Below are 72,089 nucleotides of genomic sequence, written 5' to 3'. Positions count from 1 at the left end.
GCTTGTGATCTGATCTGAACAGTTTTCACACATGAATGTCCGGAGTTTGTTCTTCACAAATGAGGTAGCAACAGGAGGTGGTCCAGGTCAGATGCTTCCACAATAACAGGACACTGCTCATTGACACCGCTATCAGCCTTCATCACCCAGAGCTCGATGTTGACATCTTTATCTGCCTCTTCTACATGTATGGCTCCTCTTCTTCATCCTGAGATATTTGTATTGGTTCTGTTTTTTTTTATTTTGCATCCGTCCCATGTTCGAAAAAACTTTTTCCTGCTGTATTCTCACATGGACCCACTAAGGCATTTCTTGGACATTTTACTAGCTGGACTGGCTGTAAAAGTGAAGGAAAATGTCAGGAGTAACTGATACGGTCACATTTGCCTTCTCCCTTTCAGCCAGGAAAATGTCCGGACTCCAGTGCATGGTTGAAAGCAGCTTATGAGATACAGAGAGGGATTATTACACATGTCCTCCCACTTAGCCCTCAAATCCTCTCTTAAAGTAAAGAACATGTTGGACCAAGTGTATTCCTCTGGAAAAGAACAGGCTCATAGAGACATATCTGTCCTTATTTCTACGACAATAGGTTCAAAACTGCTGTGTCAGATCTACAGAGCCCTGCAAGCAAGCAAGGAGTGATCACAGCCTGACAATTCTTCCTCACCCTGAGTAATTTAAGATATTAGAAGAGGATATCTACAGTAAATCAGGCCCACAATATATGAGAATAGGGAGCCATTGACGGTATTGTGCTGATCGTGCAGACTAAAATAACACAGCAGAGGCTGCATCATCCAAAACCTTAATCACTGCAACCAGAAGACTTCTCTACCCCCTTTAGATCCCCCTCCTCTAACTGCACCTCTGGATCATGGCCCCCACATGAGCTGCATATTTACTACTCCACAGTTTCTTTTTGCATGAGTAACCGGCAGGAGAGCGTCACCTCTTCACTGTATCTCAGAGTGAGTCATCACAACATGTGGGAACCAGTGTTTCCAAATCTGAACTGACATCCAGTGTCTAGTGTTTGTCTGGCAAGAGGACGTGAACGAATATGTCAGCCGCCCCCCCCACACACCACCATTAACCCACACACAAGCACACTACATAATGCATATTCTTCCATCCATTACGGAGTCATCGTAAACTTGTATTTCTGACACATGACACGTTCTAAACGCACATGTTCACCAGCAGTGATGGAAAGAGATTTACTCAAGTTCTGTACCAAGTTCAGTTTGTATTTTACGTTTTTATCCTACTTTCTACTCTGCTTTATTACATTCATTATGCAGGATTTGACAGATAGAGTTATTAATAACTTTAAAGAAAGAAATCTGAGCAGCTTCAAAATGCTTGCTACTATTTAAACTTAAATGAAAGATCACAATACTTCTTTCGCAAATGTAAACAAGTTGAATGTGTCTAGGATAAAAGTCCCTATAGCAGTGTCTGTAACTTTACCATCCTTCAAAATCAACTGTAGCTGTCGATGGATACAATAAAAATAAAATAACAAGTCTGGGCTGTTTGTGTCAAATTATAACGTTGTTAAATATCTAAAAATGTCATGGTTGATAAATATATATCTCTGCACAGGTTACACCAGCCCTAATTGTAACATGACCATGTGAATGTGTCACATTAAAGTATATGGGAGCATGCATCCGTGCTGATTTGACTTCCCAGCCATGAACACAGAACACAGCACACTGAGCTTCCAGCAGCCCGGCTCTGCAGCTGCAGCCAGAAGCTGAGAGATCAGATAGAGAAACAGACATCATGGTGTGATTGACAGACAAACCGGAAGCCAGCAAACGAATAAACAGCAGAAACACAACGAGAAATATGGGCAGCTACTGAGGAGCGTTCAGCCTGATAAGCAAATGGATGAAAAGAGGGACGGCCGAGGATGAGGAGGAGGATGATGGTGCGAGGACGGACAGACAGGCATCACATCAAGCCTCCGATCTGCCCGTACCTGAGAGCAGGTTTATCTTGAATGCAGTCAACACTGCAAGACCATCTTTAAAAAAGGACACACAGACACAGGTTAGGAGGAAGTATTAAATTGCAGTTCAGGAGAAGTAGACGTGCAGTGAGAGCCAAGAAATTCTTGACTGTAAAATGCATCGAAGAGTGGTTCTCGTAAAACAGAGCCATGGGCCTAATTGGACATAAAAGTCTCACAGAAAATAAATTACTTCAAAGCCCATAGGAAGATTTTAACGCCTGCATGAATCAACCAGGCAGCACAGTAACAAGCAGTGCTGGTGGTGTGCTGCAAAATGTAAATTTAACTCGGTGAAAAAACTGTTTTAAAATGAGCCAAACTGCTTCATACTGGCTCTTATGTAGCTCGTCCGTGAGGTTGGCACCACCCAGTTTAACAATCCTGCAATCAACCCTGTGCGACTCGACAAACACAGACACTGCACGCGACACAAACCTACACACACAACTGTGCAATATTTTAAAGTGTATTTGAGTTCCGTCTTATTAGATATAACATTTGTATTATGTCTTATGTTATCAATATCCTTATCTCATAGTAGTATATATATATCTCATTGTTATTGCCTACTACCAAAAATGTCATATGGGGAATTGGAGGGTACAAGAGTTTATGCTCTATGATCCAACAACCCGTCTTCAATGTTTATTAGTTTCAAAGAGATAAACTTCAGAAAATTTGTCTTTTCCTGAAAATCCCTTCTTCTCAACTGCTTCCAAACAGCAGCTGCACTGAGACATGATTACCCGAAGTGTAGCATTAGCCAGAGCTAGCTAAAATGTGTATGCAATTTTGGCAATATATCACTGTATCGACCTGACGTGTGTTGTATGTAAACTTCAGTTTCGAGGGGTGGCACTTATGTCATACCAATACTCGCAATATCATAAAACATTTCAATTTCAATTTAAAGGAAGTAAGTGTTCAATTAGTGTTCCTCTTCAGTTATGATGTCAGACTAAATAATAAAAGAAGTTTTATGACATTCATTCTCTGTGTGGATTTATTTTTCAAAAGGTTTGACCTGAGCCAGTTGCATTCAACAAACTTTTCTAAATGCACTAATATTAGATTGGTACAAAGGTATCTGAATCGGTATCAGGAAGTGAAAATTTCAGACCACCTTTATCACTTACTTAACTTAACTCAACACTGTTTTACTTATATAACTGGTGTGATACTAAAACATTTTGAATCTTACTCCTGTCAAAGCCATAAATCTCCTTTTATTAGATTGAAAACTCTTACTATCTGTTTTTCCTGGTACATCCTCAAACACACACCACAGCTCGGTATTATGACGTCTCTGAAGGGAAGTGAAACAGACATGTCACAGCCTCTCCCTCGAAGCAGGAGTTCTATTCATGACAGATGTGTGAGAAACAGATGTGGCAGATACTAGTGGAGAAAAGTAAAATAATTACAGGTCCTTAATAAAACATAAAATAATTCTTGATTGTGTTGTAGATGTATTTTTCATCTAGCTGCCATGAAACCACAATACACTGAGCAAGGCCTGGACCTGTGTCCTCTATGACATGACATCCTCTCTATCCTATCTCCTTCAGCATGTTTCCTGTTGAGTCAGCTCACTATAGTTCACAAACTGCTCCATTCAAATATGTATTCAGAGCCCTTGTGTGAAAATGTGAGGTATAAAATACCATCCGAAATTTGTGCAGTTAAAAAGAAAACCAGTAATATGTTTCATGTATCGGAGCTCCACTGACAAATGGAATTCATCAAGTTGTCATGACCTTGAGGAATTGAGTAGTTTAAGGACATCGTGCTAATGCTGTGCTAAAAGCCTATAAAGATGGTAATAAACATATTAATATAAAACAATACATAAAACAGAGAAAACCCAGATTTTTATGAATCGCAGGGAGAGAAAACAATTTACAAACTAGAGCGCCTGTTAGGAAGTGAAGTAAAGGACGTTGTGTTAAAAAAAGATTGTTCTCACAGCGTTTCCACAAAATGATGTTCAGAAAAAGGGGACAAATGGATAACCCCATCCCAATCTTCCTTTTTTTTACGAAGTCAGTTTCTTATCATGAGGATGCTGCTGTCTCAAGGGCATACTTCCTGACAATCCCCGGAAGGCTTGATCAGTTTAAAAATACCACAAATGCGTACACAAGAGGCTGTGTTCAGGGCCCAGAGAGCAATGTATAATCTTCCAAATAGACGACACAGCGTACTAAAAATACCATGTTAAGAAATGCATGTTTGAGAAAAGAGGAGAGCGACTCTCTACAAGGAAAACTGGTCAACACAGACAGAACCCAGTGGTTTTCTTGCTTTGTTTTTCTTGGATATGATTCATGTAAGACGGCAGGTTCATAAATTCATGCTCGTTTCAGTCGCTCTATAATCAGATAAGGCAACGTTTATCAAATGTTACTGTACAATGATAAATATAGCTCCGTCAGGCACAGTCGCTCATTAAAGAGTGGCCACATAAAACTCAGTGTTTCCTGTACATGTGCAAAAAGGCCCATCAGGCCAAAGCAAAAAGAGGCACAGAGCGTTTTACTTTAATCTAAGAAATAGAAAGTCTATAAAGAAACACAATGAAATGGCAAAAATAAATCGACTGTAGCTGTCCTCTAGTTCACCGAGGGGAAAACTTGGTTGCTCTCTAAGTCTGATTAAGTATCCTGCCTCCATCAAAGACGGTAATGACATCACAAGGTCTGTTTCCATAGCAACTCTTTGGCTCTGTTTCACCTCTGATTGGATGATACATTCACTGACCCGGCTGCAGAGAGCAAAGTGAAATCTCCCTAAATGGAAGGAAATTTCTCATAACGTGAGTCATTTGTTTCAAAAAATGACCGGACCGACCCCGGCAGATGCAGAAAAGAAACCACTGAAAAGCTTTTAGTCCAGTTTAAAGACTCACTGAATTTACATGACACCAACAAGTACCTTCTGTATTGGAGGTGTTGTGGTGTTTTAGGTTTAGACACCATCCACACTGTAAATAATGTCACAGTACATCTGGTGCTCATCCAGCTGAAAGACATCACTCATGACCTTCTATTAATCTGTGTTGAGCCACCTGCGGACAAGAGGAAACACTCCAAACACATAAAGCAATGTGAAGACAGACGCCCTCCTCTGTCACAGGAAGCTGAAGGTCCGTTCTGATAAGAGCCTGAACAAAGCTTCTGCAGAACGAGGGACAGTCCATTAACCCGCAGCTCACCCTGAAAAAGCAGGCATGTGTGTCTTTATTAACGAACAACTGATTAACACAATAATGTGGGGGGTATTTACAAACTGAAAAGCTCTGAGATTTCATTATGTTCACTCGACGGACTGGTTCAAAGTGAATGCTCAGAAATAAATCATCTGGATTTTCCTCTTATGATAATACAGGCCTGGTCGGGCACCAGGCCAATGCCAAACCAAGAGAAATGATGTTTTGATAACGACAGGATAACCAATATTGCCCTATCAAAGATATATCTGTGATAGGGCAATATTGGCCATTACAAATAATTGACCAATATACCGCCTCTTATCATAATGGCTCCATTAAGAGCAGAGATTCCCCAAACATTTTTTACTTTTATTTTAGGGCTAAGTGCAAACTTTGGTGTCTAAACTGTCTTCTGTAAAATGCAGCACTGCTCTTAGCACAAGAGCGGCAGACTTTTGCAATACTCTCAAGTCATCTTGTGTTTTGACAAGCAGGGCTCAAAAGATAAGGACAGTCAACACACGCCACACACTAACTGTATTTAGAGAAGGCCCACTCTTCATGTGCGCTTTACTTTTCATGTTATGGATCCCAAACTGCAGATTTCTGCTGGAAATTGCCTCCTGACCTATTCGCCACGATTACTGGACGTCTCCAGACTTCTGGGCTTTCGCTACTGCAGTTTAAAAAAAATATTAAAACATCAGTTAGAGGATAATACCGGTTAAAATGAGGAATTTTAATCTCTCGAGATAAGTGAGATGTGTATTATGTAAGTGGGAATAATATCAGCAGACACTGGACACTTCAGAGTACATCAGGCTAACCTGAGGGTAAAAGAAGTTTCTGAATTCATGCATTGTTAAGAACTTTTAGCTGAGCCTCTCATTATGGTAGATCAGCTAATCTTTACCACAAACAGTTTCTTTCATTATCTATTTTGTGTTTTTAAGGAAGGTTACACAAGAGCTAAAGGCGGATTTCCATGAAACTTAGTGGAAGGATGTGGCATGGGTCAGGGAAAACACACTTCAAATTTTGGTGCAGTTTTTCAGTTTCTTAAACATTGCGAGGTGTTGATGTGTTTTTAAACATTTCACTGTTTTCCTATGGGGAATGATTCATGGAAAGTCCAGGCTTATTTGTGCAAAGTGCTCTTTCCTCAGTTTGACAGCTCCGGTATGTCATCTTCACAAACTGTTCAACCATGGGTAAGATAATTCTGGGCTTAATAGACCACAGCCCTCCACTAGTGAGATGAAGTCCTCGGTGAAAGCACAAACCATTACCTTTAACTCCATTTTCTGGTGACACTGGTGATTAGTGTGCACGACAACAACAAATAATGACAAGCCATTTCAGCTCCATCACACTAATGTCATGAGTATGAGTGAGCATGCTGTCTGAAACCACAGGCTGAGAGTGGTTTGCTGTTTAGCCAGTGAAGCCTGAATATCTCAGACAACGTAATCCCATATCTACACAAATACTCACGAGCAGGAGGGGAACATGGATTTCTTTACTCGGGTGATTCACTTGGGACAATTTTGCCCTTTCGCTAGTTTAACCTAATTTCCATTGAAAAATTTAAAATGGAGATGAAGATGTCTGAAAGGTACAAATCTGCCTCAGTGACCACACAGTCACAGGTTTAAAGGGACATTCCTGCCATGAAAATCACAAGACTGTACAGTGCACACACATAAACAACCATTGTATGTGTTTGTGATACAGGATCACTGCTATAACTCCCTTTATAATGATACACACATGAGCCAGTTTAAATTTAAATTGTGGGTTAATCCTGCTTGTTGACCTCTGACCTCTGACTGTGTTTACCCTACTTACACCAGATCCTTCCCAAACTCCTCCACTTTATGCAGACGCATGACGTCAACAGCTGCCAAACTGGCACAAGATTCATAACTTTTGTTTAAAGAGCAGATCTTGTAGGGCTGTACAATTTGGCCAAAGACAATATCAACAGAATTTTAAATCTTGATATTCGTGATAATTATCACGATAATGTAACATTATTATTTCTTTGAAGTTTGAAGCCTGATTTTTGCTCCACTAGATAAACAACTAAACCTTTGATAACCCTGAGGTAGATCAATATGTGATATATCCTCACTCTAATGTATAAGTAATATGTTGCCATACATATTGGACCTTTTTATATTGCGATTGATTTAAAATACATTAGGATTATTAGAATATGGATCATGTTTTATTGCCCAGCCCTAATATCTTAATTATGCTGTGGAAGAAACATGCGCAGATGAAAAATAACCAAGTTATATGTAATAGAGTGACAATCAAATTTCAAATTGACCTTCTGGCACTAAAATGACTAAAAAATACATCTTAAAATAAGGGACATTTTTACTGGATTGTGAGGTTACACTGTTTCTTTAAAGTTGAATGCTTTGCTATAGTAGTGTTCTATAAAGGCTCCATGTTGGAAAAACGTGTTCTTCAAAGCAGAGGCAGTAAATAACAGCACTTTTGCAGATACAAGCATGGGACACATGATGCCATAGATTCCCTTATGCCCTCCTCAGACCTTGTTAAATACTACATGAGCTCATTGTTTGGTTTAATTACCTGTGGTCTGTGAATCGGTGGCGCTCTGCAGCTCGATCAAAGTTTCATCCTTCGCCTTCCCCGTTATTCGCCTCATAGCGGCGGACGCTGTTATTATAGAGGCCGCTTCACCTTCTCAGGAAAGTGGGGGAAGGCAGAGAAGATGCCGCCGTGATCCCGAGAGGTAGACGGATGTCTCCACCATCCACACACCAGCGGCCGATCTCACCCCCCTGTGACTCAATGAGTCCGATCCCTCAATCGATAGATTATAGACGGATCATATTCTTCATTCTGAATGGAACTGTGCCCTGCTGGACTCCCTGGCGCTGCCCGAGGAGACCAGGCACATAAAAGGGGAGTGGCAGGGGGTTTATTTTCTGTCGGCAAATTGGGTAGGAAGAGGAGGAGGAGGGGAGAGAGAGCGAGAGAGAGAGAGAGATGTGGGAGAGGGTGAGAGAGGAATCGTTTCTTAACCTATGACCTGTTTTGAAATAATGTTTTTCTATGCTATGTCAATATGATCACAAAGCAGCACGACTGTGTTAGTCTACCTGCACGACCTCTCAAAATAAAAATCAAACACAACAAGTCTAAAGTCCTCATTACGACGACGACACCATGTGGTCATTTACAATACTGCAATATATCACACGTACTCAAAGTTATAAATAAAGAAGAATCTATGAACTATCAAATATTTGGCAATATAATTGTTATTGATCAACAGCTTAAATGTTGCGGAGTCTCTCTCTCTCTCTCTCTCTCTCTCTCTCTCTCTCCTGTTCACTAACTATTAATTATTTTTGTTTAATAATCATATTTGAATATTTGAATTGCAGTATCTGTACTGTATATCAGCCCTTTCTAACAGTATACACACCTCTTGAGAGTGCTTTACTCCACCAAGGCTCAAAAGACCTTAGAACCCAGAACAATAGGATGGGCCTGACTCTTTGACAACTATGGTGCACATTAGTAGCTAGAATGTACATTCTCTTGTTGCACATTTATTAGTTCATAGAGCCTTGACTAGATAATGTGGACTATAACCCCCTAGTTACTGCAGGCTTGACAGATTATTGTAAAAGCTCTCAAAGTCAATTTAATATTTATACTATTATACCATTATATTTATACTATAATACCATGCAGATGACATTAGTAGCATGTTAATGTTGGCATTAATAGTTTATCAGCCATTATTAATGCCACATCTGCATGATCCATCAGCAGGAAACATGGTGACTGGGTTTTTCACAACCTGTTAACCCCAAAGTTGCTCTTATTATTGGCTTGAAGCTGATCAATAAAGCCTTGGAGTCATTGATTTATTAAATATGAATGCAGCGGTTCAGGCCTGTGTAAATGGTGTTGGATGCATGGGCCTCAGAGTGTATACATGTATACTAATAAACTGCAGCCTCAAAGGTGGATCAATGAACACTATAAGGCTTAAAAAGGGCATGGCAAGGGCATGCTAAGATTCCACCCTCACATTGTTGTCCATCTTGTTTCAATTCCATTATACTGCAACTGTTAAAATATTTATAATCCCATACCACTCTCAACACTGCACAATCACCACAATCCTTGTCAGCACAGTCTCCCTCAGAGCAGCTGTGGGAATGCACAGACCAGCTCAACTACTTACAAACCACACTGCACCAATAGCAGAGGTTAATGGGGAGGCTGGCCTCTCTGGATTTAAATGCTCCACTCAGCAGATTAGACAAATACCAACGACGGCCTTAATTGGTGTAAACTGTGCCCAACCAAAATTACACCTGCAGTTTCCATCTGATACTGAAGCTCTCTTAATGACTCTTAATGGCCCCGGCCACATACCCCAAAATAATCCAGTAGTGGAGACTATTTCCAAAAACATGTAAAACCACCCTATTACATTCTAGTGTCATTGTCGGGGATGTACTCAGATTCTTCACTCAACCAGAACTACCAGGATAACAGTGCAAATCGCAACGTTTAGTCCAAGTGAACTACAGAGGCACATGTACAAAGAATAAAATAACTTCCCACAAAGACAGATCCTATGACTGATTTATTGTATTATCATGTAGCCTAAGACATAAATATAATGTTTAAACTAACGCATCAGTCTGTAAAGTGAAAACAGTTAAACTATTGAATACACATTTAAGTATTTCAGTACGCTCCCAATCAAAGTATACTCCTGAATAAATGTGTAATGCGACAGGAGTTATCATTTAATTAATTCAAATTTCTGTAAATATTTTGGGACTTCATCTGCACCTATTTTTAGCATCAAATAGTTTTGGTCTCTTTTTGAATTAAAATTTCCAGGAGTTTTTGTAAATAACAAAGTAAACATAATTATTTGGGGATTGGACTCCTGATCAAACAGAACAGGACATTTAAAGATTTCACGTTGGCCCCTTTGACGATTCATCCAGAAAATAATAATCACAATGAAAGGAATGTAAGCGGAGTTTTTCCAAGGAAGAAACTAGTAATGGACCCATAACAAATGTAGCCATGTAAAAAGCACAATTCACCTCTAGTTTTAAAGGAGAAGTTGAATCAAACAAACAGTGTACTTTGAAAAGTAGAGTAGACAACTTTCCACTACCTCCAGTGAGCTTTAGAAACTACGGATCTTTTCTTGTGACCTCCGTTTGGTCCGCAATTCTAATCCGTTACTTTAAGGCAGAGTGAGACATCTCGCTGTTGTTTACCTGTGACATCAGTACAGACCATAGGTACAGACATGACACCTGAGAACAGCTTGACTGACGTGTCCACTGACTTTTCACCAAGCATCAGGTCAGACACGTCACGTTTCTATCGCGGCAGTTTATGTGTGAAGAACAGCCACGAGTGACCGGCTAGTTCTCGCTAGCGCTAGCATGCTAAAACGCCAGAATGCTAACAGTGTTACAATGCTAGCTGTTTTTATACGTGTGTGTATTGTAAGCCCTGGGTGCTAATATTTGAGCAATTGACCAGACAAACAATATGCCGTATCTTTAATCTAATGCTTTACGTGTTGAACACAACTTGCTGGTAGGTTAGCTAGCAGGGAGCCGTTTATTTTTCAGAGTTTTGTTGTCAGGATGTGACATCATTGGATTCATGGAAGTATTAAATTACTGCAGTTAACACATACAAGTATACAAACCTGTAGCCAATTATATAAGAAAATCTTGAATTTAACAATAAACTGCAAGTACTTACTATTTAGTGGCAACCTCATCGTGACGTCATCCATTGGTTGGTGAAGTGTCATGTGAAGCCTCTAGTTTATCATTTTGGATAGTCGCCATTTAAAGAAATCCAAGAAATATTTGTATGGGAAGGTAGAACAGGGGAAGAGCGAGGGACGCTTATACCCCTGCTCCCTGAGAGGACATGTTATTAACAGTCCATGTTTACAGCTCTATCAAAAAGGCAAGTGCTCTGCAAACACACACAAAGAGACAAACACGATCACAATCTCTTGAGTCTGGATTTCTTTATCTGTAAAACTGACTGACAAACACAACCCCTGACTCTGATCCCTGAGATACACATCAGCCAGTCTGTTGCCTCTGACATGTCGCCCTCCCTGCTGACAGACGTGGTTCTAACATAATAATCTCACCCTTCGTCCATCAAATGTCACCATCAGTAAAATATATCCCCTTAATCTGACCATGATCCATACACAACAGAACAGAACTTTGCTTCGATTCAAGTTACCTCAATTGAGGGCCATCGAGACGCCATCTATTTCCCAATATTTTAGAAAAGGTTTTCTCCCAGGTCTCCTCCTACTTGACTTATTTCAACATCTTCATTAACTCCGGTCCATTTCCAGAGCTCAGGACATTAGTGAGTCCACTCTGTTGAAGATACAAATTGACTTCTCTTTGCTGGCAGACTTTGACACAATTGACCATGATGTTTTTCTTAAATATGTGTGGTGCAAGTTTGTTTTAAAGGGTCCAGCAATCAGTCTCACGTCTGAGAAACAGAACCCTTCTTTCAAATGTGATCTCCCTCAGGTTCTTTAATAGTCCTACTTTTAATTTCACTTCATGTGCTCCCTCTTGGTTCAGAAGCACACTATTATTTATCACTAATACGCAGGTTATCCTGGTAATTTGACCTGACTGGATACTGTTAGGGCTGAACAATTTGGGAACTTGCGATTTAATATGCAATTTTTTTATTTTATCCTCTTTCCCCCCCCCCCCCCAAAAAAACATAATAAATGATTTAAATATGACCAACACAATATTAGATACATTTACTGTACAATATTCTTTCCCACATTTTTATTTAACTGCTCATTACAGAAACAAGAACAACAAATCCAGGCCTGGGAGAGGAAGTAAATACACTTTGGTGTTGGTTGCAAGCCAATCTATTATCATCAGGAACAAACCGACATCCAGGTGCCAGTCCATCATAACATGGATCAACGCTCCAACCTGGGACCAGTCTATTATCACCAGGATCAAGCCAACAAACAGGTACCAATCCTTCATAACATGGATAACCTTGATCAACGCGGTGGTCACCAGCGACCAGTGTATTATCACCAGGATCAAGCCGACAACCTGGGACCAGTCTATTATCACCAGGATCAAGCCGACAACCAGGGACCAGTCTATTATCACCTGGATCAAGCCGACAACCTGGAACCAGTCTATTATCAGCATGATCAAGCCGACAACCTGGGACCAGTCTATTATCACCAGGATCAAGCCGACAACCTAGGACTAGTCTATTATCACCAGGATCAAGCCGACAACCTAGGAACAGTCTATTATCACCCGGATCAAGCCGACAACCAGGGACCAGTCTATTATCACCTGGATCAAGCCGACAATCAGTCCATCATAACATGGATCAACGCTCCAACCTGGGACCAGTCTATTATCAGCAGGATCAAGCCGACAACCTGGGACCAGTCTATTATCACCAGGATCAAGCCGACAACCTGGGACCAGTCCATTATCACCCGGATCAAGCCGACTACCAGGGACCAGTGTGTTATCACCTGGATCAAGCCGACAACCTGGGACCAGTCTATTATCACCTGGATCAAGCCGACAACCCGGGACCACTCTATTATCACCCGGATCAAGCCGACTACCAGGGACCAGTGTGTTATCACCTGGATCAAGCCGACAACCTGGGACCAGTCTATTATCACCAGGATCAAGCCGACAACCTGGGACCAGTCTATTATCATCCGGATCAAGCCGACAACCTTGGACCAGTCTATTATCACCTGGATCAAGCCGACAACCTGGGACCAGTCTCTTATCGCCTGGATCAAGGCGGTGGTCACCAGGGACCAGTCTATTATCACCCGGATCAAGCCGACAATCAGGGACCAGTCTGTTGTCACCCGGATCAAGCCGACAACCCGGGACCAGTCTATTATCACCCGGATCAAGCCGACAATCTGGGACCAGTCTATTATCACCCGGATCAAGCCGACAACCAGGGACCAGTCGGTTATCACCTGGATCAAGCCGACAACCCGGGACCAGTCTATTATAACCCAGATCAAGCCAACAACCCGGGACCAGTCTATTATCAGCAGGATCAAGCCGACAACCCGGGACCAGTCTATTATCACCCGGATCAAGCCGACAATCTGGGACCAGTCTATTATCACCCGGATCAAGCCGACAACCAGGGACCAGTCTGTTATCACCTGGATCAAGCCGACAACCCGGGAACAGTCTATTATCAGCAGGATCAAGCCGACAACCCGGGACCAGTCTATTATCACCCGGATCAAGCCGACAACCTGGGACCAGTCTATTATCACCGGGATCAAGCCGACAACCCGGGACCACTCTATTATCACCAGGATCAAGCCGACAACCCGGGACCAGTCCATTATCACCCGGATCAAGCCGACAACCTGGGACCAGTCTATCATCACCTGGATCAAGCCGACAACCTGGGACCAGTCTATCATCACCTGGATCAAGCCGACAACCAAGGCAAACCACACAAAAACGTATCTCTGCCTTTTCTGTCTTCAGTAGCAAATGCTGTTTCATCTCAAACACAGTCTGCATGGATACAAAGCAAAGGCTTCTCGGAAAACCAAGAAACAGACTGCAAACTTTCAAAAGAAATCTAAAAGCACATTACTGCCAACCCCAGCAAACCCTCAACTCACAAAGCCAGAATTCATTAAGCTGATCGGTGACAAGGAGACAGACTTATCTGTACTGCTGAAACGGAAAACTGAGCTTACGAATCAGCTACAGCATTTTGGTTCTCAATTAACCCAGGCAGACCATGAAAGAGCCGTTGGTATTGGTGAGCTGTCCGATCATATCAAGCTGGAACGGAATACTGCCCTAGAAATAAAAAAACTGGAGAAAGAGCTCATTGCTCAATCCTATAGGAGGAAGAAGGCTGAGGCATCCCTCGGCAGACAGGTGGAGGAGACTTCTAAAATCAAAATTTCACTGAACCAGGTTAATCATGACCAAGAAAAATCTAAACGTCAGTGGGAGGAGGAACGGTCACATATCCTCTGTGAACAGGTCCAAGCAATCTGCTGCCTCAAGGTAGAGAAGATGGCGGTGCAGGAAGACCAGAACAAAGAGACACTCCAGTGGCTTGAGATGAGGTCCCACCTCCTGGAGTCTCTAAATAACACCAAGCAGGCTCTAAAGGAGAAGAAGAAAGGGAGAGAGATAACACAATCTAGGTCTGAATGTTTGAGGACATTGCTGTCCTAATTAGGTGAGCCTCAGACAAAACCAAAGATGGAATTGGAAACAATCACTCCACGTCTTTACCAGTTCTCTTTAAGACTGTGTAAAAACAATGAAAGATTTGTGGGGGTAGTTCGCCAGAGCACCTCCAGGGTAACCAAGGAGAGTTGATTGACACAGCTGAAGTTAGTTGGCCAATGAAGTCTCTCTTGATACATGTAGAGAGACACAGAGATGCAGGAGAAGACAAACGCCAGAGCTGAGCTGTCATGACAGGCAGAAACTGATAGACAACTTATGTTTTGTTGTGTTAATGTTTGCTGTTTTTCAATTAACGTGCTGAAACGGGGAATGTTCATCTCTGTCTGTTGTTGGGAGACCCCGGAGCCAACGTCCATTACCACAGTTTCTCTTAGATTACTGTTTCAATTTATATATTTGTAAAGGTTATATATGATCAAATTAAAAATAATGTTATTATGTACATTTGTCTGTCTTATTAACAGATTGTAATGGTACAAAGCCTAGAAATGATCTTGGCTCAGCAATATTTTTTTAATTTTTCCCACAATAGAGATCAGGTAGGGGAGAGCGGGGTAATGTGAGACATTTTTTACATTTGCTCCCCTCTAGGCGAACTAAAACGATATATCGGTAAAGTTTACACATTTCCCATTAATTCAGGATATTTCCTAGCAATGGAAATGATCAGGATGTCTTCTGCACAAAGGGCAGTGAAAATATGATTGTTTTTAAAAAAGTGGTCTTGTGTCTCACTTTACCCCAGCTTAGTGGGGTCTGGAAATGCCACAACATTTGAGGTCGGGAAGTTCGGTCTGGAGTCGCTCCGTTGGGGAGAAATTATGCCCGGTTCGAAAGTGACCGGGCCAATCAGATTGTCAGGGCGGGCTTTATACGATGATGGACAGATGATCAACGGTAATCAACCATGTCATCAAAGTGCGCTTGGGTTGAATTCGTTTTCAACAAACATGCCTGCCGCTGGAGAGCTGAGATGTGTAAATGCTGCATTTGAGTCTGTTTTAGAAGACATCGACAGCGCATTCATTTTGAAAGAGAAACGGAGAACGCAGAGGCGACGCCAAAGCGCCGCGCTAATCCCTATCGCCGCCGGGCAGCGCTAATAATATCACCCTTTTATCCAGTAGTATTCAAACATATACTTACTTGTTGCTCCAACATTAAGCAACAGCGTCCTTACATTTGTCTTTCTTGGTGTTGTCTTTATACAACATGTTCCGAGGATCATACAACTCACTGTACTTCTCTGCTTCAATTATTCATTTAATGTAATCCATGTTGAAGAACTTCTCCGCTGTTTGCTCCGTTAAATGTCGGGTGTCGAGGGTAAATTACGTAGTCTCCACTCAAGCCTATGTTGAGAATATGTAGCCCCCCCCCCCCCCCCCCCCCCCTCTCTCTCTATTTATCTTTATCACTGCTGTGTGTGTGGCTGTAGTGGATGGGCAGAGGGGGACATTTAATAATGTCATTGGTAAAATTAAAACTCCAGGACAACAGAAGGGGAATTCAAAGTATGGTATGCATATTTGATAATTTATATCATATAAAATATGTCATCAATATCGTTTAAAATCACTTTTCAGTGCGTTTCCTGGCGCGATACGCTTGTGTCAAGCGCAAAAAAATTTACTCGACGCCGAAACGATCGCTGCACGGCGCGAGGCAGTCTTGGCGCAGCGCGGCGCTTCAGCCTCCGGTGTGACCCGCACAAAGGTTTAACATGGGAGTGGATGGGGGCCAGCTGTTATTTAAGGCTTAGCTGCGCTTAAGCGTTGCTTTGGCGTCACTTCAGCGTTCGGTGTGAACCCGGCGTTAGTAAATAACTCATAATGCGTCGCTTAACATACGTCACATACTACGTTGCTCTGATTGGTTGTAGGTCTATCCAATTGAGACAAGAGGCTTTTTTTTCTTCTGGTTCGGATGAAACACGCCCCATAATCACATCCCAATGGAGCGGTATCAGACTCACATTCTGACTAGAATTGTGAGTAAGACACGACAGGCTAGGTAAAGTGAGACAGACCAGAGAAATCAAGGGGGTAAAGTGATCCACTTACTTTTTCCACTTTAAAACACATGTCATAATAGTTAAAATCCTGACAGCTAGATTGACAACCACACATTCCAAAACTAATATCGGACTAGTAACAGAATCATGGGGATTGGTCAATTAAGCACATTTATAATTATTATCATTAATGTGATCTCTTGCACACCCTAGCTTACCTGCACTTTGTTTCTCTGTCCAATTGGCAGGAACAGGGATATTGTTTTTCTCTGCGTATTCAAATGCCAGTTCACGGCACTTAACTGGAGCAAGGCCATGGAACTGGTCAGCTAGTTGTTTCGAGTGTTTGGCAAGCTCCTCCTCCATCTCATCTGTGAATATTCTCTTTGCCTCAGCTACTGCACCCCAGGCTACTGATTTTACTTTCCCTTTCTCTTTCTTTTTATGAATCTTTTGAGGGTTGTCTTATCAATATTTTTATCCCTTCCAGCTTTTCTTAAGGATTTCTTTCCTTGCATGACCTCAGCGGCTGCACTCTCCATCTCTGCGAGGGGTGTTTGGCCCCAGGTTGTATTCCTACTGTACAATTTAATATATGGTTGGTGGGGGAGCTGAAGCACTTGTTTGATCCAGTAGGGGGACCCAGAGTATAGTGTTGTACAGCTTTGTTATAAGGATCTTGTTTATTTATGATATAACGTGTGAAATATTGGATCTCTTTGCAGATGTAAATATAAATGTTACAAAGCAATATTTCAACTTTGTCCACCGTCCACTTACATTGACAACGGTTGCTTTAAAATTACAGCAACGTTACATTTTGTATCATCCCATGCTGTTGTTGTTGTTATTGTCCTCAGCTGTACTCTGTATATGTTTGGAGTTATGACTCTTTGGTCACAGAAATCATATATGGAAGATGTCACCATGGACATTTGGAAACTGATGAGGGTATTTTTACAGTATCTTTATAATATTTCACATAACATATTGTGAAATCAACAAAATAATGGGCTGATTAGATGATCATTAAATCACTTTTCTTGACTAGCCTGAATACAGAGCGAAAAGCATTTTACAACGGGAAATGTGCACGTTTTGTCTAGAGTCCATCCACTACTACACACCATCTGATTCATGGGACCCAGACAGGGACTGCGTTTGCTCCGCTAGGGGGCGCTCGGGTACAGCTCAACTGCGGCTCCTTTGTTGTAATTGAGTGTTAGAGGTCCCCGTTGTTTATTCTTCACATCAGGTTCACTCGTGCTGATCCTTCAGCTTTAAATAAAACACATCCACCGTACACGGACCCTCAGGACGCCGAACACGACTGTTTTTGTTATTATTAACCTATTTATTTATTTGTGATCACACTAACACCTGTCACGTGTTGGTCTGAAGTGGTTTTAAGGTTTGCTCGTTTGTCGTCATTTGTTTCATCACGGGCTTTATTTTGTATACACATGTGCAGCAAATGACACAAGGAAGATTTGTTTCGCACAAGAGTTTCCCAGATATACAGAGGATATGGTTAGAATGAAGAATATCGTCAGAGACATTCTAAATTGGCTTTAGCATTAATATTACTATTGTTATTATTACATCATAGTTCTGTTATTATGGCTGACCACTGACATCACGTTTATGTATTTCTATTATTATTAACCCTATAGCCTATAATCTATAAGTCTGTATGTGTAGAAGTATTGTTGTTATTGTATTGACATGTAGAAATCCTGCAGCTCTTGCAGGTTTCTCATGCTGTTGGGAGGGAAGCAGTCAGCCGTCGGCTCTTTTGTTCCGAGAGCAGATTCAGCGTGTGTGTGTGTGTGTGTGTGTGTGTGTGTGTGTGTGTGTGTGTGTGTGTGTGTGTGTGTGTGTGTGTGTGTGTGTGTGTGTGTGTGTGTGTGTGTGTTATTGTGTGTGTGTGTGTGTGTGTGTGAGAGAGAGAGAGAGAGAGAGAGAGAGAGGTGGAGAGAGGGGGGTCTTTAGGATACAGCAGGGTGAGTGAGGGAGGAGGAGGAGAGGGAAAGAGAGAGGAGAGCTGGATGCTGACAGATTCCTGATAGATGGTTAAAATGGCGAGAGCTCGTCGGACCCCAGTGAGCCACCAAAGTCTCGCCCTGTAGGTCGGAACATGCAGAAGCTGGAACTGGATATCTGTGTTGTTTGAAAACCCTCGTGTGCATTCGCCTCACTTTGTTTCCTGGAGTGCTGGGATCTATTTTGAAGTCTTTAAATGGCATCCACAAGGCGCCGCCGCCTTGTCCTGTGCTTTTTGGGAATACTCCTGAATTCTTTAATCGGTAAGTGGCTCTACCTTCTTACCGGGGGGGGGGGGGGGGGAGATAGTGGAGGCGGGTCCCAGTGGCAGGGTGTGATGATTCTGTGTGTAACGAAACTGCCGCTGTCAGCCCGCGGAGGCTCCGGGAGTCTGGTGCACGTTGCATGCGGCGATCAGCGGAGCACTGACCGGTGACTCTGAACTTGGCCGCTCTCCGGAGTCTGTTAGTATTTGTCGGTAGTATATGTCAGTGTTGTGCTGGAGCCTGGTGCACTGCGGGATTTGTACGCGTATCTCACTGGGGCGCTTGTTCTGAGTGTGTTTTAAAGTTTGTTGATGCATTTCAGTAGAGCTTGCAGCAGCCCAGTAGCTCCACATGCACCATACCTGCACATTTAGATGGTGCTTGATGTGCAGGCTACAGCGTGGGAATACACGGTCGCCTCGTGCAATGCAGGCAGCAGAGACTGGGTTGTTTTCATTGGTATTTTTTGGAAAGGATAATCTATTGAAACGTGTCCCACCTTTAGTAGCCTAAGTCACATTTTCAGTGCTGCAGGAGTTAGAAGCTGCTCTCCAGCGGTGGTGTCTCTTATCAGAAGTGTTTTTCTAGCTCTCCTCATGGCTGCCTTCCAATCAGGTGTCCCAGCATCAGCATGGATGCAAAACTGGAGAAACATATGTCATGCATTTTTATTCCACATGGTCTTCATGTCACCAACAAAACGGGAATTAGGTCCAATAGAGTGATTGTAATGCTCACAAAACTTTATTTAGATGCAGATTTAAATGCTGTTGAATTCAAATCCACAGTTCATATCCAGTTGTGTGACTACAGCTCCTCGAGCCAATTCTTCAGTAGTTTAATTTCATATCTGGGGGCTTTTAAAGGTGATGGAGTTCTTGGCTAGTCAGTCCATACAGCACACCACCCTGTGACAGGGTGAAATGACAGTGGTTATTGCTCCAAGGATAGATTGTATAGTGATTGCCTGCTGGGGAGAATATTTGTACAGATTAAATGTCAAGACTGTCCCTCTCCTTCCTTTCAAATTTCCCTTTTCTACCCATTGTTCTCCATGATAGACAGTTTCTCTGTTTCTATGAGAGGCCCCTTAATTCAAAGGCAGGAGAGAGTATTGAGTATTTGCAAAGCATACCACACAGGGACCCACAAAGGCCCTTACTGGAATCATAAAGGCCAGTACACAGTGGTTCATAACATTTTCAGCCAGAGGAGCGGGAACAAAAACTTCAGAAACTCGGCTGTGATGGTTGTAACTCCAATCTACCCATGACATTAAAGAAAAGAAGCTCTTTCAAGTGCGGGTCTGCCTCAGAGATTAGATTCAGTTTAGATAAAAGGGTCTTTTTTGATGACATTTTAAGTAGAGTTAACATGAGCGACAGAAGCATTAACACAAATATCAGCATTGGATCTCGTATGGACTGAAGGGTTCAAACTCTATTAGATATCTCAGATCTCGTCAGAAGAAAGTCTTGGTTTTATCAGAGTCTTTGCATAGAGTCACTGATTTCACTTTTGTTTTTAAGTTTCAGAAAAAAGGACTATCGGGGTTTAATCAAAGAATACAAGAGAAAAATGCTGAAACCTCATCATATTATGTTCCTGCGTATTATTATTTGAATCGTCAACTGTCTGGATATGTTTGGTTTATCCTGAGTAGGATTAGGATGGTAACAGAAAGATTATACAGATGAATAGCGATGTACAGTATAGGCAGTGAGAAAATTCAGGGGAGGTGAACTGTGCAACAGCTGCCCTCTGCATCTCCTATCAAGCCAGCATGTGGACTGTTTCTCAGCATTCTTGTGGTGCATTTGGCTGTTGCCGGTGTTACAGTAATTTCTGTGTAATCATTACCGAGCTGCTGCCATTACAACAGGTGATTAGCAGAGTGCTCGGAACTACATGCCCATGAGTATCAAAGGTAACTAGAAGAAGAAGAAGAAGAAGAAGAGTATTGATTCTTAAATTATCAAGCAGAATCCAATATAGGAGGAAATACAAGTATCAATGATGCATGCATCCCCCCTGGAAGTGTAATGAATGTGTCCTTTAGCCACAAGGCTTCACAGGAAAGAAATTGAGCTGTTCTCTGGACATTTAAATTGGTCATTTATACCGAAGCAGTTTCAATCATCACTTTAAATCAATATAAATGTATAACCATACATGCTGAAAAAGCAGCTTTAGGTCTTTAAAATGTTTATTTAATACTCAGCCCTCATGTGGAACACAGGTGGCGACCACTCACCTTTTCAGGGTGGAATTGCTGCTTCAGCTTTCTCTCTGCAGCTCAGTGCAGTTAACAGGATCAATCCGAAATCCTTGTCCGGCACACAAAACATTATTCTACATTTCAAACACGGCTAACCTGATGCAGCAGCAGCCTGTCAGAGCAGATTTAGTTGGTACATTTACAATATGTTACATTGATTGTTATGGTGAGCAAGAATGTAGAGTATGGCCACAGAGCTGCAACAGATACTTAGAGAGTGAAAGAGAGAACGTAATTTAGTTCTACTCTTATTTCATCACTCTTTACTGCTCCTTTAACTATGTTACATGATACTTTATGTAGTATTTAAAAGACTATACCAAAGCTGCAGTTGAGCGAATTATTATTTAAGTCTTTCAAGCAAAAGCACCAAACATCTTATTTAGCTGCTTTCCTTGGTTTTATTCACAGCTGATTGTAGAACATGAAAAACTGTATTTTTCAGAATTGTCAATGAAAACAAGACATTGATGATGGCAGCTTGTTCTCTAGTACACTGTGATTCACTGTTTTTACTGTTTCACAAACTAAACAATTATATGGCATTCTACAGAGCAAGTACCTCTGCCAAAGCCCAACAGTTCCCTTTAATTAAATCAAGCCAAATTTACACACTCACAGATGTCCGCTCCCTGAATATGCCTGATTGTTTTCATCAAATCCATGAATTATTCAATGGGAAATCAGTGAAAATGTGTGAAAAGCACCCTCTCTCGCGATGGAAAAATATCCCTGGATCAGCTTAATGCGGATCCACAACAAAATGGGACGGGTTCCTCCATGACCCATACCCTCATTCCACTAAGTTTTGTGGATATCCATAGATTTTTTTTGTGTGTAATTGTGCTCACAAACAAACAAATATAAAAATCAATCAACCAACTAAAGGACTGGGGTGAAAACAACTTACTTGGCAAATCGATAATGAAAAATAGTTTCCTGCAGCCCTGGGCTTTACCAAATCTAAACGATAACACAGCAGTGGTATCACTGGATTACCATAGATATGATGCGCAGCAGTTAAATCACTAACCTATTATATCGCCACACTTCTTCCTGTACGAAAAAGCTGCGCTGTGTCCTGAGCTCACTCCTCTTGTGTCTGCTAACTATATCAGTCTGTCAGAAGCTGGTGTGTGATCCTCTCGTTACTGTTGCAGCAGTAAACCTTTGTGCCAGCCAACCACACTTATCTGTCAATAGTAAGCCGGGGCATGAGCCACACTTAGCCAACACTTGTCTCTGGTCTCACACGGTAATCCCACATGCTGGTGTTTCTTTCCTCTGCGTGGAAAGGGCATTAGGATGTCTGTCTGTCTCCTTATCTGCCCATGATATCCACGCCCGTATAGATTCATGGCTGCGCACACGTGTGTTTCTGTGGATTGGCCACCGTTTTAGTTTTTTTTACAGCTGTGCATGTCCTCCTCTCCCTCTTCACACCCTCTGGATGCTCAGTATTCACAGATGACCTTAACCCAAACAACATAAAGTGCAAAATCCAGTCATCGACCCCTCTGTGTCTGTTGTCCCCTTATCTCCTTTGTCTCACTGGATTTCTTATGATTCACTGTTGTGCTCAAAATAATTTCCCCTGACCTTTCTTGTTTTTAACCTTCTCTGCTCTCCCAGAGCTGAGAATGGAATTACCCAGTCACTCCGGCAACGTGCTTTATTCCTGATAGGAACGCTGCAGCCCAAGAACTTTCACCTTGTCTCTGCTAATGGAAGGAACTGAAATCACAATGAGCCATATACAGCATCAATCAACTCCAAATTAATGACATTGAACACTGAGGTGACATTCTGCTGTTTGCAGCGAGGCTTGATATCATGGACAAATTTGATTAGATAGCTGAAAAATAAAAAGCCTCTGATATATTTCAGTCTCTCTGCACAAAGAAAGGTTGAATGTATAATCAATTGGATGTGCCTTACGTTGTCACATTTGTCCAGTAGTTACTTCACCATGTGTTGATTAAATCATGAAGGCTGTGAGCTCTTTGTATGCCATGTTTTTTTCTCCACTGGCCGCTTCCTGTGTGAAAACGTGATCTCTCTTGGACCAAAGGAGATGCAGCTCTGTGGCCAGCATCAGTTTGGACAACAGCAGCCAGCCCGGGCGGCGGGATCACTCCCTGCCAGCTAAGGGTTAAATATTTCTCCACCGCCACCCCCTTGTTTTTCACAAGTGGTAGCACTGATGTCTCTTTGGTCCCATGGCCATTTTACTTACCGTGCTTGTTGAGTGAAAAAAAGGGAGGGAGGGAGGGTGGGGGGGGGGGGGGGGGGGGGGGGGCATATAAAAAAGGATACAGAGCAAGAAGGGGAGAGAGAGAGAGGAAATGTTTCTTTGCATTATACTCAATATGTGATCTTCATGAGGGAGGGTGTCAGTAAATTCCTTGTCTGCACCTAAGGGACGGCATTTCTTTCTGGTTGGAATTTGGGGGACATAGGCAAAGGTTCTCTGTTTTGACCCCTGTGCTTTGCCCCCCTCACTGCCCAATCCGCTAGCCCCCCTCCCCCCAGATTCCAGGGCCCGGGGCAGAGACTGGTAGTGCTTAGTCCATCAGCGGCTGAAACATGATATCAAGAGAGCCTGCTAAGCTCCTCTTTTATAGTACCAAGTCAGGTCAGGCTGTTTACATCCTTTATTTATTGTTCTGCCACTTCCCCCTCTTTACCCTCAGAAACCACAAATACAGCAAATCAGATCTCTTTCCCCCATTATCAAGTGAAAAGCATCACTACAATAATAAAAGTATAACCGATGGAGCTTTGAGTCACAGTGTTGTCGCTTTGTGTTGGCGGGTTGAAAAGGGAAAGGCGAACAGTGATTACAGTGACAAAGTTGCTGCCACTGGTTCAAAGGTAGAGCATATACAAGGCTGTGTGTGTGTGTGTGTGTGTATGTGTGAGTGTTTATAGTACAAGCTAACACATACTCTGGATACATTCAATCTATAGGGTCCATTGAATTCCCCCCTTGACTGTAGCCTGGAGGGAGCTCAGTCAAGGGTGTTTGATTCATGAGCTGTGAGGCCTGGTGAGCTGCTTTCAGTGACGTGACATTCAGAGCAGTCATTTCTGTTTGTTTAGGTACCAGGGTTCATATGAAAAGTATTACCTGTCACATTCCCTTTTGACCCTGGATAGTAATAAAAACAAGTAGAAAAGGAATGAGCCTCAGTAACTAATACCAGTATATCTGAAAATCAACAAAATGTTTTTGATCTGATAGATCACATATAAGTCATTTTCTCCTATTTGCATTGAATTTAGAATTGAGTTTGTCTTGCCGCTGCATTTGCAAACTCTTGTGCTCAAATATACTTTCACTCAGCCATCCACATGTAGATAAAGGTGCAGGTAGATTTAGTAAACTGTCTTATAGTGAAAATAACAGTGACACATTCATAGTTGATGTAAATGTGCATGTTTGAATGGACAGGGCTCAGGGTTGCCGCTCTGGTTTTAGAGTCAGAGCGTGATATCGCCACAGTTTGAACTTGTTTAGTGAAGAATGAGCCTAGTTTTGTTTTCTTAGCATAGCTGGGTTATTGCAATGTGACGGTCAGGAGAGATGACACAAAATGAGGGAGAGATAGAGAGAGGGTCAACAGAGGTTCGTATCCATGTTACCGTTCAACACCTTACTCACCAAGCCACATGGGTACCTCTTTCCACAGCTGCTTTATTTCAGGAAGAAGTCAACTTCACTGGATTTGTTTTTTCGGGAGTTTTATAGTTTGGCCACATAAACTTAATATATCCCATCTGCTGAGAAAGGGAGATGAAAAAGCTAGTAAGCAGACCTTGAGTTTGTTTTTTATTAACAAGCTGGTTTGTCAGAGATTAGATATTAATGCTGTCCTTGTTCAATCCCACAAAATAAAACAAAAAACAAAAAAATAACAACGTTTTAGATTTAGTAGTGCAAATTGTAAATAAATAATGCTGAAGACAAGCTACTTAAGGGGAAATACAAGGGAAAATTGTATGTTGAAGGGCTTGTTTGATCCAGACTGAACATCCATGCTCAACTGTGTGTCTGTGTGTGTCCTCAGGTGTGATGTGTGAAGCGGAGCTCTCCTTCACGCTGGAGCCCAGTGACATCATCGCAGTGCAGGAGCAGCCCCTCATGCTCCACTGCCAGGTGCACGGCATCCCCCCCATAACGACACAGTGGAGGCACAACGGCCTTCCTCTAACTCAGGACCAGCATCACAGCACCTTCATCAACGGCTCACTCCTGATCGGCCACTTCCAGAAGACCAAGCCTGACGGCTCATCTGACGAGGGCGATTACGAGTGCATGGCCCAGAATTCTTTTGGGCTGGTCGTGAGCCGCAAGGCCCGGATTCAGGCAGCCAGTAAGTCTCTTCTTTGGTCTTTGGTTTTTTCTTAACTTTTCATATAAGTACATTCTTTTCAAGTCACCCTATACTGTATTCCCACTAACATGGTTGCAATGGTTATGATTTTGTATTTTTGCTGTTATTAGATGTTATCTTTCAATTTTGACTTTATCACCCTGAATGACCTTATGTTGAAATAACAACACATTCATTTGTCTGGGCCAGATTGTGTTTTTCTCTATGCTAAGAAATCATGACACACACACACACAATTTTTTTTTTTTTGGATTAATCTTTATCCGTAACAAAGGTCAACACTTTAATTGAAATATCGCCTTAAGTAATCTCATTCCAGTCCAGTCTCAGTCATCGGGGTATCGCTGTGCATGTAAATGTGCTTAATATCCCTGTCTTTGGACTCATTTGAATATTTTAATATCTTTCTTTTTAGTTTAATGAACTATCTGATGCTCATCTACAGTCCTGCTTAGAAATTCTAGCCTTTGAGTTTAGCATTAACAAGCGCTCATGCTGGGAGTCTCCATGCTGCCTTGTGTGTTCGTGTAATAAGCTTGAAGCAACCCAGCAGCCCGCTCCGTGCTTAAGGCATCAAGATCAATTTTCTCTGGCTTGAGCACCCAATCTCTTATTTGAAGTCAGATCAGCAGTTTTAAAGTGCCCATCATTTTTGCTGTAGTTTATTTACAACAGTTGTATCATATCATAGTGAGACTTTTCCTCCCGTCTCATCTCTCTCACAACTTAAACTGCATGTCTCAACTTACTTTCAATCCAAGGTATCCAGGCGGTGCACGTTGCACATTCCTCAGTGGACACGCTGAGATGATGCAACAGGGACTTCGGTGATACTGTACCGTTCCACACTGTGCTGAGTTGTGACTTTTTTAAGCCTCTGTTATGTATATACTTTAACACAGAGATGGACAAAGGCTCATGGAAGCCTGTTGATTCCTGGGCCATGTGTAGACAGCACACTGCTGTGCTGTTGTGACCAATACAGCTTTTCCCCTCAGTGGGATAGGGGGGGTTAGCACAGTCGTCTCACTGGCTGAAGGCACAAGTCACTTCATCTCCCTGCCCAGCGCTGTCAAACACATACAACCTTTTAAGGCCTCGACATAGAGTTATTCTTTTCAAAGGTCACGTTGGAGCTGCAATTTTTACCGCTTCTTTTTCTATTCCGAAATGTCAGCAACATGGCCGCCCCGTTTTTTAAAATATTTCTCACAATCATTTTGATAAAATGGGGAAAGAGCAGGAGGAAAATGAAAATCCATAGATTAATGAAAACAAGGTTTATCATAAATCCCCAAACAGGATGCACGGAGATAGCAATAGAAGGAACCAGATGATATTTGCTGCAGCATTGTATGGTTATTAGTTATTTAAAGCTTTCATATGGGGTGGCCTTTACACATTCACTTTATCATCTGGCATTGTGAATTCTGTAATCAAAATTCTGAATCAGAATGATAATCAGTTTGATTACAAGACAGTTGTGGAAATTTGTTTAAATGGTGGTAAATTAATTATCACATATAATTTCAATGTGTTACAGTGTAATGTGAAATTATAAATTATGTATCATATTCAGCATTTTATAAATTCAAGAGTTGAATACCATATGAGAATTAAAGAATTATGCAAGTGCAGAGCAATCGTCCATCTGTCTAAGAGAAATTGAATATGGATTTAATGAATGAACCTGACTTTGACCACTAGCAAAGTGCAATTATTCTTTTCTGGGCTTTGCTCTCCTGCAGACCTTCCCAGCTTTTCCTTTTGACTTGTATTGATTAAGGGGGGGGGGGGGGGGATTACAGAAAGTCCCATTCTGACCCCTGGCATCTGACCTTCTGGGGTCTGTTAAACAGTCTTTTGGCGAGGTGCTGCATGAGTAATGGCTCTCAACTCCTTAATGGAGTGTAGTTTTATCAAGGCAGCAAGAAGCAAGAAACCATCACTGTGGGAAAAATCCTCCAGAGACTTGAAAGGTCCAAAGAGACTCGAAAGATAAAAACGTCTCCCTGTATATTGGCCCCGTCTTACCCATCTTTGCCCATTACCCATCAGAGCACCTCTAGTGTTGTCCTGTTGTTCAAGATTCAATTTACCAGACTGTTACATAATCAATTTTTAAGGTGTAAATGTAACATCTCTGCATTACAGTGTGTAAAAGCAACTAGAGCTATGATATTACGTTGTTTTTTTTACTTTATTCCAGATGTTTCAAGTAATTTAAAAACCTAGATAAACCTGAAACTGTGATTAAGGTAGGTAGTCTGTTCCATATCCCCCATGAAGGAGTCATTGAACCTGGATCATTAGAAAGATATGCAGAGAAAACTTTAGTGGTAGCTTGGCTCTATACCAGATGTCCTGTGCCAGCTGAACAGCTTCAGAAAAAATTGTGACTCTGTTTTATTCAGTGTTATATACCAGATTTAATCAAAGGCTTTATGTGTTTTTAAAGGAGCTGATCTCTATGGATGATTTTGCTCCTGAACAATTAACACTGATGTAATCGTAACTGGGGAAAGCTGCCTGCAGTGGTGGTGAAATCGAATGCATGTCAATGTTTTGATGGAGAGACCCCTAGTGGCGGAAAACTGTACTTTGTCCCTTTAATATAAGGTCTTGAGCTGAGTGTTTTCTTTTAGTTTTTGAAGAGAAATGGCTCAAAACAAGTGAAATGCTCTCCTTACAAAGCTCAGTGACTAGTGTTTGTTTCTTTTTCTGTCCCATGTGTTTGTCGAGGTCGATGCTCTCTTTGTGTTTTTGAGGTAATTTGCTGTGTTATAGTCCCTCTTACAACAGAGCTCTGACTTGTACCACTGAGATGCAATGGGTGGTGTGATTACTGAAGCCTCTTTATAGCCCTCCCAGTGGATAAAGCCGCCACCGAACCCTCCACACTACCTCCCTCCATAAATTTCACTTTTTATTTGCTTGACAACCATTTGTGTGAGCTCACTGTCGGGGGCTAGTGTAGGACGGACTCCCCATCGCCCCTCTAAATCGGCAGTTGGTCCAGGAAACACTTTTTTCCTCCAAAATGTTATCTCTTTGATGGTCGGTTTTCTCTCTCTCCGTCTCTTTCCCTCTTTCCTCACTTTCTCTAGGACCTCCTCATTAGCTTAGGTTCAGGAAGCTTTTCATCATGTAGCTGAATGACAAGCCTGATACAGTGGACCCAGCTAGTGTTCCTGCCCCTCCCCCACAGCACACCCGTGTCACCAGGCAACACACCACAAAAGGCCCCCGTTACAAAATAGCTGTTAGGATCAATTGAAATGACTTGCTTTTGTCTGTTTGTCTGGAATTAATTGGAAAGAGTTGAAGCTTATTTAGGAAATAATTTATTTTTTTCCCCAGGCCCATTCATATGGGGAGATTGTAATTGACCTCAGGGACTATCCGAAAAGATTTGCCAACACAATATGAAGTGAGCAGAGAAAAGGCAAACTGTGCAGTGCAAACACGAGGAGAAGGAAAACACAAATAGCACAAAATGCAGTAAATGAACATATTATAGCTGTATTATTACAGGTATGTGCACTTAATTGTATTGCTTGCCTCACTGTTGATATAGAGCCCTTTCATTGTGAAATTGTCCTGTTAAATTGCACGGTTGTTGTTAAGTTAGGCTTCTGAATGAGACTTAAATGAAAAAGAAGAACCAAGGGGGCCATAAAGGATGAAATAGGAGGAGACAAAGTATGCCTGTAAAAGTGTCTCAGTTTATACCCATACCTCTCATTTGTGTGAATTTAACTCCTCCCAGGGGTGTGAATGTAAAGACGTGTGATGTCAACCAGGCACAGTCAGATGTGCAGCCGGGGCAAAAAGATGCAAAGTTGCAACATGCAACTTTTTAAAAGCTGCGTGGATGCTTTGCCACTAGCAGCTCAGCCTGAGACAGCGCTTAGTGAGAGTGATTTATGGGTAGCTGTTAGTTTACCTGAGAGTGTTTGTGTGCGTGCGCGTGCGCTCGGAGGGTCGACGGTAGCTCTCCATCACCCTCCGACCTTCCTGTCCCCACCCCTTTTCATGGCCTCCCGCCCGAGTGAATGCTGAAGCTCCATCCCTGCATCTCCTTGTAGCTTCCTTTGTCTGCGGACCAAACCCCGCCCTCGGTCCATCCCCCTCCCACCCTTGTCCTTCTCTGCTCACTTACCACGAAGCAAGTCATCTCCCTGTCATAAAGATCAGCCAACTAAATGCCATGTTCGAGCTTCTTCTGACATTGGAACATGAAGCCTCTTACTGTTTTCTTTCAATCCTTGCAAAATCAAAATGAGCTCATGCAGAAACCACGTGTTTGACTCTTTGACGTTATTGTTTTGCTGTATTCCTCTTGCTGATATCATTTCTCTCATTGATATTCTTGCCTTGAAAACATCACATTGTCGTAGCATGTGTGGACATGGCCTTAAGTCTGCTGTTTACCTTTCTTTGGGCAGGCATTTGGGCGGATGTTAAACCCCAGTGTTCCCCCTTGCTGTGTGGTCAGTGCCCCTACATCTGTCAGAAGGATCTTGGAAGAAAAGCTTTTTTTCCCTCCTCTCTTTTTCTGCAGCAACGAGGTGGGCTGGAGGGATGAGAGCGCTGACCTCCGCTTTGTAATTACACTGGGAACTGTTTTTTTACTGTAGACCTTTAGAATGAATTCTCAGATCTCATTGGCTGATTATACTCACCCTAGATTTTAGCTGATATAGCATTGTGAAGAGATTTCATTCCTTGTTTGCAAAATGATCTGCTTTTTGGGATTGGTTCAAAGTACTGTAGATCCTCTCTAATAGAATTAATGGTTACATACAAGCAAAGGCAAGGGTACAAAATCCAATCATGTGGTCGTCCTCCAATAAAATGACATCCCCCCCCTCACTCCCCGTCTTGTCTATCAAGATGATGTTTGTCCTCTGTGGCTTGTTTTTTCATTTTTCAGGACGCTGAATAAACAGCAATACAAAATGCCTCCGAATGAGAGCTCTGGATATTTGCATGCAACCGTTTGTCCCTCTCCCCACGGAAAAAATAAGGGAGGCGGAATCTCAATTTTTTCTGAAGATGACACATCATTGACCTTGAAGGTGAAAACAAATCACCCATGGATCCCGTACCGCCCATAGTCTACCATATTGTCTTAGTTTACTGTATATCCAGATTTCCAAACCAATTTAGAACAGTTAAACCGCGACAGATAATAACAAATCAATTACATTTCACATTCATTACTATTATTATTTCATACAGTATTGATAATGCTGCAAGGTTGGAAATAAAAAAAAGGGCATGAACCCTATCTTTTTTTGCAGAACGATCAGTACTACTCCCTCTGTCCTTGTATGTCAAGAATCAGTTGCAAATCAACAACACAATGGTCACAAATGTGCTTAGGGGATTTCAGCCATGCACAGAGCCACAGTCAGGAGGGCTATAACAAAGCTGCTTCATTATATGAGGGATGAGCTACGTGTGGAGCAGAATGTCTGCTCTAAAAATACCTGCCTTGGTAAACATCACTTAGGAAATCAAGCCTTTAAACAGGGTAGTGATACTGAAGAATGGCCACACAGTATTGGACTTATCTCATCCCTCCATCTGCATGTATCCATGATTGAAATGGTTTTTGTCCAATTTATAAATTTTCCTACAGTGATATGATAACAAATGACAAGAAAACCTAGACACGTGATACCCATAGGTCCATTAAACTCTATCTGCAAATTTTATATACACATAAAACACATTAGAGCAAATAAGTTAAGTTGATGGGCTATGTTTAGGTTTTAACCAAGGACAAATTTATGTTGAATATTAAACCCACAGAAGCATAAAGGGAAAAAAGAGTTTAGAACATTACAAACAACAGAATGAATCACAGCTGGATTTGGTTGGAGAATAAAATATATGAGTAGTATTTCTAAAGTTAAAAGTATAAGGGACCCAGAATTGAACTATGAGGAGCACCAAATGGAATGATGGCTGTTATTGCCCTTAGATTAATTTAAATTAGAGTTAAATCGAAGTATCCATTGTCACTTGATTATCACGTCTCAGAACACTTCTCAGAACTGCTTAAATAATGTTTGAAAATGATGGACAAAATTATAATAGTTTGCTTTTCAGTTTCTACTCATTTCTATTTATATGAAATTTGGCGTATACCTGACCTACCATTTCCTTCTTTAAGAGTGCAATACATTAAAAGTTATACTCGTACTTGTTTATTTCCTTTTTAATTATAATGTAAACTACTTTAAAATGTGCAAGTCGAAAACAAAACATTAACACATCTGGTGCAGCTGTAAACAGACACATCCCACACACTCATCAGGACAAAAAAGGGAAATGTGCAATTCGGATTGATGAAAAGTTGGAGAAGTTAAAAAAGAACCAAAATAAATTATGATACAAAGTGACCGATAATCTTTTAAACATCAACCTTCTGGCTCGCTGTCTTTTTTTAAGGGTTTAATTAATTCAAACATCTTATTCTTAATTTTAATGGCGCTCCTCTTGTATTTAACAGACCTCTTAAGCTCTTACCCAGAACAACTTAAAATGCAAGAGCAAACTTTGACCTTGTCATCAGGACGCTGCCTCCTCACACTGTGCCAGCTGTTCTCATCAGCTGTGTGCACTGATCACCCAGATAATGCCCATTCAGATACAGTCATACAAATCCGCGTGAAGTTAGGAAAACATCATACTTGGATTACGTGGAGACATATTTAAGTTTGAGTGAATCATTTTAAGAAATACCATGTTCGCCGCTGTGTGCGATTGTGCACGTGCAACTGATTGTGCCCGTGCTCGTGTGTGGGACACTGTTAAAGAAATCCATGTTGGTCTCCGGATGTCTCTGGGCAACCCTCCCTATTCTCCAACAAACAAATGAAAAGGGGGCCTAAAATTCCTCTTGCCTGCTTTTAAGGCCCACAGGAGGAATTCCTAAGTAATAGAGGTGAAAGGTGAAAGGAGAGAGAGCAGACGCGGGGCCAAAGGTTGGACCAGGCAGACCAGTCCCAAAGTGCTGCTTTGTGATGTATAAACACAGCAATCCTGCATTCTTTTCACCATCTAAACTTCACCTTGACCTTTGGAAGAGTTTTTTTAATTTTACTCCTCCAGAGCGAGGTGGTATTTTGGTCGGTCCACTCATCTTACTTTACCCATTATCATCATCAGAAAGAGAAAGAGGTGTAGCTGAAGGTTAGGCAACAGGGATTTATATATTCACTAGAGGGTTCTCCTAAGGATAGAGGCAGGACAATATGTGGGTTTGTGCTGAGCGTGTACGTTGGTGTTCCTGTGATCCCAGGCTTCACTAGAGGCTCGGTTAGCTCTCGCTACTGCCCCGTCACCACGCTTCACTACACTTAACAGAGCCTTTACGGGCAGATTGTGCAGTTAAAAAGCCTTTACAAGGTCTGCACCATCCACTAATAAAGAAACACAAAAACTCCCTCTTCCTGTCTTTTACCTTGGCAGACAATTTGGTTTCGGTAATCGCGTGGATGACAGACAGGAGCCGAAGCCAGTTGTGGATATAAGTAGTTAAAATACAAAGGACATGATGTTGCATTCCACTAACGATATCGCTCTCTTTGTTGTCCACACACACAAGGCCCCTCAGTCCAGTTTTCACTTTTCTGAAGCAGAGATCAGGAAATCTTTCTGTGGTGGCCAATAAAGAGTTGGAGACAAAGAGCAGTCAGTGATGGGCAGGCAGCAGCTCTCCTCTGGGCCTCTGCCACCTCTCCCCTCTTTAGCCTGTGAATGTGTGTGTTTGCATGTGTTTCGGGTACCTCTCGGAGCAGGGCAGCACCTATTGTCAGTTGTGAAATACAGGGCAGTGGAGTGGCTGGGAACAGGCAGAGGCTGTGGAGATGTGCAGCCTCTGGTAGCTCTGCTTTGTGACGGTGGCCTGAGTGTTTGTTCTCCTGACCAACTCGACTAGCTGGGGCTGGGTCCCCCCCTTTTGTCGCTGCTGACTCTGGGTGGGTGTGTTACCCCTTGAAACCATCCTCCCCCCTCCCCTCTCTCTGTTTCAGCATTGACTTAGAAATGGAGGGGTCAGAGGTTGTGAGGGGCTGGACGAGGGAGAGGGGGGTTTATCTGGGAAAATGTGACCTTTTTGTGTGCACTAGGGCAGAATACCCCTCCCCTTCTTTTTTTATTTTCCTCCCATTACGTTTCCCCTCCTCCAACGCTCAGCCTCCAGCTCAATCCCCAGTGGGAACCCATCCCCCTGTCGGATGGCCGTGGGGCAGTGGCAGTGACCTTGGCTTTGGCAGTGAAATAAGGTGTCCCGGACCTGTCACTGCATCGCAGCTCCAACCCTGCCCTTTCTCCAAACAAGCAACGCAGCAGCCTGGAAGAACAAGAGCAGAATAAGCGTATTCTCACTCACTCAGAAAGGACATTATTTGTCTCTGTCATTTGTTTTCTGCTTTTCCACAAAGGCTAAACAATAAGTCTCTGAGAACAAAAGTCAGTTCTACATAAAATTTGACTTGTTTACTTCTGGTGCTGCCTTTATGTCCAGATGGGTTTCAAGACAGGACTTGGCGGTCGATTTTGGAGTTGGTGAAAGGAAGAAACATTTGACTTGCTTCACAGTGGTATAATGATAAGGCTCTGCATTAAAGCTATCATTTATTCATTTTTTTTGCTGCACACAGCAACACGCAAAGTGGAGTTTCCAGCTTGAGACTTATTTTTCAATTTTGAAAGAGGCTTTCTGGTATTTGTGCGAATAATGAGGGAGGGTGAGTGTGAGTCTATGGAAGCTTGTGGGAAGAAATGATTGAATAGGTTTAGTCCCCCTCTCTCCCTCTCCCTCTCTTTCTCTCTCCCTATCGCTCTCTCTATCTCTCTGCATTGCAGTTGTCTTTTATATCAGATCCTGAAATAAGGGATTTCCTTTTTACCCTCCTCTTTCCATAGCTGTGGCACAGGGACAGAGCTCCAGAAGTGTTTGGGGTTAGAATACTGTCCCACACTCCACTTTGTGCGTCTGTGTGTGTGTTTGCGTTTGCGTGTGCGTGTGTGCGTGCGTTTGCGTGCGTGTGTGTGTGTGTGTGTGTGTGTGTGTGTGTGTGTGTGTGTGTGTGTGTGTGTGTGTGTGTGTGTGTGTGTGTGTGTGTGTGTGTGTGTGTGTGTGTGTGTGTGTGTGTGTGTGTGGAGTCAGTCACCAGGAATAAAATGAATTCCACAGGAACAAATTAGAAGTGTTGTTGCTGGCAGAGGATGAAAGACCTCTGGGGTGACCAGTTGTGTTAGCATGTATCACTTTTGGGAATTTGTAAAATTGACTGTTCATGGGGCGGACATGACCACTCATTATTACAAATTGTGACATTCAGCATTAGAAATTTACAGTGTGGGAATTAAGGAATTTTTTTTTAATTTCTGTGACTTGGAGAGACTTTATACAGGTTTTACAAATATTCTCTGTTAGGATTCTTACGTTTTTGGTCCTATGCCTTGGTAATCTGTTCATCTCCAGGTTCGGGGCTGTTGGTTGGACAAAATAACACTTTTGAAGACGTCAATTTGGGCTTCAGTATATTGTGATCAGTATTTTTTCTGACATTTATAAAGCAAACTTTAGATTGATTTACCAACAAAATCATCTTTACATACACCAATGATAATGGCAGTAGAGCGGATACCTCAGCCAAGGCCGAACAGTCCCCTCTAGATCTAGATTTTCACTTGGATCTGCACCAAATTGCACACACTTATAAATATCAGTCTCCTAAACATGCCTGATATATTTTTGAGAACCATTAACAATTATTCGAGAAATCGATAAAATAAAAAAATAAAAAGTCCTTTCCTGCAATGTTAAAGAAAGTGAAATCCAAAACAAACTTTAATGGGTTATATCTAGGGTCATGCCCCACCCTCCACAACATGTCATGGAAATCATTGGTGTAGTTTTTGTGTTGTCGTGCAAACTAACAAACAAATACAAGAGAAAACCACTACTATGTCATACTACAATTTATGACGTATAATAATAATAACTTTATTTACATATTGCTAAAGTTTTCTTTGACAGCAGTGTCAATTTTATCTCGATGTAGAAGTGTAGGTGACTCTGCAGCATTCATTTGACTTATCTGAGTGGCAGAGAAAGTAGGCCACAGCAAAAACAAAGTCCTGAAGTAGGCAGGGGGAGATGAAAGTGGAGAGGTAGGGAGTAAAATAGATGGAGCATGTGTCGGTGGTCTCAAATGATCTCTGGGCCCCTCTGGCTCTGGAGGCTGGACCTTGAACCAGGAAGGAACATTCCATTCCGATGCTGTGCCGCGACCTCCTGACCCCGGTAGCTTTGTTTCAAGGGCAGCTTTTGGATAGGCAGCAGGAGGCAAAGCAACAGCGGCAAACTTAGCTTGAAGAAGCACGCCTCTGCCGTTAGAACATGCTGGAAAACTGCTCCCCTGACCCCAGACTCGTAAATCATCACTGTAACGTGCGCATTACCTACACTTAACATCAAATAAATGCACTGACATGGACATGTGCACACTCGGGCTCCGGCTCACGGTCAGTGACTGTACATACCTGGACCTGCTCCTTGTAAAAAACACGGCAGCTAATGCACCGTGTGCTTTCCTGCAACACAAGATATGTTACTGAGGCCTGAAAGTACTGAAACATTTAATTTATTTCCCACCTTAAGTGATATGTTAGCAAATGGAAGGTACATTATAGGAGATGTATCAAATGGCCTTTCAGCGGACGAGGTGTGTTTGTTTTATAATCATATAAAGAACTTGTACCATCCACTCATCTGGAGTCTTCAATCACGTTTATAGACGTTCCTCTGCTTCTTTTTTGTATCTCCTTAAAGAAGTGGTTTCATGTCATGTGTTAGTGAGTGGTAAGGCAGATCAATTCATTGCCTCAGCGTGAAGAGATGAAACATGATGCTAGTAGCCCTCTCCATTTGCCAGCATAGGCATTATTTCTGAGTGGGAAGACAGTTTTAGAGGGTTAGCTGGCTGATGGCAGGCTGGAAGAACCGGTGATATGTGCTTATGTCTGACAGCTTATGGTGGTGCTCCTCCCATCCACTGCAGGGAAAAGACGGGAACGTGTCAGTCAAGGGAGAGAGGCAGCTCTAAAGGCTGCTTGTCTGCTCTTTGTCAACCTCTCTGCTTTGAGGACATTATTATGACAAGTGATTGGACACTTTTCAAGCTAAAAATGTCAAATATGTTTTGTCTCCAACGTGAGGAGTTGCTCCTTTTCTTTGCTGTACAAAGGAAACTGAAAATCTTTTGGTGAACATTAGGTTTTCTGATATTTTTAAGGCAAGGCAATTAACTGAGAAAAAAGATAATGAAAATACTGGTCAGCTACAGCCTTCGCAAATATATTTGAAAAAAAAGGAAATGACGAAAAATTAATATGTTGAGCTGCTTGAAAACAGGAGCTAATTAATTACTTAATTGGTAATCCGGAATAATTGAAATTCATTTGATTAACAGTAAAGAACCACTATAAAGAGAAATCCTACATTTTATCAGAGTGTTCATAAACCCTCGCCTTCTGATAGAAAACAAATATGTTTCTCTCAATTTATGTAAATCCAGAGCTGTTGTTTGTTTACTCAAATCCTGTAAATGATATTTCATTGTCTGATTGTACAGATACACTGTCATAACAAATACAGTATCTGCAGTCTTTGTTTGCACATACACTGTAGGTAGAGGCAGAGAGAGACAAAGGGCTTTCATTCCTCACCCGCTGTCTTGTAACACTAAGTGGTTATGACAGGGCCTGCACTTGCCTCTCTTCATATCCTCCTTCTCTCTCTCCCTCCTGCTCTGCTCCTCTACCTCTTTGGTTATTTTTCCCAGTGAATTGGTGTGAGCTAGACGGTAGGCGTGGCGGGGGAGTAGCACATGTGTGTACAAAAGGAGCTGGGGGGGGGGTTACTGACTGCATATTAGCATGAATTTGTCAGGATTGGCCGGTGGGTACGAGGATGAACGAGGGGGGCGGGAGGGGTCCCTGGATCAGCAAGGGGCAGTAATATCCCTGGTGACCGCAGTCAGCTGGCAGCCTGAAAGCAGGGAGATAAATAAGGATAGAAAAGAAAAGAATGGGCAGTCTGACTTTGAGTTTCCCGCTGTCTCAACAGAAGGATGCTGCGCTGACAATGTCCTGACGTCACAAAACGAGGCAACAGCTATTTTTTCCCACACATTAGCGGCTGCTGCCCTCTTTGTCACTGTCTGAAAAGCCCCAGGCTCTTCAACAGCTTTCTCACTAGACCTCAGCACGTCTGTTTAAATGTGCACAAATGTGTGTCTGTGTCGCTGCCACACAGTTTGTGAATCCGTGCGGCGGTAGAGCAAAGTATCTCCCACAGCATCTTAGCTCCCAGTAACTGATCTTGTGTTTACAGTATGAGCATCTTGAGGTTTGCCTCTTCCTGTCTGGCCCAGACTTTCCCATCAAATAAGAAGGAGATGATTTACCAAATGAAAGGTTTTGTTTACGAAGCATTGTTGGATTTTTATGGTCTTCCTCATTCCCATTCCTTGTGTCTTCGACATAATCACTGTAGATCATCCTCTGCTACATTGCAGACCCATTGCCCCCCACTTGCACATCTCTCTCTCTCTCTCTTTGCCACACACGTGATGGCACGGTGTTTCCCGGGATTGTGATTAATGGCCACAATTCAGCCTGGAAAATTCCCTTGAGTGAGTGCCAGTTGGCTTACACAGAGAAGAAACTCATTACTGCTGTCAGTTGAGCTGACAGAGCATGGGAGGGTGTGGGCGATCGTGTGTGTGCGTGTGTGTGTGTGTATGTGTGTGTGTTTGTGTGCCTGCATGCATGCAAGAGTGGGGGAGCAACTCGTTTTTGTGCATGTCAGTGAGTGCAGGCATGTCTGTCCACCTTTGCCGTACAGAAGCCATCATGCGTGAATAAGTCTGTCCACATGTTTTAAGCGTTAAGTCTAAAAGTGACAGTGTCCCAGGGCTCGTATCCTAGTAACATGGATAATTTCTCAGAAATGAGCGAGCCTGATTCCATCAGCACCCTGCCCACACAACCAGTCCAACTTAAGCCTTTAATGGGTGACCTGTGTGCTCCACGGCGCTTTATGACCACACTCATTCTCCTCTACAGCATCTTACAAATTCTTGGAACATATGGCTTCTTGTTTGTTTATAACTATGCATTCCTGTTCTACATTCATAGATAAACTCTTATCTGTTGTGAGACAAATATGGCAGCTAGTGGGGATATCACTCTGCTTAATAGTCCTGGGTTAGAGCCAGTTCTTGTTAAATTAATGTAAAACACAGTAATTACCTGTCCGGTCTTATTAAACGTCATGTGGCAGTGAGAATATAAAGCAAGGAGGAGGGGAAAAAAACGAAAGAGAAAAGGCAGAAAAGAAAATGAGAGTTGGCCTGCATAATGTGGATAAGCAGAGAAGTGTGTCATCCACTGAGAGATTGGTATCTACATTCACTGACACCACAGATGCTGCCCAAATGAAGATTTGAGGACACGCACGTATACGATGTATATACATATGGAAATTAGCTCCATTTGTGGTGCAGCCGTTTGCTTTGCTGCTTGGATTGAAGAGGCTAGGACCGGGAGAGAAATCTAATTATTTTCGGTCAACACAGAATCTCTTTTGAAATGTCTGTAATATTTGAATTGCAGATGTGCGATTTACATGACTACATATAATATGCATGTGCCCAGTGTGTTCAGGTACTTCAGATCACTATTGTGAGGCGTGCAGGAGTTGGGCCGCCTCCAGCTGACACCACAAAGATGAAAGTTTTGCAAATAACGATGACAGCTAAAGAACGAGTGCAATTATTTTATTGTTCCTTGCAAAACTGTAATCGCAAATGCAGTATGTAAAACATTTGAAAGGACCTTCAAGGACTCAGAAAGACGTCATTACTAATGCAGAGCTCTTATTGTAGAAACACTTTACCTGCCAGTTTGTCCTCATTTGAGACAGATAAAAGTCTTTGTAATATTTGGCACAGTTGGGTAGTTATAGTACATCTGTGTGATATTATCGCATGCACATGCAGGTTACATGTTGGGTGGAAAGACATTTGTGGGTCAGATCTTAATACAGAATATAGAAAAATGGCAAAGCCCAACAGTCTCATTAAATTCAAGCTGCACAGAATTTCACACTGATAAATATAGGTTCCCTAAATGTACCTGCTATTTTTCATCTAGATCTTTAAATTATTCCCAACAAAAATGAAATTTTCAATTATTTATTTCTACTATATAATAAAATATACTGATTTGGTCAAAATGATTTGGATCTGCACCAACATGTGATGGGTTCTTCCCTAACCCGTACCACATCCTTCCACCAAGCTTCATGGAAATCCATTTTAATGCTGCTTACAACCAAACAAACGGATAGGGGGGGGGGGAGAACATAACTAAACATGATGATTAATTATTTCTGGCGTTGCACTCTGTCCTTCCATATACTTCTAAAACTGAAAGGACATCAGTTAAAATGACATCTAGCCTAGATGATTTCAAAATAATAATGGCCCATCAGAGAGTTGTATTAAATAGACAGCTTGCAGTTGTCACTTCGGTTTTGATGGATTTGTTTATATGAATTTTTGACAGTACTGCATTTTTGGATGCTGTGATGTGAGGATTTGGAAATCAGCAGGGACGCTAAGACACAGATGAATGCCCAATGGGAACCATGCAGCTGAGGCACAGTGGGCCTCCCTCTTACAACTACCAGGGGCTTCTCTTGTGTGTGAGTGTGTGCATGTGTGTGTGTGCGTGTGTGTGTGTGTGTGGGGGGGGAGATGAGTGACGAAGGGCTGAGATTTACACAGCCGTTCCAGCCATTTGGGGTAGCCCTGTTTTCAGGGTGCTGTGAGATGCAGTGGAGCGCATGGGCTGGTCCCGCCCTGCGCCTTTCAGATGTCCCGTGGGAGTGCCAGATGTGGGGTCATCCATCTACCCCTGGTTCACACAAGTCCCTCTCAAAGTCACTGTCAGTTGCATACTTAACACTGCAAGCTAGACTCTGAGAAAGGAACACACACACACAAACATATCTCAACAGTTGTTCTCTAATGAGGGGGAAGTAACGAGCGTTAGACTGTGGAGAATTGTGTTGCCAAATGTCCGTCCAGGTTGTTATTCAGAGCCACTGCTGTCTGCAGGCCTCGCTTATTTCTGCCCTCACAAAACAAGAGGCGGAGACGAGCCAAAGAGGAATTTAATGGCATTACCATTTGAATACAAAGGCTAGTTTAACCCAGATGTCTCTAAACGTTTTAAAATATTTCACTCTCTCCAACACCAAGGAACAGCTAGACGAGACTGGGAAGAAGCAGGTGTGGATTCGTGCTGTTTGTGTGCAGTGTACAGTGAAGGAGCCGAGTGAGAGGCAGCCCATAATTCAAATGGACATGACCTCGTACATGCTGCTGGGATGATGAGAGGGGCATCTCATTTTAATTCTAAAGCAGGCAGATGCATGCTGAGGTATTGGTGATATTAATTAGATATGTGGCCTCTGGGCAAGCAGAGAATGGCATTATGAAGGCAGAGCCTCTTCCCATCAGCAATCAAGCGTGAAAAAGAACAGATAAATCATATTTTCATCATCACTGCAATATGGATATGTGCAATAAACACACCACTGCAAAACACTGGCAGAAATGCGATGGAACAGAATATTTTATTTATATGTGTCATGCATTCAAACAGGATGAGAGTAAGGCACAGCGCCTGAGCCAACGGAGCTAGAAGAAACTGATGTAAGTTCTTTATCATGTTTTGGCATCGAGCTGCAGCCTCTTCCTGTGAAAATTGTTTGCTAGACTACAACAACTATGCTCCAACCACTGTAAGTGTAATCAAAACATTTGCCAAAAGCCAGTAAGAGTCTTTTATCACTCCACCTGTTCAATCTTTAAACATGTAGAGGGATGTTCTCAAGTGCTCTCATCCGACACAGTATTTTTACACATCCACAGCAGGCGTATTTAAATAATAAAGATTTGTTCTGGCCAAGTTAAAAGGAAAGTTATCCATCTTCGAATTGTCAAAGTGATAACTACAGCCTGAGAACGCAGTTGTGTTTTAATGTCAGGAATATTATTAACATTATTGACATGTTACATTTAATTCCAGAGAGATGGGATAGTTTGTGATTTTTATGCTGAAAACAGTAGAAACAAAATTATTAAAGAGAATTAGATACTGTATCGATAAAATAAGTGAAATATACTGTTATATGGCTGCACCCTGCTCATTGCAACCTCAACACAAGCCCTCCAGAAGCTAACCCTGTATTAGCAAACTTCTCAGATGGAGCACAGGATGCAGGAAAGCAAGGGTCATGCTATCGCACCATTAGGCTAATCAGAAGAAGCCCCACCTGGCTGTCGGCTCCCATCACATTGATTGGTGTCAATTTGATGGTGACTCTGAGCTTACCTCACTGAGGAAGACACAGGAACTCAATCTAGTCTGAACCAAAATAACAAGTGCGAAAGAGAAATGTATCCCTCCTAAAAGCTGTGGACTCGGTCTGGACTTTCAGTTGTGAAAATGCCATCAGAATATGAGCAATACTCAACTCTCAGTATTCACCTTTATAGCCAGAAATCCTCTCGAAATTTGTTTGGGGGGCAGAGGCCAGCGGAAAAGTGGTTAGCTTAACATGGGCATCTCTCTGGGGCCTTCACACATGCAGTGTGGTAATCTGGCAGTGGGACAAACAAAGGAAGGGGGGCAAGTTAGAAGGATATCGAATTCTTTCGAGTGGAGGATTCCGGGCTCCAGTTATAGGAGAGTACCTCTTTGTGTCTTAGTTTTTCTTGTCTTGTCTTGTTTTTTTTGTTTTTTTTAAACCAGAGCTAAGCAGAGTTGCATCCCCAGTGTACAACCAGGGAACAGAAATAGAAAAGAGTAGGCTGCATATTGATTTAGCGGAGTTGTATTACTTTCTTAAACCTATAAGTTGTATTCGATAGCTTGACAGAATAGCAAGTGTAAAATAAGTAAATAGATAACCTTGTCTCTTAAAAACAGATCACACCAGTTGTCTGTCTACTCTTTCACCATGTGATGACATCTCGCTCTTGCATTAAACTTTCAGGTGAGGAGGATGGAAAAGAACACGGAACATATGTGTGGCTCTGTATGATTGTCAGTGTAGCGATGGAGCCGCCTGTGGGTGTACTGTATGTCTGAGAGGATGCACAGCACACACAGGATGACACCCCCATGAGATGCCAGACTGGACGTCTGAGCATAAAAAAAAGCGTGGGCCCTTCTGCATGTTGAAGAGAAAGGCATCTGTATTGCAGAGAGAACTAGACAGCGTGATGGGCAGCGTGGAGTAAACACTATCAGAGAAAGTCTCTGTGAGGTTTTTGAACACATTTGAGCCGTCTCTCTGATTATCATGAGCGATCGTTTGAAGTTGTTTAATGAGTATGCAGTTTCACGCCCAGTTAGTCCTCAAATGCAACAAACCTCTTTTTGTTCCCACACACCAAATCCCTCGCTTGTGAGTCTCTGCCTGAACAAACACTTTTTCTTTATTCGATAAAAAGGAAACAGATATCAAGAAGTTGGACACACTAGCAGTTATTTTCAAGTCCGTGCCACTGGTTATTTTAACCTTGCCTTCTCTGTTGTCCTCCCCCAGCCTCTTACTCTCTCTTTTGTCTGTCGCTTGTCTTTAATCTTACCCACGCCATGACTGGGAATCATTTAAATAATCCCTTAATTTTAAGCATCTGTTGTGCTGTAATGGGTCTCTCTTTAATTAGGTTCTGCATGTTGAAGTGAGGGTAGAAGGCTTAGTACAAAGATTGGGGGGTACCGGGGAAGGCCAGGAGCACAGGGACGCTGGGGGGTGTGGGGGTGGGAGGAGCGGAGGCCGGATGATTGGGGTGAGGTAGTGGGAGGGGCCATAGGTGGCGCAGTAGTTAGGGGTGTAACGAAGGTACAGGCCCAGAGCAGGGCACCACGGGAGGCCAAGGCTTTGTCCCTTGAGTGTAGAGGTTAGAGGGGGGGGGGCAACTAGTCAGCAAGCAATGTGCCTTTCCCATCACACTGTCTTTGTGCAATAAAAAGCTTCGATCTTATATCATTTACAGCTGATGCAGAGCAAGTAGCCAACTTTGTATTCCAGTATGAGGTTTCTTATTATTGGATGAAACAAGATATAATAAACAAAGTCGCTTCATGATACTTGCTGCTTTGAGTAGCAAATATTAAAAATCCTTCTAACACTGCACAGTTCATAATAGTAATGAGAGTCCTAATTTACATAATCACTTAAGCTGTGCATTCATTTTGAAACTGAATGAAAGGAATATCCCAAATACCAGGTTGAAATAATCCATCTCTCATTCTGTCCCACCGAGTGTTTAAAACCTGAAGAGATTTAGTTTAATGTCAGACAGGACAAAAACAAAATCAACATTTTTAATCGGGAACCTGTAATTTTTAACCATTTTTGTTTAAAAAAAATGAATTAAGTGATTATTGGATTATCAAAGTAATTCATCATTAATGTCACATCAATTGATTTGTCGAGTAGTAGTTTGAGGTCTGATCAAGTAAACAACCTGCCTCCCTGAAACCACAAACTTTGCAAAACTATAATTCAAACAACACTTACCTGCTTCTTTCCTCAGCAGATTTGTTAGAACCTTTGTCAAGGAACTGTTGATGTTCAAGCTATCAGGATTTTGAGCACCTCTACATGTGATCTATACAAAGGTTGTGCTCATTACAGAACCAAGAGACAGATTGCATTATAATGTACAAGGGGGGTTCCTATTTTTTTGGTCACCCAGCACGTCTCCTCCTAATTTCCTCGGTGAAGCGTAGAAGAAATGTTAAGCATATTTGTGAGTGATAACTATTGTAGCATTGCAGCTCCCTCCACCTCCTACAGGGAGCCTTAATAGCAGCCATCAATCTTACTATATTTAACTTAGCGCACACAAGCTCCACAGTATTGATCAACACAACAGGCTAAGGACAAACCCACGGCTGGGAAGTCTAATGCCAACAAGCCTGCAGCACAAGCAGAAAAGGCAATTAAATTCCAGTCAGAACTGTTTTGTCATGTGAGATTGAAAGTAAGAAAATCTGTCGTGTTGCGGTGTGAATATAGGAAATCAAACAGGGGAGAATCGGAGAAGACAAGTGAAGGAAAGCCAGTGTAACCATGAAAAGAAAAACGACGTCGGTAATGGAAGTGGACAGAATGTATTTCTCCTTGTTTTGACATTAAGCTGATCCACGTTTCCTCTGAAATATGGTGGACCTCAAGTGTCAAGGAAATGGTAATAAATTATTGTATTAAATATGTAATTGTACGAGAAAAATTGGCATTAACAAAACACATTTATTCATTAATCAATACACAAATATGCCAAACTGCAAAGTGATTTATTATGTGACATTTTTTAATCTCCTCACTATTTAGGGTTAACAGTTTGGGTCTAGCATTGATAAAAGGAGATAAAGAATGTAAATCATCCATGGGATGTAACAATCTCTTTGATTGGTGATAGAACCCCAACAACATAAAATCTCTATTATTGATTCTGTGATGCCAGTTATGTCTGTATTATATGTGATTCAACTCAATTTTAATTTCTATTATTTTGTTGCCGTATTTTAAGTGCTTTACTTTTATTTGAAATTAATGACACTTGTGGTCTTTGAAATGAAAACAATCTCTTTAGGGTGTGATTGTGTTGACAGACTGTGACTCATGCTATTCCCTAAGAGTCTTCTCAAATCCCCTCTCTATACTTTAAGCACTACACAATATTGTACTCAATATTTAGTCAGCTGTGCTAGCAGCCTGGCTTTAGAAGGGGCTGTGTAGTTTAGTGGGTTTGTTCGTCCATATTAAAGTATCTCAACAAATGAATGAAACTTTGCACAGACGTCCATGCTTCTTCAAATGATGATTGTAGGTTGGCTGTGTGTCTGTTTTTAGTTAATTTATCTCAGAAGCCTCTGGTTGGGTCACCGCGTAATTTGGATCACACGTCCACACATCCCCACAGGATGCTTTAATAAATGTGATTATTGCTTGACATTTTATCTAGCACAATCATTTGATTAAATTCCCATCAGCCTCAGGTGACGTGGCTGAAGACTCTTCGCTCTTCTATCATGTCCTTATTGTTTTTTTTTATATAAATTTGTATTGAACTGTAAAGTTAACTAAATAAGAAATGTTGATCATATGCTAGATGATACGAAAACAGGTGCAAGGTCTGAAAAGACCTAACTGCTACGTAACGAGACAACCTGCTTCTGAGGGCCGACTGTTCAAATCATATTACAGGTTGGAGAGCCTTTTAATACAAATAATCAATAGTCCTGTGGTACCTGAGGCCCTCTGTCCACATGTACAGTACATTTACCACCTGGGACCAGGCGGTAGATGGGGCAGGTCAGCTGATGCTTTTGCTCATGCAGGTACTGACAGAGGAAGGTGTTGATGTGTAAACGCATTAAAGCGAGATAATTAATGTGTGTCAGAGGAAGACAGAGTATGACTTACGTACGTGCAGCCCTTCCTTTCATAGGTGATAAGCATCACGCACCACAAACCAACAGATTGATCACAGGAGTGCCTACGCTTGGGTGCAGGGTGGTGGAGGAGGAAGATGGGGGGGGGGGGGGGCTTGTGAGGCAGAGAGCCAATAAAATATCACATCTGCATTAAGATGCCATCTCTGGGGTCTCGGCGCTGGGCTTGCTATTTCAAGGATGCCTATTTAAAGGCTGTTGAAGTGTGCGCTCTCCACGCTGGAATAGCACTGTACACCATCTCCATTATTTATGTGCCTCATCTCTATTTTACTGGTTTACCACAGTGGGGGTGGAGTGGGTATGGCAGTCATCACCCTGGGTTGAACAATGAACATGTGCCTAATGATGTCATAGGCTTGAGAGGCCTGCTGGGGGTGGGGAGAGGGGTGCTATGAAGAGCTGGGGGAACCATTGAAGAGCACGTGGGGCGGTGGCGTTGGGACTGGAGGTAAGGGCAGGTGTGAGTGAGGGTGATGACATTACAACACGAGGGCTCACTCAAGCTTTGCGCCATAGCCGCAGGTTTGGACGGACGCTGTGGGATATGTGTCCCTCTGCTGGCATCATTACCTCTGTCATATCGATGAATCAACCCCTGCACAAGAAAACAACACTCAGGTGACCACGAGTCTGTATCCAAAACATGGAAATGTCTGAGCAGATATGGTCACTGCAGTATAGTTGTGACGCAACAGCAGTTTGGACTTTTTATCACCTCGTTAATTATTCACAGTTGAGTTTGTGTGTGTGTCGGATTGATCTTTACTTTGGGACCATTTGGTAAACTATTATTTCAGCAAGGGCAGAAAAATGATATCCATTTATTTTCTATTTCTCTCTGCCAAGGAGGTTATGTTTACATCAGCGTGTGTTTGTTTGTTATTAAGCAGCATTGTACAAAAACTATACTGGACTGATTACTGTGAAACTTAGATGGATGTGGTATGCGTCAGGGAAAAATCCATTTAACATTGGTGCAGATCTGTATCAGGGGGTGGACCCAGGAATTCCAATTCCCTTTCTTTTAAAAGGCGAGATAGGATGTTGCAACATTTCCGTAGATTTTTTTGAAATTATGTGAAAATCTTGATGTTGGAGCTATTTTTTGTTTGCAATATTGAGTAAAATAACACATAACGTTCTAGTTTTAAATATGAGGTTCACACATGAAAAAAGGCTGAAAATTCAATGGCATTAATTTTCATTGTACATGACCAGAGGCTTTGGACTTGAAGGATGAGACAATTCATCAATATTGACTACCCTTTGAGCTTGTTATTGGCTTCAAACCCAATAATCGGTTTTAATATATCTGCCCTTGCATTCATATTTCATCCTCTGTGTAACTATGTATTCAATCCCAGGAAGAAAATGGCTCATGTGACACTTCAAAACCTATTTCCATGATAATTTCTACCTGGTTCGAACACGTTTTGGAAATATTTGGTTGTATATTGTGAAGCGCACAGCAGGGAACTTGTTGGCTCTTGTCAGATGACCAGCGTTTTGACAAGACCGGATTTACTGGCGAGCTACCTATCTAAATCACCACGCTTCACATTTCCTGTCAGTGACCTTCATTCATATCACTCACCCACTCATTCTTCCTTTGTGGTGGTCATGAGGGGCCGTCAAACATATGTCCAACGAGCAATCGCCTCCCATTGCACTTGTGGATGGATTTCTTTTTAGAATAAACCCCCATCCATTCTCTCCCTCGTTACTGTAATTAGACCTGCCTCATTTAAGCCAGCAGCGACATGCTGGTAGTGGACAGTGTTTAATCATGTGAGTGTCAGTCAACACTTCGAAAAGGAAGAATGAGTAACAGGTCCAATGCTGCTGCTGCTGCTGCTGCTGCTGGAGATGAGTGAGGGCGCCTCAGTGCCTCGAATGTGTGTGTCTGTCTTTTCCTACAGCGAGGCCGATCAATATTGTGTGTTTCTGTCGAAGCACCTCTTTGCATGTGTTTATATATAAATGCTTTAGCTGAGCAACATCACTTTAAATTGACTCTGGAACCTCTCCAACAATAACTTCCGACAATAATAGATTATGAATGGCTGTTTTCCTTTATATGTGACAGGAATGGTTAGCAAGTTTGTCTTGCCTCCGTCTGTGTTTATATGTTTATGTAAACTTATTGTGATTTTTTCCAATTGTGTCTGATCCCGCTAGTGTGTTGATGGTCACAGGGCTGTGGGCCTCTCGGAGAATTCATGTTTTATGCATGAGGGCCAAGGGTGGGGCCCGTTAGGGGGGCTGTGTCAGAGGACACACTCCAGCAGCCGGATCAGTGGACACCATGACTACTTGGCAAAGATGCACAAGAAAGATCCAATAGGCACTGGTCCTCTTTTGTTCGTCAGTACAGCACAGACAGCTATGTGCACACATGCCTGTATCTTCATTTGAGACTTTGTTCCAAGACCGTGAGCTCCCCTGACCAGCAGCCCTTGTTTTTTCTGTGTGCTGAAGTCTGAAGGACCTCTAGCTGTTTTCACCATATCCAACCTCCCTGTATCAGCAGTGTCAGTGGCTTCAGGGCTTTCACTCTGTGCTGCTCCCATGCCAGCCTCTGCCCGAGCGCCGCATGACAGCTCGCCAAGACGGACAGTATTGCTGATTGCCTTTGTCAACACTCTGTCTAGGAAAGGGAGTGAGAAGCCATAAAAGTGTTCTTACGGGCCAGTATTCTGTCACTGGATATATACAATAATTTGATACTTCTGACAAGTTTGCAATGACTTCCAGTGTTTTACAACTTTACTAAACTGAAAGAATGTTTTAGGGCTTGCAGTTCACTGTGCTTAGGAGGAAACCGTTTTCTAAAGAGCATGTAAAGAGCTGTATCTGTACTATAACAGGGGGTTCGGTGATAGAATACTACTGATGTTCTCTGTGGCATCCAGGCCATCTACGCTTTACGTTTTATGGGCAGGAGGCTGTGTGTCCCAGGTGGAAAAATTGCAGTTGGGCCCTTGAGATAAGCACTTAGGCTGAATTACATCAGTGAGAGGGACAGCTGTTTAAGTGTTGCCTTGTAGTATAGAGGCAAATAAAAAAATTAGAATCTGTCGGGATGAGTAACAGTCAGGTTTTCTCTGTGTTTTTATATTCCTGAAAAAAACCCAGCAGGTTTCATGGAGAGCCTATTAGCTTACGGGGAGATTGAAGTCGCTACTGGAAGAATACCAAATTTGCATGTTTAATTTTTCATCAGAGCTCCATACATCCATTCAAAGATCTAAGGTCAAGTCGTGTTAGAGAATGCCACACTTCTCATTAAGCTGTGAAATGGAATAATCAAAGCGTTGGACCACTGATGTAGCCACATAATGCCCCTCAGATGAAGTCTCTCTCTCAATTTCCTGTCCACTATAAGACTGTTAGTGTCTTATTTATATTTAAATACAGATGCCGTTTTTTAAGCTGCAATGTCAGCGCTGTGCAACAGGATAAACTAGTAAGGCAATCAGAATTTGCATCCCTCCCCCATATGAAACTAATACAAAATTTAGATTCAGATTTGTTTTTGCATCTGTACCAAATTGCACATACTCGGAAATATCAGTTCCCTAAACATCAAAATGTAATACATCTGGGAAGATTCCAGGTTATCAAGGTCATGGTATCTTTAGAACCACTGAAGATACCAAATTCAATGGGCTCTTTCCTTCCACTCAGATTTCTTGGAATATGTCCAGTAATTCTGACCTTATCCTGCTTACTAACAGACAACAGATGAATAAACAAATGGAGATGAAAACATAACCTCCTTGTTGTAGGAAATAAACATGAATGACAGGTCGGTGTTGACAACTCAAAGCAGAAATTCTAGAATTATTCAACTATATTCAGAGTGTAAAATGCAGTACAGCCAGCTTTTTGCATCGGAATCAATCCCGCTCACTAAACATAAGAAGGAGAGAAGTAAGAAGGCATTAGTGGAAACACAAACAGACAACAGCCTGCCATGTTCCAGGCATAAAGCCTCCTTGGTATAGTGCTGCTTACCACTCACTCATCCTCTAAGTAAGGAATTAATGTAGTGCTACAGGATGGGAAGAGCAGGAGGTTATGAAATAATAAGAGGTCCGTCCCTCTTGTTATGCTAACAGTGTTCAGATAAGTCCCCCTTCGTCTAAGTTAATTATGGTTGACATTTAAATGAGTACACTTGTGTTGAAGAAGGTGGGAGAACTGCGAAAGCAGAGGGCCTCTCTCTAATTGAGTTTGTCGCTGGCTCCACCTTCGATGACGCCTTTGTTCTGCAGGGAGTAGATATGTGAGGTGCAGCTGAATGAGGCTCTCTGTTGGACTATTGATACTGGCTTTGCTATAGGGTGCGCATGTGTGTGTGTGTGTGTCTCTGTTTCCCTGCGTGTGTGTGTGTGTGTACGGGTTGCCTTTGTCGTTGTTATCATGAATTAAAAAAAATGTGCCTGACCTACATACTAAATGTTAACATATGGCAGGAAATCCATACGCAGGCCCCGTGTATGTAACGATCACCTTCAGCACCTGAGGACTGCAGCTCATGTACAACTACTGTACATGTGTTGAATGCAGCCATTGACCTGTGGTGCAACAGCAGTAGCAGCAATGTTCTGCAGTGACATTTTTAGAGCTGGCCCCGGCCCAGCAGTCCCCTTAAATTCAAATCAAGCTGCATCTAATTTCACACACACACACAGATCTCTAAATGTGCCGGATTATTTTATTATTCTCTGGGAAAACTATAAAATTGCCAGGTCAATGCTAAAGAAATTGGAAAAAAAAGATCCGTAACTGTCTATTAATAAAGGCTCAATGACCAAAAGATCCTCTAAAAAGAATACAAAGTTTCATTGCCTCATTTTGAGGTCTCGGCTGAAATACTGAAATAATTCTAGTCTAGTTAACATTGGAATTAACTCTGGTGGAAACACACTGTCTAACACTGTCTTCATGGCTCTGGCTGCACGTAACCTTAGCCTTTTTATCATCGACCCAAATTTGTGCTTTTTCTTGTCTTTATTCATCATCGATATCAGAAAAAAACCATAACTCCCAGTTTCCCCCTGTGACCAAGAAATCAAAGGCTTAAACTTTTTTGAACTCTATAATCTGACGACAGTGTGATATTTAAGGACGTTCTGTATTAGATATACTGAAATTGAGCAAGATTGTTTACTCTGTACAATACCTGAACCATGTCAAACCACAACTGTGTAAATTCTGAGTGAAAACATTTATGTTGAGGGAATAGCCACGGGAAAATAATTTCAGATAATATTTTATCCAGCAAAGTGTTCCTTTAAAACAGTAACTTTATAGCCGGCAGCATTATTCTCTTAGTATGAACTCTGTTCTGTGGTGAGTAAAGAGTTTCTGCTTTCTGTTGAGCGCTGTTAAAAAAACCTGCTTGTGTGCCCCTGAGTACAACAGTCCTACATTGTGCAGAGTCTTTTTCTTTCAACCACTCGGTCTTCACACCCTGGAGATCGTCATCCCTTTCTCTTCAGTTTTTTTTTCTATACTACGTGTTAATTAACATATGTAAATGACATTAGCACCTCACACAGTGTTCCTCTTGAGATGAGATGTTATATCAGTGAACATAAACCCAGGGGAATGGTACATACTTTGCACGGTATATAAATATAATCGTATATATGTATACATCATTTACTACATATTTAAATCTTGAGCATGTACACTGTATATCGGTACAGAAATACTTACCTCCTGGACACAAGCAGGCTTGTTGCTCTGTAGTTGCCTTGCTGTATTTTGATGTTATAGCCTAATATCCCCTCTCTCTCTCTCTCTCTCTCTCTCTCTCTCTCTCTCTCTCTCTCTCTCTCTCTTTATCTCTTTCTCTGTCGCTCTCTCTTTCCCTCTACAGCCATGGCAGACTTCCACGTCCAGCCAGAGTCGGTTCATGCTGAGGACTCTGGCGTGGCTCGATTCCAGTGTCAGATTCATGGTCTGCCGGAGCCCGTCATCAGCTGGGAAAAAGACAACCGCCCGGTCGACACCAAGGACGAAAGGTTGGACCGAACCACAGCTCCACCTCACACTTATTAGTAATGTACCTGGTCTCATGGTGTTTATCTTTTTCTTCTGTCTCGTAGATACACTCTGCTGCCGACAGGTGTTCTGCAGATCACTGGGGTGACAGAGGAGGAGAGTGGAAGGTTCTGCTGTGTGGCCCACAACAGTGCAGGAGTCAAACACAGCACTGAGGCAATCCTCACAGTTTCAGGTTGTTATATTTATTGAATTTCACCACTACCTCCCTTGTGTAGACTGCTTTTTGTCACATTGAAGCAAGCATACACACCCTCCCTGTAGATTAACTTTTAAATCTGTGTTGTGTGCCGCTCTTTGTTCTCCCCATCACTGCTTGAAAACAACCATTGCATTCTGAGCTGTTTATCTATCCAGCATATTTCCAAAGCCATTGTTCCTCTGCCTGATCCAAGAGATACAGCATATCGAGCTAATGCACTCCAGAGAAATCCAATTAAAGGACGCCATCCATCATGCTCATTCCCATCTTCTGCTTCCCTCTCCTCTCTTTTTCTTCCAGGCTCCCAGTCATCTGTCTACAAAGAGCCCATGATCCTGGTTGGCCCAGAAAACCTCACCCTCACTGTCCACCAAACCGCCATCTTGGAGTGCATTGCAACAGGATACCCTCGGCCAATCGTGTCTTGGAGCAGACTAGGTGAGAAACATTTCCTGATCAGTTCAAAGACGAGGCCCCTGGAGGGTGCATGTATGTAGTTTAGATTCTACGGTATGTGTGTGTGTGCATTTTTGCGTGTGTGTGTGTGTGTGTGTGTGTGTGTGTGTGTGTGTGTGTGTGTGTGTGTGTGTGTGTGCATGCATACATACTCAGTGTTTTGTGTGAGCCCTATGTGCTTTCATGTGTTTGTATGTTTTCTACAACACGGCTTTGATCCTTTCTGTATTGTTTAATGTATATGTGCGCCCAGAATACACTTGATACAGCAGGGTATTGTGTATACATGAGGCAATGGGATTCAACATCAGGCCTCGGGGCTAAACATTACGTTCCACTCTGTGTTGATAAATGCACACTTCATTTCCTCATGAAGTTGAACCTGCTGCACTAGAGAGCCTCTGATTAATTGCTATGAGGTGCTGAGACAGATACGATTAGTTTCCCCCTTCCGTCACGTGCATTTTTTCTTGACTATCAGTCAAAGTCTGTTGTGTCCAATTCTTCAATCTGGTATCTGTTTTCTTTACCTATTATCCAATCGGATTTGCCGTTTCGAATGTAAATTGCCGCCCCTCCCAAGCAGTCGGGCATAATCAGATTCAGGGTATTGCCTTACACAATATCGCTAGAATGAAATGCTAACACGATGGGATTTGTAAGTATTAGATTACAGCAGGGAGGCTGGGATAAGACGCATAATGAATCTGATAGTTTCACATCAGTCTCCCCTTAATGCTAGAGTTTGTTTGCCGCTATTCATTGCGCAGCTCCACAGCTTGCTGGCTTGTTGTCTTTCTTCTCTGACTAACTTAATTAGTGCCTGACGGAGAGAAACTGATGGAGGGGGCAAGCGAGAGGGAGAAAGAAATATAGTTGAAAAAGGCACAAAAAAAAAGAGTACAAGTCGGTCTTTGTTGAGACAAAAGCTCGCTGGACTGTTACTTCTCAGTCCAGTGAGTCTGTTAGTGGTAATGGGGAAAATGCAGAAAGAGCAATAAAACATCATAATGACGGATTCTGACAAAAAACACTTGGTGAGCAATTTGGAATGATTTATCTCATCTCCATTATTTGTCGTGATTAAGTGCAAATATCGTCCTCTTCATCACAGCAATTGCATCTTGTCTAAATAGACAATACAATGTGCCAGAGTTTTTAAAAGGCCATTCTGATTACACAGTGTAAATTAAACATTTAATTATATTTAAATCCAAGATGCACCCAAAGAGATCCCCACCTAAAAATACACTGCTGAGTAGCGACCATATGGTTTGTATTTCTGGCTGCAGCTCCTGCCTCTGCATATGTCCAGCATGGACGGTACCCGCCTCCCTGTCTCCCTGCCTGGCCCTTTAACACATCAAGCCTGGACCATACCGCAGATGGAAGTCATAGATGGGAGTTAAATGCCCCTGTGGCCCCATAGCTAATATCAGACACAGGCTGAAGTCAGTGCTGGAGTTGAAACTGCAGAGAGGGAGCACAGGAAAGTGTGAGTTTATCATGTAAGTACAGCTAGAGCAGAGAGGAGGCAGCTATGGATTGTGTAAGTAGATAGGAGATTAGAAGTCGCAGTTAGAGTTTCTGGTCCCCTGTGGCGGCAGGAACATCTCCAGTGTAACCGTTTATCAGTGAATGTGCTGCACTACAAGGCTTTGGCAGACAAAAGGCACACAACTTAGGTTGACTGACCCTCCATTAGAGAATGAGAACATTTAATAAATACTTTTACTCACTGTAAAACCTTGGAAAACGTAATGCTTTTTCTAAACTCTCTTAACAATATCACTTTTACAACCATCACAAGCTCCAGATAAAGACGACAAACCAAGTGACCTCTCTCTCTTTCTTACCGCTGCGTCTGTTCCGGCTGCTTCATCACAAGAAAATACAATTCCGTGAATTGCACACTTTACTGTGAGAGCTGCATCCTTGACCTCTGGGAGGTCCAGAAATCGCTCTACCTCAAGGAGCTTTTGACTGTAAATGTGCAATATATTTAGTTAGTCTCTCTTGATGGCAATTTCCAGCCCACTCAGATATTTACTGTAGTGTGCACCCCCCCCCCCCCCCCCCCCCTCCCTAACAGGTACTGTACACTGGCACAGCGAGGCCTTTTCTTGTTTTCTTGTATAAATTCTTTTTCTCTCTCTTTTCCCTGACCAGACGGCCGTCCCATCGGCGTGGAGGGGATCCAGGTGCTCGGCACAGGGAATCTGATGATCTCAGATGTCGGCGTGCAGCACTCAGGGGTTTATGTGTGTGCCGCTAACAAACCAGGGACTCGTGTTCGGAGGACAGCTCAGGGACGTCTGGTGGTCCAAGGTGAGTTCCGGATGAAAGTAATATGCTTTTTTCATGAGATAAGAAAGGGGTTGTGGAGGGACTAAAAGCCCATGCATGCAGCTGTGGTGCAAGTGATAAGGTGAAGCTTGTCAGTTCTGTGGGTGGACCTCTGTGCAGGCAACACAAATACGAACACCGTCCATACCTCCCTGGGGACCCAAGCAAAGGTATGCTAAGGGTACCTCAACGTACATCAACCTGTGAGCCATGTGAATGACTTTCACTTATAAAATAGTATTTACACTGTGGCTTTGCTGAACACTTGATGGTTATGATTTCTTTCACCATTTGGTACAGTTTGTCAGACTAAACAACATTGTTTAGTTTAATATTTAATGAATAGTCAATGTTAACCCAGTGCTTTCATGGTTTTGCAGAATAAGATGTAACAGTTTATACAGAATAAATAAATATAATAAATGCCTTAAATGGGTTTTCCAGCACCGCTGTCTGTGTGTTTAAAGATGCTGTGAAACGAATTACCTAACTTTCTTGTAAATAATTTAGGTAATGTAAATCGCCCGTCAAAAAGACTAAAGACCTAGAGGTGATCGTTAATTCACATGACCTGACAGCTTCACATGTTACCAGTGACAGCCAGGTAGCGATGAAAATACAAACGATCAAATGGATTCATTAACATCATCCATCAAGCTTTTACTATCAGCAAAATCACAGCATGAAAAACAGGAGAAAATGTACAGTGTCACATGAAGAGGCAGCGAAGTCTGTAAACTCAGCTATTGTGGTCATTAAAATGCTGTTTAAGAGAAGACGATGAAATAGACAATACGATTTTGTAGATTCTCTTCAGATGTGTGGCACTTGTTAGAAGAATAAAAATAAGATAACTTTTTCTAGACTGTAATTTATTATTTTTATGTGGCCACTGCACAGCAAATATCATCAAAAACATTTTTAAATTGACAAATTCTACAATATTAATATCGGCTTTTTGCTGTGGTAGTTATGAGTCTTTTGAATTCTGATGACACAATAATAATACAGAAGAAAACTGCTCACTGCCATGACAATTAGCAGCAAATTGCAGCTTTTGATCTTCATAACATGTTTGAGTTCAGTCTCACAGACCAAGAATACACACGCCATATCTCCAATAAGTCCTTTCAGTCCCTCTTTATCTTTATTTATTTATTTTTCAAAGCCAAATTGCAGAGAAACAAAAGAAGCTCAATCAAAGATGTTGATGATTTTGTGGCAGCGGTTAAAAGAAAATGGCCTCAATCATAACGTTTCCCTGCCATGACGATACATTTATCCTTTGTAATTGTTTAGACATGTCAAAGCAACTCTGAAACACGTTATCACTTCAATACTGTCCAGTGGGTTTTTAATATAAGAGTGTAGGATATTCTTATACGTTTGGACAAAAGAGTGATGCAATTAATATCTGCTACCATGTTCAATACTTTATAAAATATACATTTAAAGTTAATGAGCTGTAAAGTCCACAACTGGTGTCGTCTCTTTAGGTTAGAGAGATGGATGGTTTTGACCAATGGGATGATGTCAGGTGTGGGTGGCCCTGCGCATTAATTGTCACCGAGCAGGAAACATCCAGGATCGGCCTCACTCACATATTGATCAGATGAACCACACTTTGCTTCAGCTCATAGCAGCATTGATCCAGATCAATATTTCATGTTATCCGCCTGTCAACTCTGAGACAAGCCCGCTACCCAAACAAGGAACAAAGAAGATAAGCCATGAATTCTCATTAGATGTTTTTGGTCATTTATCGATTTTTTTAAACAAACATTTACCGTTAATTTCCAAATAAATGTAAATTTGAGAAATTAGAGAAAAACTGTTGATTTTAGTGCAGGTGCTTAAAGAATTGGTATAATACTGCGGTTTAAATAAGCCAGCTAACACCTCTGTGAATAAGAGAGTGTGTCAAAGCAGACATGTCCAGCACCATTTTGCTGCTTATGAAACCATCAGATATCTCACAAAGGCACTGATACCGTTAATCAATTAGGCTCATTTGGCTCCTCTGGGGTACAAATGTAGAGACACAAGAAACAAAGATGGAAGGAGGAGAGTCAAAGTGTGTGTGTGAGCCAAATGGGGAAAAAACAAGAGCAAGATGGATGGATGGTGCTGATGGTCTGACCCACACCCTTACAGGTACTAATCAATACCTTGCCGGTCTCCCTCTGACCTTCACCTTTGAGACGGCATTCAAAGAGGGAATAGAGCTGGGAGAGAGGGAGAGATAAATGAAAGGACAATCACAAGCTGTCAGCTGCCTCCTTTCAAACGCCATAAGGGTGCCTCATCTTTTCAAATGAGAGAATGGAAATGCTTTCATTGAACAAGCGGTATTATCTGTGTAGCTTAATATAAACACACATACACACAGAGACAATTTATTCCTCTGTGCCATAGAGCTTCATTGTTGTCCCATTATTTGTTAATGCCATTCTCCGTCTTTACGATGAATATGGAAACTGCATTTTATTTTGAGTCAATCTCACATACATATGCATATTAATCTACAGCTGATAGACTGTTTGTGTCTGAGTGATATTTAAGTTAAAAAAAAAAGGATTTTCCTCTCCTAAGGCGCAACAGGTCCCTTATGGAACCACAAATATACTGAATCAGATTTTTTTGTTTGCATCAGTCTCTGATATCTGCCTGGATTATTCTCTGAAAAATCCACAAAAAGGATTCTACACTCCCTACCGACCAAAGTTAAAGACAGCGAACGAAAAGTCCTCGATCTTCCCTGACCCATACCACAAACCTCCACCAAGTTTCGGGAAAATCTGTTTAGTTATTTTTGAGAACTCTTACTCACAAACATACAAGGTGAAAACAGGGGTGAAAACATAACCTCCCTGGCGGAGATACCATGTGCACAGTCTGTTAAAGTTGCTATGTTAAGTATTTGCTTTTGGTACAGAGCCAGCTCCCATGCATTCAATTCGGTTTATTAAGAACATGAGTCACTGATCCTGTTTTTTTATTTCTACTCAACTTGAGATTTGAGATTCCAAACAGCATCACTCAAAACCTGTAATTTTACAATTTGATTCCTGTTGCTCTGTCCCACCAGGCAATGATGAGTAAAATGATTGGGACGGCAGGAGAGTAGAGCTCTCTTGTCTTTTACAACAGGCATGTGATATGCCCTGTTCTCCAGCTCACTATCCTCCTGTGACGACTCTGAGATATTCTAATAACCATAAAAAAAAATGTAATGAGTTAATATGGTCATAAATACCTTTGGTTATCAAATCACTGAAAGCCGCCTGGACAATAATGAGTGCAGTGGAGATGACGACACCTGCCAGCTCGAATAAAAGCATGAACCCAGGAATCAAACTCCAGGGGACATAACTGTAATTACTCTGCGAGAACCATTTCAAATGAATAGGTTATTACCACTGATTGACCATGGATTGAAAACAGATGAAGGATACGAAGAACCTGTAAACTGCAGCTTTTTGTGTTCATATGGATGTGTTGTTGTCAAGTGCTGCTGCTGCTGTTGTTGTTGTCATTCCTCCACATTTCTAGTCTTCTCTGCATTGACCTTTTGTCTTTTACATTCCTGCTAAATGACCCTGAATTATAGATAAGCAACAGAGGTTTCATACATCTATCATTGTACTATTTCTGTACCATGAATAACCTTGATACCTGATAGGCTCTCATAGTTTTCTTTTTAAATGTTCTTTTATCAATATCAATTTGTCCTTTAATAAAGACCTGGCCATGGATCCTCTTTCTGTCAATGATTTCTCTGGCACTCTCTTTGTATTTGGAGAACATCTTGCCTGAACCTCCGTTTTCTTGCTCTTTCAGCTCCAGCTGAGTTTGTTCAACTTCCTCAGTCCATTGCTCGTCCTGTCGGCACCACCGCCATCTTCACCTGCCAGGCGCAGGGCGAGCCTGAGCCCCAGCTCACCTGGCTGAAGAACGGGCAGATCCTGGAACCCGGGGCACACGTCAGACTTAGGAACAATAACAGGTTAGAAAAAAACACTTTGTTTATATGTGGGAATATATTTATGTATAGAAGAATACCAACAAATTGGTTGAACCTGTTGTTACAGTCAGAGAGCTCTGCCTGTGACCACTGTTTCTCTTTACTGAGGATTTGCTTTTGCATCATGTTGTGTGCACTGTTTACATTTGCATCAATTGATTGTTCATGTATATATACAGCCTGTACATAGGCTGGAGTCACCTTACTAAGAGTGATTTATGGTACCAATTTAATACCACACAAATTACCCCTTGTAAAAGTTTTGAAAGTCCTAATTGAATGTCTTAATTAATGGTTTAGAAGCCATTAACTAATACTTCACACATCATTTACAGAGTATCTGGATTGAATTACATTGCTTAGAAATGTATTCAATGTAACTATTCACTTGATGGTTTACTAGAATGTGTGAAAACATAAATATTGACATTATTTACCAAATAATAAGGATAAACACAACTTTGTGATCCCACAATATTTCTGATTCATGGTTCATACAGGCTTTTTAAACAATTGAATGTGGTCATTAATTAAACCAAGTAAACCATTAATAAAAGGCAACTTATCAGAAAGTGGTATGATCATTTTATTACTTTATTTTGTATCTGAAAATATTAAATAAGAGCTATGTAGGTGATCACATAATTCAAACTAACACAACCCAACTCTCGTGTCCGTCACTGTATCTTCTTAAGGTTGGACCGAGCTCTCTGAAGTGGTATAGATGTCACTTTCATTCACTGCTCCCTTGATCCGATCATTTGCATCATCGAATGTTCTGTTTCCCTGCGTTTTCTTCTGCTTCTGACGCTGCAGCTGCTGGAATCTGTGCCTGCCAAGACATGAGCCTCAGTCTATTTGTACCTTTGTGTGTGAGCAGCGTATTGACTCGATGTTGGATTTCTTTCCGAGAAAGAATGGCCGAGCACCCAGCTCAGTCAGTTACCATTCTCAGCACCGCGCACTATGAATGCTTTGTGTTGCATGACATTTTTTATTGTACTTCCTGTCTCACCCTGTATGTGGCGCTGCAGAAACATCTTAGCGATGATACAGTGTAGCGGATCACATGTTAGACCTGCTTTTCTTCTCAAGGGTGCGGCTGATCCCGGCAGCTAACCAGCCTTGTTAGTTGTTATTACTCATAAAATAGAGTATTAGGTGCATATTTTAAATATGTACCAAAGAATCAATACTTGCAGTCTGCCGCAGTGAGCGAAGGGAGCAGACACCTCCATCGCTCACATACACTGCTCCGGTCGCACTTCGCCTATACCAGTCTATATGAGTCAGAGAGATGGAGCGAGGGACTAACAACCGAGGAAGGAAGAGAGGGAGGAAACAATTAAGAGGCCAGACTTCAATGTAGGAAGAAAAAATGTCAAAGAGAAATGATGAGTTTTTGCAATAAGAACAAATGAGGAGAGAGAGAGAGAGATAAAGTAGAGCGGGTAGTGGGGCATCGCAGTGTTTCCATTTGCCACCATTAGTGTATGACCTGCTATGATATGGATCTCATGCATCACAAACTCTGCGCTGTGATTGGTTAAGGAGGCGGGCCTCAGCTTGAGATCTACCATTAGCTAATGAGCTCATAAACTCAGCTAGTTGACCAGGAAATGCAGAGAACATGGCAGCTTGATGTCCATCTTAAGAATGTGAAATGTGGAGCTGAACTGTGTGATTTGAACATCGAGGACAATGTAATTAATTATCACAATCAATATAATATTACAAATAAGTTATTATGAAAATCAGTCCTCTCCAGTGTTAATACATATCTGCTGTAAAATATGTTTGTTTAATCTTACTTACTTTGAAAGATATCTTTCAGAGGTCGTTGCAGCATTAATTTCATTATCTCACAAATAGAGATAGACATAACTGTTTTGTTCATCATTAATGAATACACCAATATTTTCTGATTAATCAATTTGTTTTAAAAAAAGGGCTTAAAATTCACAAAACGATTCCACCCAACCTGAGACGATAAGTGTCTCTGCATTTTTGATTTTCGATTTAACTAAAAGTTACACTAAATAATTAATATTTATAATTATAATAGTAATAATAAAGTTAAATACGTCTAAAAGTAATTTTAGATTGTCATTTGTGTGTGTGTGTGTGTGTGTGTGTGCGTGTGCGGGTGTGAGTGTTAGCTGAGGTTTTTCCTCTCAGCTCGGCCCTCATGACCCCGACCTTCAAGAGCAAATCGGACAAGGGGAGAAAAGGGAATCGATTGTACATTTCATTCACACACACGCATGCACACACATTAATCAAAAGGCAAGTGAGCCCATATGGGCGCAAATAGCCCAGTGGTGCATGCCATCATTCATTTTATGCACACGCATAATCAAACATGAAAATTCATAGATAGTGTTGTTGTGTCTCCTCATCCGCACACACACACACACACACAAAACACATAGGGAGAAGACAAAGCTGCATGAAATATAATGTGAGATGACGAAGCTGCTTCTGTAAACAGATGTTTCTGCTCAGGGTGAAGTTGTGTGTTTCACAGATCTTAATACACACATCTGCACACAGATGCTCAGGCACAAACACACATTTCAAGCATGATTGTAATCCCATTTATTATCGGCCTCTGCTGACCAGGCTCCTGTAAAACAGGCCATCATGGCTATTTGAAGCCTCTTTGAGAGCTGTTACTAATTATGTATAAGGACTCGCCTCACTCTTGCGTCTTTAAAGCTTGGACGCGTAATCATCCAAGACATGGGAGCTGTGATCGCACATCACACAGTGTTATAAGCACGAGGTTGAAAGTCAGCCTGTTTTTAAAAGTGATATTGTATACGAGGCTTAAGAAAATGGAATTCTTACTTGAGGTAAATGAAAGTGTGAGAAAGGTTTAGTCTCTTTCTCTGCAAGAAAGTAAGAAAACTCAGGTCAGGTTTACATTTGTGCGTAAAGAGTTAAATCTACAGGGCAAAGAAAAGAATGTGTTTCGAGTGTGTGTGTGTGTGTGTGTGTGTGTGTGTGTGTGTGTGTGTGTGTGTGTGAGTGTGTGTGAGCGCTGTTCGTGTGCTTTATAATTAATGGCCGACATCTGAAGGAACAGGCTACCACATAAACCTGGACATTTCGTTGTAGAATTCTTTTCAAAGGCTCTTTTTCTTTTCTTCTTTTTTCTTCTTTTTTTTGCCGCTGTCTTTCACCAAGACCTGGTTTTCTTGTTTGCAGCCCCTCTCTGTGCCCCACATCCCCCTTCCTGCCCCCATTACAGAGAGCTGGGGCCTGGGCATTGGCCTTGAACTCTGACCCTGCCTGTAATCAGTCATATCCCTGGGCCCTTCCCTCCTCTCAGGCCACAGAGAGCTCGTTGCTCCTCCCCTCCCCCACCTCTTCCTCCTTTTCTCTCTTTGTCCCCGTATTTTTTCTTCTCCCCCTTTCCCCCTCTCGCTGGATACAGAGCGGTCGTGCTGGCTTTTGATGGGGTGCTGCTCGGAGACAACAGAGAGTAAACACAGCCTCAGCAGCAGAACAACAGGCCCAAGGCCTAACTGTCAGCCACTCCCCTGGCCCATGGCCTTATCCATCAGTCTGTGAAATGACCTTGAACTTATGAGTAAATGATGGTGTCAACCTGTCAGCACAGGACAGCTTGGCTTTGGAGCTCATGTGAGACGAGCAAACTCGGGCAATAGTCCTCCCAAAACACTCATTCAAACTTTCTGACCTTTTTTTTCTCTTCTCTCACTTCATGGATCTTTGGCGGCCCAGCGATGCGGCTGCATAATAATGTATAGCATCAACTTATTTTAAAGCTCTACACCGAGATGGAAAAAAAGACTAAAAACTTAAGTAAAAATATGCACATAATCTTTGATCTCCCTAGAAAGTAGATGGTTGTCCAGACAAATTGCTTGATTTAAATAAAACTGGATAAAGATATTCTTTCTCCTCGATCTCAGTCTTCTCCATCTGAATGCTGCAGTATCCTTGGGCAAAATACTGAGCCCCGAACTGCCCTTAAGATGAACTGTATGAATGAGTGTGTGAATGGGTGAATGGAGACAAAGAACTGTACTGTAAAGCACTTTAAGTGATCATTACAAGGCTAGAAAACTGGTATATATAAATACAGACCATTGGCCATCTTCTAAACATCATTTCTCTTACATACAGGAATGATGCTTCCATTCAAAACTGAAAAACAGACACTTTCCTCTTCAGTTACCAAATTATTACCTCGGCCAAGGAGATTCAGCTCTGTTGGTTTGTTGGTTTGTTTGTAAGCAAGGTTGGATGGATTGGATTTGGTGGAAGGATGCAGCTTATGCAGGCTTTAAGGTCTCTTATTGTCCCTCAGGTGTTATCTCTTTGGATAAATTGAGTAAATGAGTAAACGTCAGATAAAGGCTGCAGTCATTAATAATCAGTGATCTTTTGCTAAAAGATACAAAGCAGATATTCATGAATATGTAAACAAGCACGTTTAGCACATTAAGCACCGTTGTACCAAAAATGCTGAAACCACTGAACCTTTATCCTGGAAGTTGAAAAGGGAGTTTTTGACAGCAGGTGTGGAATTTCATAAGCTCAACGTCAGCAGGATCGGTCTGTGTGTATGTGGCGAGGAATGTCGTGCACGTGAATGTGCCAACATGCGGCCGGAAGCTGCTGTACCCTCTGAACAGAGCAGCGTCTTGTGAAATTTCCCTCATGGCTCCTCCAGGGTCCCGTTGGCATTGAGCAGTGTGTCCCCAGGGGCCTCTTTGCTGAGTCCGTGGCATCCGGTCAGGCTGCCCGTCGGCAAACACTCTGTCTATCGCTGATATGAAAGGCTGTCAGAAATGTGATGGTTGAGTAGCGAGCTGAGGGCTGGCGACTGCTGCCACCTCAGGGGTCAGAGGTGAGATTGACTTAGGGGGTGAAATACAGAGGGCCTCTTTGACCTGATAATTATCCAGATTGAATCCACCAGGTAGAGCGGACAGGAATAATAACTCTTCCAGCTCACAGCCTTTTCTGACCCAGTTCAGAGACGTACAGTAATTTTTGTCCCACCACATCAATTTTGAAAAGGAAATGGAATGATTCACTCCTCCGTCCTGCCTGCTGACCCAGAGGAGCACTCTGCTGTCCCTACAAATCCATCCTCACAAACCTTGCTGAGTGTGGTCTGAGGTCAGCGATGTCTGTCGAGAGCTGAAATGGCACTTTCCTCATGTCCCATTTCGTGGGTCCATAAGGTGTCTGATGACAAACCACATACACCGCACGGGGCTGGCATGTTGTTCTTTCAATAAATTGCATGGTTTTCCTCACAGGATCGTCCTGACACTTCTTAATAAATTCTGATTTATACACTGAGGATTCCACCTGTCTGTCAAAAGAAAGATGACAATCTGTCTCGACAGGTCCTTACAAACTGCAAATGACAGATTAGCTGCATGCTGCAGGATATACATTGAATTTAAAGCACAGCATAAAAACCAGAAGCCAGAAGGTTTTCTTACTGTTCTTATCGCCTAAAATGCCATGACGGAGGTCTGTGCCGGTGGCAAACCTGTGGCTCACGAGCTGCTCTTTGCCTGCTCACGTGTGGCTTGGAGCGATATCTGTGAGCTTGAATATATTTTTGATCAATGAAAATGTGTAATAGTTTTACAATACTGCCAATAAATTAGCCACATTTTCAAAATACAAAAAGGTAATCATTGTGGGATTGATCCAAATGTCGTCATGTAGATTAAAAAACAGGAAACAATGTGCAGATACAGAAGTTTGTTTGCCAGAACTGAGGATATCAAATTTGAAATGAATTGAAACCTGTAGTTATATATGGATCTTAACAAAGGCTGCTTGTTCAGAAATGCATTAGATGCCACATTCCAAATAAGATGGGTTTTTTTTCCCCTTCTTAAAGACCTTGTTTTATGTGTACACACGGATAAACAGAAACTGTATATTTGGAAAATGTGTACTTTCGGAGGGTTTTGCAAAAATCTCTGTTTAGTGGCTAAAACTCCATTTGCATGTGGACGAGAGGCTGAAACACGGAGGAAACCCGTTTGTTTTTCTGACTATCCGTATTACCAAGACCTTTTCCAAGATTATCAGCCTCATGTTCCACTGTCAGAACATAGTGACATTTTTTAGTAAACATGTTTTTATTTTCAAAATGTTCCCTCCTGCAGCTTTAAGGAAGATCTGCTTTCACTGCTGCATCTGACAGTTTTTCGAAAGCCTCCTCTGAGGCAGATGAAGTCGTGACCCAGTTGTAGATGATTTAAGATTCTGAGGTTGACAGACTTACATCTGTTTTAAGAGTTCTGGAAAAGGGGAGCCCACAGAAAGATTAGCATGGAACTGATTTTACAGACACTTTATATATAAAGCGACAATAACTGTGAAAGAGACAGACCTGAAGGTGTCCAATTGAGGAAGAAGAACAGACCTATGAAAAGATTAGGCTAAACATTATGTCATAATTCACTGCAGTTGTAGTGTGGGCATCCACGTGTTGTGTGGCTCATATAGCTCTGTATGCTGGGCCGGCCACCCGGGGCTACAGTGTGTCAACGCAGACAAAATGGACGAAGCTACAACCCGTGCCCTCCCATATTCCCAGGGTACTCATTGTTTGCAAGTTCTCGGTTTTCCCCAGCACAAATTACACCTTAAATACTGCACAAATGGCCTTGGCATGAAATGGTATGAAGACATGCTTTGCGCCACCGGGCCTCATTTCCATAGTACGTTAAATGTTTTATTTTTTCCTTTTGCTTCAGGATAAGTGCAGCGCGAGGAGTGGATTATGTGTTTTCTCCTAATAACACCTACTCAGCATGCACAAACTAACGCGCACAGGGCACACACACACACCCACGCACACAATGCCTCCCTTATAGGTCTTCTATACGTGACGACAGGTTAGGTGGGAGAGGAGAAGGAGGAGCAGAGATAGAAAGATGGGGACAAAGAGCAGAGTGGTGGAGGAAGGATAGTGTGGAGCCATGGCAGGAACAAAGAGAATATAGTGAATGCTCTGAGGAAAATGATTTACTGTCTGTGGGAGGTTGTGTGTGTGCATAGGTATGTGGGTACATATGTGTGCATGGACAGATGAAAGGTCTTACCGATGTAGGCAAATTAAATTTTTTGAAACAGTGAAATAGATTTATCTGCTCCAATGGGAGCTCCAGTAGAAGCGGTTCAGTTCGAAACTATGTGCTTTGCATGAGTGAAGAACTTCTATACATTCTGCCCCCGTCTGTAGTTTGTGGAGTCCTTCCATCAGTCACTCAAACACACACTCGGCTGCACACACTAGCTTGTGATACCGATGCACTGTCACATTCTTCTTCTTTGTATGCAGTCCCATACGTGGGGTTAGAGGCAGCTGGAATACCTGAGTGCATGTATTCAAGTAGAGGTACATAGCTTCTGGGAGACTTCATACTTTTAGTGAAAAGGAACATTGTACCTTTTCCTTCACAGAAAACCATAACAGTTTCCACTTGACAGCAAGTGAATGAAATTGTTACATCCAACAAAGAGGAAATGTTGTCAAAGAAACTAAACTTCCTTATTTCCTCTTTTTTCTTTCTCAATTTCCTTTCTTCCTTCCTATTCCTGCCCTCGCAGCACGCTGACAGTCTACGGCATTAGCCAGGAGGATGAGGCTATCTACCAGTGCATCGCTGAGAACAGCGCCGGCTCCACGCAGGCCAGCGCCCGCCTCACGGTGCTCTGGGCTGACGGACTGCCCGGGGTGCCCAGCCATGTGCAGGCCGAGGCCCTCTCACCCACCACCATCCTGGTGTCCTGGAAGGAGCCCGAGCAGAACACTCAGGACATCATCGGATATGTGCTCCACATCCGCAGGACCTCAGGTGAGGCGGCAGTTACATGGAGTGGATAATATAGAAAAAACTCAGGATGATAAGTCCCCCAATAGATAATAAGTAAAGCATTAGCCACATGAAATGTATGTCAAAGGCTATTGTTGGTTATTATGGAACTTTTACATTTTCTGGAGGGGCTGTAAGTTAGAACACAAACGTCAGAGTCAGCACTTTGTTTAGCCAATATATGGGGAACATGTCTGTATGAGCCATGTGAGAATACAGCTGCGAGTGTTGTTCACAAAGATATGAATTCATAATGCGACTCAGAGTGAATTTTGCTAATTAGGTGAAACAGACTCCGATACAGCCTTATCTACAACCTCAGCTGCAGAAGACCGTGATAAACAGTGTTAACAGTCTCTGTTACACAATATTTTTGCAGATCATTTGTCTAAACTATTTTTAGTTTGTGCATTAAAACTCGTTGATATCAACAAAAATAGGAACTGTATCCCGGTGCAACACCCCACGCTAGGAATAAAACTATTCATAAAAAATATATGAAAATAAATATAAATCGGATTTCTTGTTTTGGGAATCCATATGTTTGAATATCTTATTTGACAATCTCTGTGTATTTTTATATATGAAGCCATGCTGATTTACATAGACGCAGTGTGTAGGCTTTACGGGTTTGTGTGTCCTGTTTGTATCTGTTTTTCTGTGTAGTGAGAGTCTCATAGTGCCAGCTGCTGTTTTTCTCAATAGTTCTATTGGATGGATAATTAAGGGCCCAAGGGGCCAACCAATAAGATCTGCTGTAATTACCCTTCCTTCCACGGCACAGTTGGTGGAGGGCTGGAGGTAGATAGTGGTTATGGTTGGATGTTTCTAGATTAACAGTAATAAAAATGGTTTAACAGATCCTCTGAAACTCCCACATTTACCCCTTCTGTCTCCTCCACCCCAGCAATTCACCCAACCATCATTATTCAGGCTCCCAGGGCCAAACTAGATAAGCTGTTTTACAGAGCTGCTCTGATAACACAGGTGAAATGGGCAATAACCATAAAACGATGACACTAACAGATTGTATTTATCGTTCCCTCTCTCTGTCTTTTGATACCTGCTCCTCCTCCATCCCTGTTTCTTTTTGCCGTATACATTTTCCACTTTCCACCTCCCACTCTTTTAAACCATCACCTCCTCTTTCTGTTGCTCCATCTCTTCTTCTTCTTCTTTTTCTTCTTCCTCCTCCTCCTCCATCATCCTGCCTTAGACCCAGTGGAAATGGAGTACGAGGAGGCCGTCAGTAAAGTGACGCTGCAGCAGATCATCAGGGAGCTGGAGCCCTCCACCAGTTACACCTTCTACGTCAAGGCTTACACATCCCACGGGGCCAGCAAAGCTTCGGACAGCGTCACCCAGAACACGCACGGGGAGGGTGAGCTGGAAGCATAACACTCATCCATGTATCCATATATTTTAATCAACATTCATGGAGATACATTTTTTTGCTGCATATGTTTAGTGATTGCTCAGAGTTAAAATCATGCAAGATTTCCAATCCAATCCATAAAAGGTGAAGGACCTATGATCAGCTAAACTTTCTTTCTGGCTTCAATCAAACTGTTATACATAAGATATAAATAGATTCACCTAAATCTGCCTTTGCTCAGACACTCTTTTTTTAAATTGTATTATTCATAAAAGGCTTTGAAGCTGATGACAAACATTTTAAAATGAAATAGATTTTTTAAAATACATTTATTAAGTTACCTCATTGAAATAATATTTACTCCTGACAGTCCTGATCAAAATCTAAATAACAGGAAATTGCCATTATTCCTACTCCACTGATACAGAGTAAAATTGTCCTGTTAACTGTTGGGTGCTTCTATCATGTTGTTGTACGACTCGACAGCCTGTATCGCCCCGGCTGACAGTCTGTGTTGTGTTGCAGTGCCAGCGCCGCCCTCCCTCTACACCAAGGTGGTGAACAGCAGCTTTCTTCAGGTGACGTGGGAGCCCTCCTCCAAGATGGGTCAACATCAAGGCTTCAGGCTGTATTACAGAAGAGCCCACACGCTGCTGTTCACCGGTCCCATCAGCTTCCCTCGCAACATCACCCAGTACAACATCACTCAGCTGGGTGAGACATTGTTATAACAGGATTTCTATACAATCAACCCATAAACAAGCATCTCAGAATCCAACTTTGGAAATGTGCTTAATATTAATCCAGAATTAAACAAATCTACCTCAGTTTATAAAAGAAAATCATGACTTTCCTACAGTGAATATTTATGTGTTTTTCCTGAGGCTGAACAAAGGACCACATCTGACTCACTCAGATAAACTTGGTCCCGTCAGGATCGATATCAACCTCTGTGGTGTTCGATAGATTCTGGGTGAGGTTTTTCTGCCATGTTCATAATCTGAAAATCTCTCTCTGTCTCTTGTTTTGTCCAGATCCCTCACTGGTCTACGAGATTAAAGTGCTTGTGTACAACCAACACGGAGACGGCAACGCCACTGTGCGATTTGTCTCACTTCGGGAGGCCTTGGAGAAATCTGGTGATTTGAGCTGACACGACCAAACACACCCACACATCAGCTACTCAATGTGCATCAAGGTCTAACATGTCTCCAGAGTCACACGTGTCATCTTTTATTTTGGCAAAGTGATGTTGATTTCCTCAGATGAACAATCCACTACACACACAAAGGTGCACACTTCATGACATATCCTGGTTTACACAAACCCTGGCAGTGGTTTGACTTTGGTGTGCGTCGTGTCTCCTCAGTACTGGACGCCCCGTGTGACTGTATCAAAGACGAACAGAGTAAAACATCCACTACAGGCATCATAATCGGGATTCACATCGGAGTCACCTGCATCATCTTCTGCGTGCTTTTCCTCGTCCTCAGCTACCGGGGCAGGTCAGTACCAACCTGCCGTGTGAATCCCTATCGACAACAAGTGGAACCAATGCAAATAACTGTTGTTGAGGGCCAATGTCCGTTTGTCGTGTGTACGCAGTTGACAAAGTGTTTTATGTGTGTGTCTGTCGGTGTAATCTCCAGGTTAATGCTGTGTAAGACAGTTCAGGCAACCCCCCAGGTGGGGCACAGCGCGGTGCTGGAGTCCTCGTCCTCTTCCCAGGGGGCCGCTGGGCTGAACAGGGCTGCCAGGAGAGAGATGGAGGTCAACGGCAGCGCAACTGGAAAGAAGGTGGTGGACAGCAACGAGCTCGAGAGACTTTTCACTCAACCCCACACACAAGACTCCTGCATGGTGAGTCCCAGTAGTAAGAGCACCTTGTCGGGATGGATGAAAGTCTTATTAACTCACTCTCTGTTAAAAGTTACACGTTGTGACTGAGAATGTTTTAAAGGAAAATATAGTTTATTACAACTTAAGTTGGGTTTTCCTCATACATTTTACAGTGAATGGAAGATTACAACAAAAACCCAAATATGTGATCATCTTGTCATGTATGTTTCTTGCCCTGTTGGACTGGGCCACTGTTGCTGTGTAAGTGCAGTGTTATCATAACTGAGAGACCCAATACCTGGAGCTGCGGAAATGAAGCTGTAATACGTTTAGTGGTCTAATTTACCTTTAAATCAGTTTTTAATAACACATGTTTCCTGTCTCTCTCTTATTAATGAATGAATGACTTATCACACTGTCTGATAACAATCATTTGCGTGTGTTTTCAGTCCGATGCCTACGCACTGAACGAAACCCAGCTGTCTACGATACCGCTGGACGAGTTTGTGATGGAGCGGGACTCGGGGACGCAGTTCCAGGAGCCTCCCGCAGCAGGAGCGGGTCAGCAGGACCAAGGCTAATCATGTATGAAGGCCGATTCACACGACACTGTCCACAGTGTAGACTTAGACTCTTCACACACTCAGGTTGAAAAGTGTTTCCTTTCAAAGTAGTTTTTACTTTTTGTGCAAAGATTTTTTATTGGTAAGTTAAGGAGGATCTAGGACTGTATACCAGAGGATGTTCTTTTTTTTGTTGGCCTGGTTCTAGAGAGCTCTCTTCTGATGGAGGGCTGTTTCAAGCTAGGCAGGCCAGTTCAATGTTTGTTTTTTTATTTTTACAACTGTTAATTCCCGGGCTGTCACTTTTTTTCCAGTCAAGTTTGAACACATATTTGAAAAACTGTTTTGTTCCATATACTTTAACTTTTCTCGTTGCCACACCGGCTTTGTCTTTGTTGTTGACTTTGCCACCAACGTGAAAGTGTAAATGAAAACAAAGTGTAAATCCCCAAAATACTTCCACATTATGCTTATCAGACACTTCGGTGTCACTGTCCTCTATTTTTGTTTTATGCAGCTTAGTGCATGGTGGACACAACAGTCCTGGTTATAGAGATTTAGATTTTGAGCAGTTCATTACAGTCCAAATGTTATTTCTGTGTTTTTCAAACAAATGTTCTTATTTGGGAGAAAAACTGACGGCCCTACTCCTTAGCTCATTTTCTGGTATTGGGCAGCACAGAATAGAGTGCCCAGAATATCCTTGTTACACAATAATGATTTTATTTTTAAGTTCATAGATATATACAGTAAATATATATATAAATACATATATATCTTTATCATCTATATGTCAAAAGTGGTTATAAGTTATTGGTCTTATTTCTACCTTTCTGTGGATGTCAAAGACTCCTGCTGCCTGCTCTTACACCTACCAATGATTCCACCCTCGCGCTCTCAGAAGACCTCGGCCTTCTTCCAGGGATTTGATATATTCTGTCTCAGGACTTTGTTTCAGCGATATCAACGTTTTTTTATGAGTTCTCGGCCTCCATACAGGAACTAGACTTGGCTGCGTGAACCTTGCGACTCAACAAAAACCTACCTCAGCCGGAATGAATGTGTTGCGGGAAGCTTTTCGGGACTTTACCTTCCCCTGTCCTCACAATT

General features: G+C 42.1%; 2 protein-coding genes across 3 annotated transcripts in view; one reads left to right on the top strand and one right to left on the bottom strand.

Annotated features, from left to right (window-relative positions):
* Nucleotides 1-8,195, bottom strand: part of ano5b (anoctamin 5b) — a 21,661-nt gene extending 13,466 nt beyond the window's left edge. Inside the window, exons 1-2 of one of the 2 annotated variants that reach the window (XM_053435884.1) lie at nucleotides 7,842-8,195; nucleotides 1,991-2,035 (exon numbers count right to left, since the gene is read on the bottom strand). In XM_053435884.1, coding sequence (XP_053291859.1) covers nucleotides 1,991-2,035; nucleotides 7,842-7,917 — 121 coding nt within the window. In that variant the 5' untranslated portion in view covers nucleotides 7,918-8,195. The remainder of the gene's footprint in view (nucleotides 1-1,990; nucleotides 2,036-7,841) is intronic. The other variant, XM_053435969.1, reaches the window with a different exon arrangement.
* A 10,454-nt stretch (nucleotides 8,196-18,649) lies between these two features.
* On the top strand, nucleotides 18,650-70,997 carry igdcc3 (immunoglobulin superfamily, DCC subclass, member 3). The gene is made up of 14 exons (XM_053423084.1): nucleotides 18,650-18,898; nucleotides 25,250-25,555; nucleotides 52,104-52,248; nucleotides 52,333-52,463; nucleotides 52,791-52,928; nucleotides 55,116-55,274; nucleotides 59,133-59,298; nucleotides 66,937-67,184; nucleotides 68,419-68,583; nucleotides 69,103-69,291; nucleotides 69,612-69,716; nucleotides 69,947-70,082; nucleotides 70,227-70,437; nucleotides 70,866-70,997. Exons 1-14 carry the CDS (start codon nucleotides 18,832-18,834, stop codon nucleotides 70,995-70,997), a joined length of 2,298 nt encoding a protein of 765 aa, XP_053279059.1. The 5' UTR covers nucleotides 18,650-18,831.
* Nucleotides 70,998-72,089: the final 1,092 nt, after the last annotated feature.

This window comes from Pleuronectes platessa, chromosome 1 (assembly GCF_947347685.1).
Source record: "Pleuronectes platessa chromosome 1, fPlePla1.1, whole genome shotgun sequence".
NCBI lineage: Eukaryota > Metazoa > Chordata > Actinopteri > Pleuronectiformes > Pleuronectidae > Pleuronectes > Pleuronectes platessa.
The sequence above is the reverse complement of the archived record's forward strand: the minus strand, read 5'-3'. Positions and strand labels throughout refer to the sequence as shown.

Bases quoted from the DNA above. Each gene is read 5' to 3' on its own strand.
- igdcc3 (XM_053423084.1), top strand. From the start codon at position 18,832: ATGGCATCCACAAGGCGCCGCCGCCTTGTCCTGTGCTTTTTGGGAATA. The intron at 52,929-55,115 runs GTGAGAAACATT...TTCCCTGACCAG, and splicing joins CGTGTCTTGGAGCAGACTAG to ACGGCCGTCCCATCGGCGTG. The intron at 55,275-59,132 runs GTGAGTTCCGGA...TTGCTCTTTCAG, and splicing joins GGGACGTCTGGTGGTCCAAG to CTCCAGCTGAGTTTGTTCAA.